The sequence below is a fragment of the Theobroma cacao genome, unplaced genomic scaffold (assembly GCF_053813885.1).
Source record: "Theobroma cacao isolate CCN51 unplaced genomic scaffold, ASM5381388v1 tig013, whole genome shotgun sequence".
In the NCBI taxonomy this organism is placed as follows: Eukaryota; Viridiplantae; Streptophyta; class Magnoliopsida; order Malvales; family Malvaceae; genus Theobroma; species Theobroma cacao.
In genome coordinates, this window is record NW_028291724.1 from 107,113 (window position 1) to 178,455 (window position 71,343).

General features: G+C 35.1%; 5 protein-coding genes and 1 long non-coding RNA gene across 19 annotated transcripts in view; 4 read left to right on the plus strand and 2 right to left on the minus strand.

The window, feature by feature from the left end:
* Window positions 1-200: 200 nt before the first annotated feature.
* Window positions 201-11,266, plus strand: LOC108661617 (uncharacterized). 4 transcript variants are annotated; one of them, XM_088802833.1, is made up of 11 exons: window positions 214-1,414; window positions 5,588-5,646; window positions 7,078-7,204; window positions 7,286-9,217; window positions 9,329-9,465; window positions 9,706-9,788; window positions 9,901-10,012; window positions 10,132-10,224; window positions 10,323-10,403; window positions 10,515-10,741; window positions 10,844-11,266. In XM_088802833.1, the coding sequence occupies exons 1-11, from the start codon at window positions 367-369 to the stop codon at window positions 11,013-11,015; spliced, it is 4,071 nt and encodes a 1,356-aa protein (XP_088658959.1). In that variant the 5' UTR covers window positions 214-366; the 3' UTR covers window positions 11,016-11,266. The 4 variants fall into 4 exon arrangements, 3 of the variants coding, with proteins under 3 accessions (XP_088658960.1, XP_088658959.1, XP_088658958.1); XM_088802832.1 differs by having other exon boundaries at window positions 7,078-9,217; XM_088802834.1 differs by lacking the exon at window positions 10,844-11,266 and having other exon boundaries at window positions 208-1,414; window positions 7,078-9,217; window positions 10,630-10,723.
* A 6,275-nt stretch (window positions 11,267-17,541) lies between these two features.
* LOC148760191 (uncharacterized) lies at window positions 17,542-22,816 on the plus strand. The gene is made up of 2 exons (XR_016023336.1): window positions 17,542-18,727; window positions 21,869-22,816. It is a non-coding gene; the product is annotated as an uncharacterized LOC148760191 (long non-coding RNA).
* Window positions 22,817-23,625: 809 nt separating this feature from the next.
* On the plus strand, window positions 23,626-38,567 carry LOC18602419 (uncharacterized). Its single transcript, XM_088802835.1, has 16 exons — window positions 23,626-24,833; window positions 27,662-27,720; window positions 28,412-28,519; window positions 32,453-33,094; window positions 33,175-33,309; window positions 33,820-35,725; window positions 36,167-36,201; window positions 36,293-36,403; window positions 36,493-36,550; window positions 36,660-36,808; window positions 36,923-37,005; window positions 37,084-37,195; window positions 37,456-37,548; window positions 37,656-37,736; window positions 37,842-38,068; window positions 38,160-38,567. Exons 1-16 carry the CDS (start codon window positions 23,786-23,788, stop codon window positions 38,302-38,304), a joined length of 4,992 nt encoding a protein of 1,663 aa, XP_088658961.1. The 5' UTR covers window positions 23,626-23,785; the 3' UTR covers window positions 38,305-38,567.
* A 14,895-nt stretch (window positions 38,568-53,462) lies between these two features.
* LOC148760192 (protein NLP9-like) lies at window positions 53,463-61,890 on the plus strand. Of its 2 annotated transcripts, none has more exons than XM_088802814.1 (7): window positions 53,463-53,726; window positions 54,190-54,256; window positions 54,441-55,617; window positions 57,051-57,095; window positions 57,270-58,025; window positions 58,728-58,851; window positions 60,294-61,890. In XM_088802814.1, the coding sequence occupies exons 3-7, from the start codon at window positions 54,670-54,672 to the stop codon at window positions 61,433-61,435; spliced, it is 3,015 nt and encodes a 1,004-aa protein (XP_088658940.1). In that variant the 5' UTR covers window positions 53,463-53,726; window positions 54,190-54,256; window positions 54,441-54,669; the 3' UTR covers window positions 61,436-61,890. The 2 variants fall into 2 exon arrangements, with proteins under 2 accessions (XP_088658940.1, XP_017975335.1); XM_018119846.2 differs by having other exon boundaries at window positions 53,463-53,662.
* A 1,218-nt stretch (window positions 61,891-63,108) lies between these two features.
* On the minus strand, window positions 63,109-67,231 carry LOC18602416 (uncharacterized). 3 transcript variants are annotated; one of them, XM_007033784.3, is made up of 6 exons: window positions 67,042-67,231; window positions 66,602-66,667; window positions 66,442-66,475; window positions 64,686-66,321; window positions 63,761-63,845; window positions 63,109-63,593 (listed from the first exon to the last, which is right to left on the minus strand). In XM_007033784.3, exons 1-6 carry the CDS (start codon window positions 67,122-67,124, stop codon window positions 63,569-63,571), a joined length of 1,929 nt encoding a protein of 642 aa, XP_007033846.2. In that variant the 5' UTR covers window positions 67,125-67,231; the 3' UTR covers window positions 63,109-63,568. The 3 variants fall into 3 exon arrangements, with proteins under 3 accessions (XP_007033846.2, XP_007033844.2, XP_088658941.1); XM_007033782.3 differs by having other exon boundaries at window positions 66,596-66,667; XM_088802815.1 differs by having other exon boundaries at window positions 66,588-66,667; window positions 67,042-67,102.
* Window positions 67,232-68,238: 1,007 nt separating this feature from the next.
* LOC18602415 (putative GPI-anchored protein At1g61900) overlaps window positions 68,239-71,343 on the minus strand; it is a 5,935-nt gene continuing 2,830 nt past the window's right edge. For 6 of the 8 annotated variants that reach the window (XM_088802831.1, XM_088802829.1, XM_088802826.1 and 3 more), the window contains 6 exons: window positions 70,438-71,292; window positions 69,664-69,909; window positions 69,525-69,551; window positions 69,122-69,262; window positions 68,932-68,979; window positions 68,239-68,456 (listed from right to left, as the gene is read on the minus strand). In XM_088802831.1, the coding sequence (XP_088658957.1) occupies window positions 68,383-68,456; window positions 68,932-68,979; window positions 69,122-69,262; window positions 69,525-69,551; window positions 69,664-69,909; window positions 70,438-71,292 (1,391 nt within the window). In that variant the 3' untranslated portion in view covers window positions 68,239-68,382. Of the gene's footprint in view, window positions 68,457-68,931; window positions 68,980-69,121; window positions 69,263-69,524; window positions 69,557-69,663; window positions 69,910-70,437; window positions 71,293-71,343 lie in introns of all 8 variants that reach the window. The other 2 variants (XR_016023333.1, XM_007033779.3) reach the window with 2 other exon arrangements.

Here is a 71,343-nt window from a genome sequence, read left to right on the forward strand (position 1 = left end):
AGAATGGATTGCAGAGCGACTAATATTTAATTTAATATTAATTCGACAAACGGAATGGTTGACTAGTCCAATTCTGATTGAAAACTGCTTGTAGTAATTTCCACGAAGTTGCGTGACTGATGCTTGGCTTGGAATATGGGGGGTCCCTCAATTCCGCGTGAGCTGTGGGGACAAGCTATTGCTGGAAAAGTTTTCATCTTCTTATATTTTAAAGAGCAAATGTTTGATGCCCCCGAATTTGCTTTACTTTCTTAATCTCAACTTCATTGGCGCTTCTAAGTTCGCTTTTCCTTGATTCCAAATTTTATCTGCACTGTCTTATTACCAGTTTTGCCTCGACCAAATTTCTAGTATTTCCGTACAGTGATGGCCTCTTCTGCTTTGGACGCCTTAGTCGCCTGCGCTAAAGCTATTCAAGACGAGAATCTGACTCTTGCCGACTCACTCCTGGAGCGGATCTGGAATCTTGCTGCCGACCAATCCTGCCCGGAAAGAAGCGATGTTGTGAAATACTTTGCGGAAGCTCTAGTTCGCCGAGCTTACGGAATTTCTTCTGCCAGTGCCTATTTCACTTTGCTGACTCCTTCACCCATTAATTTCCTTCATAATTTTTCCTGCGATGCCATCAACACTGCCTGTATGGGAAAGAAACGATTGCACCTCATTACCTTCTTATTCCGACCTTTATGTTATTGGAGATACTTGTTTAGATCACTAGCTAATGCTTCCGGTGATTTTCTATCAGTCCGTGTAAGTGTCATAGTATCACCATTTCTGGAAAAAATAGTAAAATTCCAACAAGAAAAAAGTAAGCACGATCTCACTACGGCGGCCATGGAACGTGGAATTAAGTTGGAGGACTTGAGAGTGGTTTATGCCAATAGTTTGGGTGATGTGGATGCGTCTAAGGCGGATTTCACAAGGACAACGGATGAGGCCGTAATCGTCTATTATCACTGTAAACTTCACCAGTTGCTGGCAGATGCAAGAGTAATGGAGAGAGAGTTGTTAAAGTTGAGGCAGATAAACCCAGAGATTGTGATTATAGAAGAGCAATATGCTGACCATAATGACTCCAATTTCATCAAACGGTTGGAGAAATCTTTTCAATATTACTTAAATTTTTTGGAATTTTACGAATTCATGTATTGTAGACCACAGATAGTAAACATCGTGGGATGTGAAGGGACAGACCGACTTGAGCGACACCAGACTTTGGCTCAATGGCGATCCCTCTTGCGAGCGAATGGCCTTCTTCCAGTTCCACTGGCGCCGGATATCGGGTCTGGGGACATTGAGGATAATGGGTGTGTGGTTTTTCAAAACGACGATGGCCTATTGCATTTCACATCGGCTTGGAAACTCACAGATGCGGTGGACCACTTCAATCCAATCAGCTATAACCCTATCCAAGGTATATTTCTTATGCAATGTTTTACAAAGTAGAATAAATAAATTCACATTCCATTATATTCATGTTTTATAGCGCCCATAATGATAATACAATTATCTATTAGCATGTTTGGTTGGGGGAATGGCTAAGCCATTCCCCCTTTATTCCCAAGGAATTTTTATTCCTTTGTTTGGTTGAAAAATGATCCAAGGAATAGCCATTCCTATGGAATGACTATTCTTCAAAATCCTTCAAAACCAAGGAATAGCTAATACCACCCTCCCCATGGTATTAGCTATTCCATGGTTGAAGAATAAATTTAAAAATTAATAAAGACAAAAATACCCCTTACAAGTTTGAAAATTTACAACTTTATTAGTATAAAATATTATTTTTCTCTCTCTCCTCTTTCTCTCACTTGATTCCAATTTTTAATAAAATATTAATATTAAATTATAAATAAAATATTAATATTTAAATTATCAATTATTAATAAAATAAATTATAAATTATTCCTATTTAAAAACAAAATAAATTAAAAATAAATAAACATAATATCATTTAAATTAGATAAACAATATTAATAATTAAATAATCAATTATTAATATTTAAATAAATTACCAATTATTAATATTGAAAAAATAAAATAAAAAATTAATCATAATAAAATTTAAATTAAATAAAATATTAATATTTAAATTATCTATTATTAATATTTTAAATAAATAATCAATTATTAATTTTCAAAAATAAAATAAAATAAAATAATTGATCATCATAATATTTAAATTAAATAAAATATTAATATTTTAAAAAATAAATAAATATTAATATTGAAATTATCAATTATTAATATTTTAAATAAATTATCAATTATTAATATTTTAAAAATAAAATAAAATAAAAATTAATCATAATAATATTTAAATTAAATAAATGTTAATATTTAAATGATTTATTATTAATATTTTAATTAAATTCTAGATTATTAATATTTTAAAAATCTAATAAAAATAAAATGTCACATAAATAATAAAGGGTGTTTTTGTCTTTTTATTTTCTATTCCTTTCTTATTCCAAAATTATTGTTACCAACCAAACACTACAATAAGTCATAATAATTATTCCTGTTCTATTCCCTTTGTCATACCAAACTAAGTAATAACTATTCTATTCTATTCCCACCTCATTCTATTCCCACATAATAACTATTCTATTCCATTCCTGTCTATTCCGCCAACCAAACGTACCATATAGGTTATATACTTTTTTAGGGCAATTACGCAAGTTCATTATTTGATCCATCTCCCTTTTGATGACATAAAGCTACCTAAATCTCATATTTTATGTCCTTGATTTTCACAAAATTTTAAAAAAAATTTCAAATCAGTCTATCTTATATTAAAATTTTATATACCATTTTATAAAAAAAATGATGTTTCAAGGTTTTTAATAACAAAAGAGTAAAAAAAATCATTGAAAGTAAATTTGAAATATATATAAAAAGGAGTAGTTTGTGTTCAAAAAAAAAAAAAGAACATAACTTTGACACATCGAAAAGAAATAAAAGGGACTAAGAAAATGGGATGGAGGGAGTATAGTTAAAATTATTCTTTGATTCGTTAAAATCTTTTGAATAAATCAACTAGAAAATATACTTTATTTCTAAAGTATTGATGCAATGAAATTTTAATTTAGGATTAAGGAATAAGAATCAAATTTATCAGTATCTAATTTGGTGATTAAATTTTACCATCAAACTTTGAATGACTAATATTGACACCATTTAAATCAGTCAAAAAGTAAAAAGAAAAAATGTTTCCTGAAATATTTCTTAATTTTCAATAACATAAAAGTAATAAATTTGGATATTTGAAAAAATAAAAATAAAAAAGAAAATATGGACATGAAGTTTTTTTTCCTTTCCTCTTCTTCCTTTCCCTTTTCTCTTTTGTTTTTTCTTTTTTAGCATGACTATTATAAGTACCAAATTTTGCACTTTAATAAATGAAAAATTAAAATATAATTTCCATTTTAATGAAGTGAAATTTTCATAAAAAATTAGGAAAGAATATCAATTGGCACAAAAAGTGTCAATCAATAGTTCAAAAATTTTAGGGTAACTATCAATTTGGATAGATTTTTAATTTTTTTTTCACTTTTTGACTATTTAAAGTGTCGATCAACTTAGGCTTGAATTCAGAAAATTAGTGAATTTGACCAAACTTACAGTATTGATCAACACATAATGTAAATCGACACTACATTTTTCAGATCGATTTATTTTTAATTTTTTTGAATTATCTAATGATTTATTTTTAAAATGATAAATCTCTTAAAAATTATAATTTTTATTAGAAGATAAAATTTAAAATTTTCATGAAATCTGAGTTGTTCATCACCTGATCCTGACCGTCCACTCCATTTCATCTCAGCAATTAATACTCCATCATATTTCTACCTACCTCATAATTTATTAGATATCCTCGCCTCTCCTCTTCTACTGCTAGAAATTCCCACAGCAATTTGGTAACTTACAAGTTAAAGGAGTTCAGAAGTCCAAGAATCTAAGAGTCTAAGCGAGCCCAAAATGTCCATTCGAGCTTAGATGAGCCCACAATGTCCCTACAAACCCAAACGACTCTACACCAATCTAAAAGATCCAGACGAGTCCAGACTCTCAAAAAGCCTAGCCTGTGACTCATTCAATTCAATCCAATGCCATGCTGAATCAACTCTTAGACCTAGATCCAAGCAAGTTCCTCTTGGTAATAATATCCAAACCTGCATGACAGACATAGATAGAACTTGTCCATATGAACGTTTATCATGTAGGCACATTAGTAGACATGATAAAATGTTGAGGTTTAGGATTATAATTATATGCCATATAGAAAAATGTTGTTATAAAATTGTCACAGATTGTATGCAATTAAGGTTTATGACATTTAGATATAGTTCGGGTTGCTATCCTATATGCTATAACATGAACTAGTCCATGTAATTTTATAGTCATGAACTATGCCATCTAGTTTTAGGATCATGAGAGTATGCCATATATAGTTTGAACCATATAATGCACATGCCATATAGATAAATGTTGATATTAAAATTATGGTAGATTGTATGCCATTAAGGTTATAATGATGTCAATAGTATGACAAATAGATGTAGTTCAAGTTGCTATGCAATAACATGAACTATGCTATGTAATTTTACTGTCATGAACTATAGCCCATAGTCTTAGGATCATGAGAGTATGTTATATATGCAGTTTGAACAATATAATATGCAACGTAGTTTTAAAGATGTTTTCATCATTCAATATGTCATATAACTCTAAGTACATATATTTTTGACATATATTATGCCATATAAATTTAGGGGCATTCTTGTCATTTGGCATGTCATGTAGTTAGGGCATTTTCATCACGTTGTACCTTATATAGTACATGTATACATAAAATCTCTAATATGTATTATGTTCTTATGTAATTTTCAAGTTTAAGATTTAGTAGTTAAATTTTGATTTCATCATTTTAATGGTGACCAACCTACACCAAATATTAGCGTCCACTCTTCTTTTTTATTCCATTTCTCTATCCTTGTTCCTTTTGTCTCTCCTCGAAGGTTTTCATAATTTTTGTGCCGAATTTGGTCGACCAACATTAGATAAGGCATTGGTGACCACTGGTCAGACCCAGACCCCTGCTTTTCGTCCTTTCCCCATGTCGCTTTGCTCCTCTCTTTCCCCTCGCTACTTGGCTATTCTCTCTCTCTGATTCTTTCTTCCCTCATTTTCTCAGTCTTCGTAATCCTTTCCCTCTTTTTTTTTTATTCGTTGCCCTCTCACCATCCCAAATCAAGCTGGCTGACTCTAGGTCGATGTGGACGACCAAACCAAGCTTTAAATTTTCCCATCCCTTTCCTCACTTCTACTTTTCTATCTCTCTTCTCCTTCTTGTATGGCAACAGAATATTCTACATTCATTACATTTTTTACTGTACTGTTAAAATTGCACTAATAGAAAATGATTGGTAAAATTTGACCATAAAACTAGTAATGTAGGAGAGTGATAAATTGGATCCTTGACCCTTAATGCATCTTCATTGGCCTTTCTTTACTTAATTGTTATTTAGCTTAGAAATTATATTTTGTATAATGATAACACTTTCATAAACTTTCATTGTAGGTTTCAATCCAAATCCTGCATTAGAAGATACAGTTCGAACTTTACAAGTTGACCGACAGGTACTAACTTTTTTTTCAAGTCTCCTAAACAACGCCTTATAAGATTTCCACTTTAGTTTTAACTTACAAAATTTCCTCATTATAGGATAAGATCCAAATTTACCACTCTATTTAGGGTGATTGATCAAGTATAGCATCTATCTCCAAACGATTGAAATTTTAGCACTATATTTATTAATTTGATTCAACATAGTCAAAATTAGAAAATTTCTTTATTTCTTCCTGGAGTATTTTTTTATAGTTAAATTTTTATCATTTTTGAATCAAATTAAAAAATATAGTGATAAAATTGTACTTGTTCAAAGATGAGTAGTAAATTTTATTTTATTGAATCATTAAAGAATTTAAACTAGTTTTGTAATCTCATAAATATTTAAATTCATTAATAATTCAATAAAAAAAATTCTAGTTTTGATTTAGCTAGATTTAAATTTTATTAAGAATGTTTTACTTTTTTTAAAGTAAAGAAAATTTTACTTTAGTAAATAGTTCAAGATTAATAAGGAAATTGATAGATAAAAATTAGTCAATAATTAATTTAATAAGAATATTATCAATTAAAGAAAATTTACTTGAATAAAGACTTCAATGTTACTAACCAAATAAATAAAAATCAGTTACCGTTTCAATTTAATAAAAAATCATTAATGAAGGACAAACTTATTAATTTAATAAATTGTTAATAATATATATGTTGTTCACTATATATAAAAGATAAAGATAAAGATAGTTTAATTAAAGCATATTAAAATTTGAGTTCAAATCTGTTTATTCGGTGAAAAATATTTTTTTAAAAAATGGTTTATGTAAAAGCTTTTCTACGAATTAAAAAAAGTTTGGTTGCCTGGAGATGGTTAAAAGCTTGCTTGTAGTTTTTGAAGTACAAAAAAAATATAAAATTTCATCCAAGGATATACATTAAGGGTAACACCTGGATATTAAATTATTACAAATCTTGAGATTGAAAGTTTGGAAAAATTATTAAATTGAAGTCATGTAATTACAGACATTACATTCCTTGCTATTAACAAGAAAAGCTAAGATTCCTTTAATACTTCGACAAAAAAAAGTTGCAATTGGAATGTGACATTTGAAAACAAAAAACAAAAAATAAGAAAAAGTAACATTTGAAAGTAGAAAACTACTTCATTCTTTTGCAAAAGGGTTCTTTAGCCGTATTAACTTGCCTAGAGGTTACATATTTTGAATGTTTTGTGTATCTTATTTGCTATTTGTGGAACGAAGGATCCAGAGTCTCTTACTGCTTCTAGACAAAAGATGCCAATAGCGAGGTATTTAGAATTAAGTTGCATACAAAATGGTCCAAAAACAAGTGTTAACCTGAGGAGTGGTTGTGCCTCTTCCCAAGTGTTATTTTGGATTTTCTTGTTTTGCTCTTAGTAATTCATTATTACCTTTTTTAATTAACAGGCGTCCTCATTGAATGGATTGGCTGCTTTTGCTGGGATATATGACATGTTAGAAGATGTATGTTTGAAATATGAGCTTCCATTGGCTTTAACATGGGTGAAGGGAACCCCGAATGGAATCATGTCAGGTCTAAACAAGAAACGTTCTCTATCCATCGAAACTACTTACTCTTATATTAATTATTGTTATTATTATTATGATTGTTTAGAGAAAATTATTCAGTATAAGTCTTTCATGCAAGAATGTGCAATATATGATATTCAAGAAGGGCAAGCTATTGCTGGACAAGCGCTTCAATCAAATGAGCCCTTCCTTTTTGAACCAAATATTACTGAGCTTAGGAGCAATCCATTTGCTGAGGCTGCACAGAAGTCAGGCTTACATGCGGCCCTTGCAATCTGTCTAGTCAACCATTATACTGATGATGTTTATATACTAGAATTCTTTTTGTCCTCATCTGAGGAACAACTTGAGGAACCAAAATCCTTGGCACTTCGTATCTTCGAAGACTTGAAAAAAATGAAGACAAAGTTTGTAAAGCTAAGAGTTCATGGCACTGAAGTCGGTTTGCAGGAAGAAGCCATTCCAAACATTCCTCATTGTGGTAAAAGGAGAAAGTCGAGATCTGATGTTTGGGATGAATTTACCAAGAAAAAAGATGGCGATGGGAAAGAATGGGCTATATGTTCACATTGTGGTAGAGGGTTTGATGGTTCAAGTAGGAAAGGAACTTCACACCTAAGAAATCACTTGGAACGTTGTAAAAGCAAACGAACCAAAGTTGGAGATAAACAAGGTAATTCTTCCAAAGTTGAAGATCAACAAGGTAATTCTTCATTTGATCAAGATACGAGTCGCATGGATGTTGCAAGAATGATTATTAAGCATCAGTACCCATTGAATATAGTTGAGGATGAATATTTCAGCACTCTTTTGAAAAATTTGCAACCAAGGTTCAAACTTCAATCGCAAGAAATTCTAGCATCTGACATATTTCGTGTCTATAAAGAGGAAAAAGGTAGACACATTGAATATTTTGATACGCTCTCTTGTCGTTTTAATTTGACAGTCAGTTTGTGGGCAAATGATCTTGAAAAGATTACTCATTGTTGTTTTACTGTCCAATTTATTGATGACAATTGGAAATTGAAGAAGAAAGTTCTTGCCTTGAAAAATTTCGGGCAAGAATTTGACACTAGGATTTTCCTTGAAAATTTCAAGAGTTTGCTTAAGGACTGGAATTTTGACAAGAAAGTTTGCTCCTTAACCATGCATAATTCCTCCTCAAGTTTGGAGATAGCTGAAGAAATAAGAAAAGCCTGGCTCTGTTTCAGAGCTCCACATCCTTTAAGCACATTTTACATCAGCTGTGATGGGTGCATTAATGGTCTCCTTGCTAAGGATCAATCAAGTGAGATGGATGACGTGCTTCAAAATGTCGGAAAATCTATTGATGGTGCCATCAAAACTTCAAGTGCATGTTTGCTGGACATTTATGATAAATACAAGAAACTGAGTGAGCAGGAAAGAAAAGGCTATCCATTGATGAATGTGATATCTGATAACAATTGGAGGACGTGCAGCTTGGTTTTGGCAATTGCAGCTATTCTTGATCCACGATTTAAATTTGATTTTGTGGAGTTCTCATACAATAACATCTATGGCTTTGATGCAGCCCGGATTCACTTGGCAATCATTCGTAATGCTCTCACTGGTTTTTTCAATGAATATGCAAGTAATATGTACAGTGGGACATCTCTCTTCGATGATAAAAATTCCTTGAAAATTTTCAAAGCTGAAGAAAATACAATGGAATCTTTCCATAGGTGGTACAATTATAAAAGGAATGTTAACACTGAGGTTTCATGGAAGTCGGAATTTGATAAGTATGTTCAGGGACCTGTAATGTGTTCCGAAATGGAGTTTGACGTACTTGGTTGGTGGCGCGGACATGCTTCAAGCTTTCCTATTCTTGGGAGGATGGCTCGTGATATCTTAGCAATGCCTATGTCATCGATCATATCAGGTTATACTTTGGCTGAAAAAGTTATGATGGACAATCCAATATTCAATGGCTTAAATCCTCAGATCATAGAGGCTATGATATGCGGCAGGGATTGGTTAGAATCTCCAAGGGCAAGTAAGTAATATCTTCATGATCCATTCTTATCATCATATTATCTCTGTTAGCTATTTAGTTATTTCGACCGAGCTTTTTCAAACGTGGAACCTAATAAGAGAGGAAACATAGGCTGCCTCACTGTCAAATTGAAGGATAGTCGACCTCTTGCACATCATTCGGAGTTAGACCACTTCTCTTCCGAATCTGATGATGAAGCACCATGGAATGAAGAAATAGGGAGGGAGGCCAGAGCATGGTCAGAGAAGGTACAAGCAATACCCTTCCTATTTTGTACTTATTAATTAAATCCTATATGAGGAAACTCAACCTAAAATCTAGGGCTAGTACTATTTAACATCTCGTATGCCTAAAAGGTTTTCAATCTTTTTTGAATGGCAAAGATTTCAAATTTTCAGAAATTGATTTACTAGTAAAAGGTTTTTTAACATAAACTAACCAAAAAAAAAAAATACTCTTACTTTTGTTGTTTTTCTGTATTTTTGTAGGATGTTCAGGCATATTTGATCTCTCCTTTAACGGAAAAAGAAGAAAAACATTTGAGCAAATGGCAAAGTCATGAAATAAGTGGGTACGTATGTGTGCCATTACATGATACATCCTATCAAATATGATAGTTTAATTAAGCGTTGATATCATTGTAATCATAATGAAATTTATTTATTTGTTGTTCTGTTTTGAAGAGAAATAATTGGACGAGATAAGATACAGGATAAAGCATTAGCACCTTTGCTTAGAATTCCTCAAGATGATATTGGTTCAGGAGATGTAAAAAATTATTATGTCGAGGATACGGTTAGTGTCCTTTCAAAATAATATTTCTCTTTCGGTTTTTTTTTTCTTGGAAATATACTAGTAGCTTGAAATGATAAGCTGAATGCATATATTAAGACGTGCCTTGCCCATATTTGAAGGTTGTGAATCGGTTCTTCATTTTGCTTAAAAGAAGGTATGAGAAGTTCCCACATAAATACCTGAAGCATCATTCCTTCGATTCTGCTACAGCTGTAAGGGCCTTTTATTTAAAATCATAATTAAGATTTTTTTTATATGTGTATGATCATTGGCAAGAGAATAACTTTTCAACTATATATGATGAACTCAGACTTTCTTGATTAATGGATCAAAGGCTGAATCTGAAGTGTTAAGATGGGTTAAACAAGAGGACTTGATAGGCGTGAGCAAGGTAACTATTTTTATTCCCTATAAGTTAGTCTGTTTAATGCAATGTCATAACTCATAATCTATAGGTAGGCACAATTATCACTTTCGTTTTTCTGTCGCTGACTCACTGCAGTTGTTTCTGCCAATGTGTTGGAGCGAACATTGGCTTCTTTTTTATGCTGACATTGACGATAAAAAATTGCTATGGATGGATCCAAACGAATATTCTCGAATGTCCAATGCTTCAGAGAAACAGGTGATCAGGCGGTGGTTTTCAGAGTTTCTATTGCCATCCATGGGTCATAATAATGCCAAGGATTGGCCGTTTCTTGTCCCAGAAAATATTCCTATGCAAAAGAAGTAAGCAAGCTGTCCTCATTTAAGAGAATTAGTGAAGCTTTTAGTTTTTCATTTTATAAATGGTATTTCGTTACACTCTCAATCTTTTCATTGACAATGCAGCTCCGTGGATTGTGGCCTCTTTGTCATGAAATATGCCGACTGCCTCACACATGGGAATTATTTTCCTTTCAGTCAAGATGACATGCCTCACTTCCGACGTCGTACATTTCTTGATCTATTGCGTGGAAGAATACGTTTGGGAAGGATCCATCAGCCAAGGTTATGGACTTGACATGATATTATTTTGCGAATAAATGTATATTATTAGTGAAGTCAACATAAAGTTTGTAGTGCTATAGCCGGCATGCATGGTCTATTTGTTACTTTCAAAGGGTATTCACAAATTTAGAGGAATTAAGCCTTAATTTTGGACTTTTACTTGTACGCATGTCTTTTGGTTTATTTAATTCTGAATTAATCACTAGTTTTGTGATTTTTATTCTTGAAATCAAATATAGTCATCGATGGCCATATTTTCCCAAATAGGTGCTTGAAAGTAACTATATCATATATATATATATATATATATATATATAAAGTATTACTTAAAAAAATTTAAATAAATATTTATTCTTTTATTACATTTAATCAAGTTTTTATATTTTTATTTTGGATCAAATAAGCCTTTATAATTAATGATTGATTAATTGTCATTAATTTAAATATTTTTTGTTATATTTTACTCACATAATATTGATGTGAAGAGTGAAAAATACAATAATCATGTCATCAAATTGCATCAACATGTCATATTATCATTTATTATAATATATTAATATGTCACGTTAATGTCATGTTAATATCATGTGATATAAAATAATAAATGATATTTTGTTTCAATTAATTATTAGTTATGAACAATTATTTGACTTAGAATAAAAGTATAAGAGTTTAATTAATTTAAAATAAAAGTATAAGAGTTTGATTCAACACAATACAAGTATAATGGTTTGTTTGAATTTTTTTAAATAGTTTAAGAACTTTTTAGATATTATGTTAAAAATATTTTATATTAATATTTTAATATTATTATTTTTAAAAATGAAAGTAAACAAAAAATAATTTTTTATTAAATGTAATCCTATGTCAAATCGAGCTGGACCTAAAATATCCTGTCCAAAGCCCAATCCAAGTTAGTTTAGACCCGCAGGTCTGGTGGTTTACCTGAGCCATGGACAGCTTGTGATGCAACTCCTATTTTGATTGACAATTTTGTTAGTAAAGGAACAAAGATACTGGCACTTGGTTTCAGAAAAAGAAAATTATTAGTATTTGTGTCATGGCCCAAGTCCAGGTCAGACCCCAAGTATACTATAAGTGGGTCAGAAGGGTGAAGGCCCAAGTAGAAAATGGGCCGTAGAGTTGCAGGGCATTGTTTTGACGGAGGCAAAACTGAGCGAAAGGTTGTAGAGCACGAAGCAAGATAGATAGCCGAAGGTTTTGGAGGTAGGCCTTTCAGCCCATGATGCACTAGAAGGTTCCGGATACCGTATAAGGCAAAGCAGGCAATTAGTCAAGTCGAAGCACTTGAAAGTAGTTTACGCCATAAGTTTGGGTGATGTATTAACAACTTAATTCACAGTTACATATTTATTATAATTGAGAAAAATAAAAATATATTTCTGTAAAATACCAAAAACTATTGTTAACTCTTATTTAGGGTAAGTAAGAGTTTTAAAACTCAAATCTAAAAGGTTCATTTGTTTGGTTAGCTAGTTTAGATTTTTTAATAAAAACGAAAAATTTCAAGAGAGGTACTCTGATGAAGAATAACATCCTAAAAATGTTTCTAGGCAGGGCTGAGCTGCGACGCCCAACCGGACAAGGACCGTAAAATGTCAAGCCCGTGGTACATTACTATAGGCCCTAACCTAATTCCTATCACCCCTTCATCTATGTGGATAACACTTGGCTTGCATGATCACATCGTTACTTTTTCGTTCTCCTTTTCGTCTGATATTAGGAAATGAATTTTGGTTTACTATCTTTTTCTTTTTTTTTTTTAGAAAACCTTAACGTGATATCTTTAAAAAGATATATGATTAATAATTAAAATATAACGTCTCTTTGAATTTAATATTTTTTTAAATAACAATTTAACTAATCTTATTAAGTATCTATAATCAGACTTTTAACTTGTAATTTGTACAAGCAACTTTTCTAAAAGTTTCTTCATTAAAATTAGTGAAGATTAAGGGAAAACAAAAGGAGTGATTTGAAAGTATGTGAAGCATTTTATTCAAGATTTTGGATACGCTTTTGCATAAGTTGAGGGAAGGTTAAATATTTAAAATATTATGTAAATAATCCTAAAATTTTGTAATTTTATTTTCCTTTACCTAAAATGTAAAAGTCTTATACTTTTAGTATTTGATTAACATGTACAAGAAATAACCATGATAAGCATTTTAGAGGATGAAATATATAGGTGCACTTAATTTGTACCTTTAAAAATTAAGCACAAATCACTAGTTCTCTTTGTTAGGGTTTAGGGTACTTTAAATGAAATATATAGGTGCAATTTTTAAATGTTTAATCAGGATATTACTAGTTAATCTAATATCATAAGTATAAAAAAAAAGTCTTTGTACGTTTGGTTCATCATTCTTTTTTCATCTTTCTTTCAGCTAAAATATCAAGTACAAAAATTGCTCCAAACCAAAAGAAGGATAAGAAAATTTATAGGAAACTTCCTAAGAACAAAAATTCATTTTATATTAATCCGAGCCGGTCCTCTTTTCAGCACGCGTTTTCTTCTTTGTCTTCACTTATTTGCCTTTCTTTGGGGGCCATGCTTAAAACTTTAACACATATTTGCTAGTGTTCAACATAAAGTCTATCTCAATTTCTAAGTACCTTTAGCTTAAGGTCTATCTCAGCATAAGGTCTCTCTGTGTTGTTTTGTTCTCTCTTTTGATTGGTTGTTTGCGAGGAAACACCAAACTATAATCCGATAAGTTGTTTCGGAGTAGTTTGTGCAGGTGAACCAAGGTCCAAGGCCCCAAGCGTATTGTGTATTTTCTTTCTCTTTGCCTAGAAAAAGTATTCAAGACAATGACCCCAGTGGCCCAGACCCATGTGCTATCCGTTTGACTTCAAAAAGGCTTATATATTTTCCTTACCCCGTCAAAGCAGGTGACTTTCGGATTTTTTTAATCATAGTTAAATTCGAGTGCAAGAGACTCGGATGTGATAATCGGATCTTTTCACTTTCTCCGTATGGTCAAAAGGATTTAAGCCTTCACATTTTTTTAGCTTTTTTTATTCACTTTTCCCCATATTGCCTTGTTCTGCCCACTATACATACACACACAACCAGATTGATGCAATTGGCGTTCAAGACACTACAAGGTCACAGTCATCCCCATCACAACAGCAGCAGCCATCATCACTGCCTTCTCCTGATAATGTAGCATTTGATTAACATGTAAAAGAAACTACCCTGATAAACATTTTAGAGGAGGAAATAAATAGGTGCAATGCACTTAATTTGCACCTCTAAAAATTAAACACAAATCATGAATTCTCATTATTAGGGTTAATTAGGGTTTAGGATGAAATATATAGGTGCAATTCTTAAATGTTTAATCAGGATATTCCTAGTTAATCTAATATCATAAGTAAAACTTAATAATAATGTCTTTGCATGTTTGGTTCATCGGTCTTTTTTTTCATAATTATTTCAGCTAAAATATGAGGTAGAAGAATTGCAGCAAACCAAAAGAAGGTAAGAAAAAAAAAAGTCATTTTGTGTTAAGCCGAGCGAGCCTCTTTTTGCACTCGTTTTTTCTTGTCTTCATCTATTGGACCTTCCCTTCCAACTTCCTGTCCGCGGTGAGAGCCATAAGATCCGAATTTCGGTCCTTAAAACTTAAACACACATTTTCTTGTGTTCAACATAAAGTCACCGCACCGCACGTCTTTTATCTCATTTTTTAAGTACCTTTAGCTTAACCTTCTCTCTCTCTCGTTTTGTTCTCTCATTTGATGGTCTATTTGCGAGGAAACACCAAACTTCGATCCGATAAGCTGTTTAAGAATAGTTTGTGCAGGTGAGCCAAAGTCCAATACCCCAAGTGTGTTGTGTATTTTCTTTCTCTTTGCCCCCCAACTTAGCAAAAAGCCAAAAAGTATCCAAGACAATGACCCTAGTGGTCCAGTCCCATGCCATACCCTCTTGACATAAAAGGCTTCTACATTTGGGATTTTTAGTCATCATCAAATTCACATTTTTTTATAAAGTAAAGAGAATTCGGAGGTAATAATCGGATCTTTCCATTTTTTTATATTGTCAAAGGGGGTTTAAGCTTACACATTCTTTTAGCTTTTTTTTTATTCACTTTTCTCCTTATCGCCTTATTTTGCCCACTATAAATATATATACACGCGCAACAAGGTTGATGCAATTGGTGTTTAAATACAAATAAACGTGATGGGCGTTATTCAAGAGAAAGTTAAAGCATTTCTTGCTCTAATTGCAGCACTTGTCCTCCGACTTTGTCCTAAATTAGACACGACAAGATCACAGTCACCCCAATCACAACAGCAGCAGCCATCATCACTGCCTTCTCCTGTTATCGACTTAGAAATATCGCCGCCGTCGACACTGCCTCTGCGCCCACCACCGTCAACGTCCCCTTCCTTCAATGCGGAGTCACAACTACTTAATTTACTCGCTGCTCAGCCGCATCTACAGTGGCAAAGTGCAATATTGACATTTTGCTTCACTTTTGCCTTTGGATTCTCTCTCCAATTTTCACAAACCGATCAATCCAAGGACAAGGAGCCCCCTTTTTCCTTCGTGTTGCTTTCTTTTGCTGTCTTGCTTATATTTGTCATACTCTTGGTTGCATTATTTATCAGCCAAAACCATGCCAGAACTTCACAAGTGTTGGAAAAAGTTGCACTGTTACTAGCTGCCGCAGCATTTTGCCACGCCACTGCAATTCCTTTTCCATTGAACCTAAAGTTCGCTACATGGACTCTGTTCTCCGTCTCCTTGTTTGTTGTCGTGTTTGTGCCACCGCAATTCTTGAGTCGAGGTAGTGCTTCTTAAGTAGAGCTAGAGCAGAGTCGTAATGTTTATACTTAATCAATTGCTTAGAAATTGATTCCTTCTTCCCCTTATTTCTTTGGATCAATATGGTACAAAAAAATCTATGTACAAGGAAACAGATAATTAGTAATCGTAGCATTTTACCTTGTATTGGTGTTGCAGACACTGCCTCCCAAATCTATAGGATTAATTCCATTTATTTGCCATTACTTCCACACTTAATTTGCTTCTTTATTCCGCTATTTCAAGTTGAAAAATGGTGTAACTGTTAATATAAAAAAAAGAAGAAGTGTGATTTGATTAATTCCATTTATTGGCTGAGACTGTGAGGCATGCTTGTATGGTTACGGGCAAAGTAGATTTTTATTTTGGAGGAAATTTAGCAAGTATCATGAATTGTTTTTCTTTCTCCGTCAGACGCGGCAAAACAAAAATTTTCATTAAATAAGGTTATGTTATGAGTCATGACATCCAAACATCATAACACGTGCTTAAAGTTGTTCTCGAAGTACATCAAAACTTAAGCTCCAAAAACAGAGCCCTCTGTCACTCAGAATAATAAAGAAGAAAAGAAAAGGGGAAAATCTTGACCTGTTAACCACAACCACTTGACGGCTTTGCAGCTCCCTTGCTACAATTCTTACCTATCACTAGGGATGGGAACAGAGGAACACAGACCAAGGTCATTCATTGGCCTGCTCAGTTTAATAAATTTTGATTAATTTTAGGGTGATTCTACAATTTGACAGGTGGCTCCTGATTCAATTTTTTTTAGAGCCAACGCTTGTAATGTAAAAGTTGTGCAATTTTGTTGAATAAAATAATAAAAAATATAAATAAATTTTATATTTATAATTGATATGATTTAAAATAGTAAATCAATCACCATTTGTTTACTCAATTACAAATATTTTTAATGAAAATAAGTATTTGATTTTAATAAGCATTTAATCTTCTCACCCCAGTCATTGTAAATGTCCAATGATTTTAATACTATTCTAAACTCATATAGTACAGTACCAAACTTAACTACATAGCAACAATAATGAGATTCATAATCCCCAGCAAAGCAAAGGCCTCCTTAATAAAAAAAAAAGAAGCAATTTCTCACTTACTTTCTTCTTTTTCTTAAAATGCTTCTCATTTATCTATTCTTTTTCAATTTCCACTATCTTCATCATTACTGCTCATTGTTTTTAAATTTATTTGGAATAATATTTAAAAAAATTTCTTAAATTATTCAAAAAAATTCAAATAAGTCATATACTTTTATTATGTTCAATTAATTTTTTATAATTTTACTTTGAATGAAATATATTTTTATATTTTTATTTTGAATTAAATGAATTCTTATAATTAATGATTTACTTAGTCAAAATATCATTTGTCATTTTAAATCACATAAGTTGATGTGGTATGTCAACATGTCATAATTAATTATAAAATGACATACTAATATATCATAATAGATAATGACATGACATGTTAATGTGATCATATAACATTTTTCACTTTTTACATCAACATTATATTAATATCATATAACGACATTTTTTTTTTACAAAATTTCAAGGAGCTTCAAATTTTATAGGTTTTTTTTTTTTTTTCGTTTTGATTTTCTTTTATTTGAAGTTTTGGGAATTTCATTTCTTGTTCATTTTATTTCACTCGAATTTCATTTGAATTTTATAAAAGGAAAAAGAATTGCCAATTTTGGCAATTTCTTAAATTACTGTGCTACATGTATATTTAGTAAAGTATTTTTCTTTTGATTGGGAATAGTGCACTGGGTCTTGAATTCGATGTTTGGTTCATTTCACCAGAAATTTCATTTCATCTTTTTGATACGTACTTCTTTTTTGGGTTTTTTATTTAGAATTTTGAATTTTTATGTATGAGTGGATGAATCTGAGGTGGGTTTTGTGAGTTAATGTTGATTGAGAGCAGTGGACTTCTCTTGCAGTGATTTGCGGCGGCTTTGGAGACTGTAAAATTTTGGTTGTCATCTTTGGTGGGGAACAGTTAGGTGGCAGTACCAAAAATTCAATTTCTGAGGATACTTTCAACTTCTCAGAGCTCATGAACTTCGATTCTTATGCTAGGTGGTGTAACAGCCCTGCAGCTACAGATCAGATGTTTGCCTCCTTCGGTTTGTCCTCCTATCCATCCTTTCCTTGTGCCTCTCTTGATTCATTAAATATTACAGAACAAAGTTCTGGTACCTTTGTTGAAGGTGGTGATGCGTTAAGTGGCATGGGTGGTTCTTATAATTGTGTGGATAGAATGGTGTTCCAGCAAACAGATGCGCACTTTGGTAATCCGTTGGATTCCACAGATACCGATGAACAGGGTGTTAGACGAAATAATGGTGGAATAGACAAAATAATACTTCAGATGTGGCAAACTCGTTGATTTCAAGGCCAGTTGGACAATCACTTGATGAGAAGATGCTTAGAGCACTGCCCTTGTTTAAGGAGTCATCTGGAGGAGGCATCTTGGCAAAAGTATGGGTTCCAGTTAAGCATGGAGATCAGTATATGTTGACCACTTCTGATCAGCCCTATTTGCTAGACCAGATACTTTCTGGTTATCGTGACGTGTGAAGGACGTATATCTTCTCTGCAGAACTGAAACCGCGTTCCTTCCCTGGGCTTCCCGGTCGTGTTTTCATCTCTAGAGTTCCTGAGTGGACTTCTAATGTAAACCATTACAGTGAGGATGAGTACTTGCGGTTTTCACATGCTGTCAACCGTAAAGTCGGTGGTTCTATTGCCTTACCAGCGTTGGAACCTCTTGAGATGTCTTGCTGTGCTGTGCTGGAACTTGTCACTGTGAAAGAGAAGCCCAACTTTGATGCAGAAATGGAAAATGTCTGCCTTGCACTCCAGGTTAGTATATATTATTTCTGTTTATGTATTTGTAAAGTTTTTGTTTTTGGGTCCTGAATGTCCGTTTCCTGCTCTCTGTAACTCTCCAAACAAATCAATATCACTGACATATCCACCTTTTTAGCTCATTTAGAATTAAACTGCTTTATAATGGTTGACGTGTAGAAGAGTATGAAGGAGGGCAAAACTTACTAACAAATGATTTTCTAGAGCCTTTTATTCTATTTGATCCGTTGCTAAGTGATATTTTCTGTGTTCACATATTATTTCGAAGACATCTTTAACCGCTGAAAAAGAATGCATTTTCTGCTGGAAACTCTTGGATTGTTTGTGGGAAGTTCATATCATTTTCTGATGTACTATCATGCTTGTAAATGGCAACTCTGGATCTTTTGGTCCATAAAAGTTGTAGTTAACGACAGAAAACTTCTTCTGTTATCTTGCATGAGATGGATTTAGTGTTACTTATACTAAAAGTTGGGTACCTGTTAATTGGAACTTAGCTATTTTAAGATTTAAGAACAACTTGTTGGAATGCAACATTTGGATTTTTTGCAACTCTAATAAAATCTTATAATAATAAGGCTGTGCCTTGGAGTTGTGGTAGAATTATAAGCTTCCACATATGGAATATAGCATATAAGATGAATTATCATAAAAACACGTGCTTTGCCAAATGAAAGATAATGTAAAACTGAACTTTGATTAGTATCTTTATTAAACATTCCCTAATTAAGGATTAGTTTGATTTGTCATTGTATCTAAGTTGTTACTTTTTTTTAAAAAGAGATACATGAGTGAAAGGTAAAAGAACGAAATCGGATTTGGTAAGCTTCGTTAAGATTTTATTCAATTTGGTTGAACACGTCATGAATGATCAATCCTAAGAATAATAGTTCTTAATACATGTCATGCTCATATATATTTGGATCTTGTTAAGCACCGTTGATGTGAATGCTGATTAATGCTGGTAAATACATGTCATATTCAATTAATTGACAATCAACTCTAAATATAATAATGGGGAAAAAGAGCATGAAGGTGGTCCCATTTTCCCATATGGTACTGAAAAAATTTTGACGTGAAAGAGTTATAATTAATGACACTTCTATAATTAATTAGTAAATGTGAATAGAATCTAATGTGTGAAAAGTATGATTTTAAAAAAACGATTAAATTTCTCAACTCTCTATAAAGCAAGGGTTTTTTTTGGTGGAGTGGTGGTAGAATCGAAGTACGACTATATTAATCGAAGTTGCGTGACTGATGCTTGGCTTGGAATATGGAGGGTCCCTCAATTCCGCGTGAGGTGTGGGGACACGCTATTGCTGGCAAAGTTGTCATCTTCTTATATTTGAAAGTGCACATGTTTGGGCTATAGGGGCGGCTTTAGATGGTTAGTTACAAACATAACTTAACTAGTGAGGTAACTTAACAATTCGTCAATTGCTCATCCCTTATAAAGAGCTGACAAACTTTTATACATATGTCACCAATAATTGTTACAATACATGAAATGGAGACATTTCTTTCCTTAAAGACTTAATAAATATTTTTAAATATACCATCAAGTGCTATTACAATATTTGAAATAGAGACATTTTCTCTTAAACTACAAAAGACTTAGTCTCCTATATAGTTCTACCCTGTCATTGCTTTATACAAAAGTTAGCTCATTACATCCTCTCCACTCAATTGTCTGACATCCTCATTGATTGGTTGGCTTAGAACTCTTGATCTTTTACTTGAAAGCATGGAAGTTGACTTCTTTCTCCTCAGACTTTATCATTTCACCAAAGACTCTTATGTTGGTGGTTAAGAAATTAACATAATTTGTGGGAAATGTAATTTAGTTTTTGTTGTTGCAACAGTTTTTAACTCATGGTTAAAATTTAAATTTGTGGAGTTTTTATATAGTGAGATTTATAATTAAGATGGTAAGATGCAATTTGACATATTTCATAAAATTCTAATTATTAGGTATCAATATCAATATCCATTAGATATTGCTGAACAAAAATTGGCAATAAAAGTTGTTTGATAGTACACTTTGGTAATAAAAGTTGGGAATTAAAGATGAAGATTCTTGCTTTCAAAAGTTTAGAGTATAACTATTGCAAATACTTTAACTGAAATTATTCGAAGCTCAAAGTGGAAATATGAATAAGAAATTAAGTTAGATTACTGTAGATAAATTTTTTTGGATGATGATATTGTTCAACAAATAAAAGAAAGTGATCGTAATTAAGGCTACTTCTCTGTTGTTATTACACCAGCTACCATAAGTTGCGTGTGATGGATGATATATTTTTGAAGATAAGGAACAGTGAGACAGAATTGAGAAAACTCAAGTTTTAGAAACAGTAAATTAAGTGAAGCTATAAGGTGAGAAATCATGGCATAAAGATCTTCTTTTAAAATTGGATTCAGACTGACATACTCAATAGCGCTTTGGAATTAAGAGAATATTTTGTCAACTGGAGTAAATTGATAGTAATTTTAGAATATATCCATCAATGGAGGAATGGGATAAGTCACTGCATTAATTTTGCACAATTTTGAAAGGTTTTTATGACATTTAAAATAGTTTTTGAGAATATACTTTCCCAAGATCTATAACATATATAAGAAATTTCTTAAATTGAAAAAGAATGATTATCCATTCACTACATTGATTAAGAGAAAATGTGACAATTATAGGAGGATGTAATTTAGTTTTTGTTGTTACAATTGTTCTTGACTCACGCTTAAAATTTAAATTTTGTGGAGTTTTATATAATAAGTTTTATAATTGTGATAGTAAGATGCAATTTAATAGATTTCATAAAATTTTATAAAATATCAATATCCATTAGATATGGATTTTTATTTGTAGTTTTATTAAATGCCCCAAGTGTCCTGCGTATTTTCTTTCTCTTTGCCTCCCTAACTAAGCAAAAAGGATTCAAGACAGTACATTTCATTTTTCTCCTTACAGTCTCATTTGACCCACTGTACATATATACACACAAGATTGATGCAATTAGTGTTCAACACAAATGAACGTAATGAGCATTATCCAAAGATAAAATGAGTCAAATACTTCAATTCTTTTGCTGTCTTGCTTATATTTGTCATTCTCTTCGTTGCATTATTTATCAGCCAAAACAATACCTAAACTGCACAAGCGTTGGAAAAAGTTCCACTGTTTCTAGCTGCCGCAGCATTTTGCCACGCCACTGCAACTGCTTTTCCATTGAAGCTGAAGTTCACTACATGGACTTCAGCCATGACCCATAATCAGTCGTACAGGCGTGCTCCATGATGTGAGCTGCCCATAGTTGTCTGATCGATCTAATTCTTCTACTCTAAGCACATCAACTTTTTCTTTGAAAAGTGAAATTTTATTAAGGCCCCTCCAGCTAGTGTACCATCACAAGTCTTGAACCATGATGGAAGACTTCTAGTGGCATATGAAATCTAGCTTTGTGATAAGAAAAACTCTCTACAGTTACAAAAGATTTCAGATGCTCAATAAGAAGTTGGCACCTACTCTCAACTAAGACCTGTACTGTACACAAAAGCTTGAGTTAATATTATATATCTTCAATTCTTTTGCTGTCTTGCTTATATTTGTCATTCTCTTCGTTGCATTATTTATCAGCCAAAACAATACCTAAACTGCACAAGCGTTGGAAAAAGTTCCACTGTTTCTAGCTGCCGCAGCATTTTGCCACGCCACTGCAACTGCTTTTCCATTGAAGCTGAAGTTCACTACATGGACTCTGTTTTTCGTCTCCTTATTTGTTGTCGTATTTGTGCCGCTGCTATTCTTGAATCGAAACCGTGCTACTTAATCCAAGTAGAGCTAGAGCAGAGTTGTGATGCTTATTCTTAACCAATTGTTCAGAAATTGATTCCTTCTTCTTTTCTTTTCTTTTCTTTTTATTTTTTTTACATTGAACCAATCACTAGGGGTGGGAACAGACCAAGGTCATTCATGGGTCTACTTAGATTAATTTTAGGGTAATTCTACAATTTGACAGGGGGCTCATGTTTCTATTTTTAAGAGCCAACGGTTTTAAAGTAAAAGTTGTGTAAATTTTGTAAGTATGATTGATGATTTAAAATAGTAAATCGATCACTTAAATTGATACCACTTGTTTACTCAATTGTAAATGTTTTTAAATGAAAATAACTATTTGATTTTAATAATCATTTAATCTTCTCACTACAGTGATTGTAAATGTCCAATGATTTTAATACTATTCTAAACTTGTATAGTTCGGTACCAAGCTTAGCTACATAGCAACAATAACGAGATTTATAATAATAAAAAAAAATTCTCATTTATCTGTTCTTTCCAATTTCCATTATCTTCATCAATATTGCTTTCTTTTTTCGAAAAGTAAGTATTACTCATTGTTTTTAAATTTATTTTTTATACCAATTATTCAAGTAAAATAAAAAGTTTATCCCAAAAAAAATATATGATAAGTTGTTACTTTTGAAAAAAAGATGGAGATACACGAGGGAAAGCCAAAGGAAGAAATTGGATTTTATTAAGCTCGGTTTAGATTTTGTTCTATTGGTTTGAACATGCCATGAATGATCAATTGTAGCTAGTGAGATGACAGATGAGGCAACTAATAAGTTGTTTTGTGCAATGAGTTTGTTTTGCTTTGGTTGACTAGTCTAATTCATTTTAAAAACAGAATGGATTGCAGAGCGACTAATATTTAATTTAATATTAATTCGACAAACGGAATGGTTGACTAGTCCAATTCTGATTGAAAACTGCTTGTAGTAATTTCCACGAAGTCGCGTGACTGATGCTTGGCTTGGAATATGGGGGGTCCCTCAATTCCGCGTGAGGTGTGGGGACAAGCTATTGCTGGAAAAGTTGTCATCTTCTTATATTTCAAGGTGCAAATGTTTGATGCCCCCGAATTTGTTTTACTTTCTTAATCTCAACTTCATTGGCGCCTCCAAGTTTGCTTTTCCTTGATTCCAAATTTTATCTGCACTGTCTTATTACCAGTTTTGCCTCGACCAAATTTCTAGTATTTCCGTACAGTGATGGCCTCTTCTGCTTTAGACGCCTTAGTCGCCTGCGCTAAAGCTATTCAAGACGAGAATCTGACTCTTGCCGACTCACTCCTGGAGCGGATCTGGAATCTTGCTGCCGACCAATCCTGCCGGCAAGAAAGCGATGTTGTGAAATACTTTGCGGAAGCTCTAGTTCGCCGAGCTTACGGAATTTCTTCTGCCAGTGCCTATTTCACTTTGCTGACTCCTCCACCCATTTATTTCCTTTATAATTTTTCCTGCGATGCCATCAACACTGCCTGTATGGGAAAGAAACGATTGCACCTCATTACCTTCTTATTCCGACCTTTATATTATTGGAGATACTTGTTTAGATCACTAGCTAATGCTTCCGGTGATTTTCTATCAGTCCGTGTAAGTGTCATAGTATCACCATTTCTGGAAAAAATAGTAAAATTCCAACAAGAAAAAAGTAAGCACTATCTCACTACGGCGGCCATGGGACATGGAATTAAGTTGGAGGACTTGAGAGTGGTTTATGCCAATAGTTTGGGTGATGTGGATGCGTCTAAGGCGGATTTCACAAGGACAACGGATGAGGCCGTAATCGTCTATTATCACTGTAAACTTCACCAGTTGCTGGCAGATGCAAGAGTAATGGAGAGAGAGTTGTTAAAGTTGAGGCAGATAAACCCAGAGATTGTGATTATAGAAGAGCAATATGCTGACCATAATGACTCCAATTTCATCAAACGGTTGGAGAAATCTTTTCAATATTACTTCAATTTTTTGGAATTTTACAAATTAATGTATTGTAGACAACAGATAGTAAACATCGTGGGATGTGAAGGGACAGACCGACTTGAGCGACACCAGACTTTGGCTCAATGGCGATCCCTCTTGCGAGCGAATGGCCTTCTTCCAGTTCCACTGGCGCCGGATATCGTGTCTGGGGAGCATGAGGATATTGGGTGTGTGGTTTTTCAAAACGACGATGGCCTATTGCATTTCACATCGGCTTGGAAACTCACAGATGCGGTGGACCACTTCAATCCAATCAGCTATAACCCTATCCAAGGTATATTTCTTATGCAATGTTTTACAAAGTAGAATAAATAAATTCACATTCCATTATATTCATGTTTTATAGCGCCCATAATGATAATACAATTATCTATAGGTTATATACTTTTTTAGGGCAATTACGCAAGTTCATTATTTGATCCATCTCCCTTTTGATGACATAAAGCTACCTAAATCTCATATTTTATGTCCTTGATTTTCACAAAATTTAAGAAAAAAATTTCAAATCAGTCTATCTTATATTAAAATTTTATATACCATTTTATAAAAAAAATGATGTTTCAAGGTTTTTAATAACAAAAGAGTAAAAAAAATCATTGAAAGTAAATTTGAAATATATATAAAAAGGAGTAGTTTGTGTTCAAGAAAAAAAAAAACATAACTTTGACACATCGAAAAGAAATAAAAGGGACTAAGAAAATGGGATGGAGGGAGTATAGTTAAAATTATTCTTTGATTTGTTAAAATCTTTTGAATAAATCAACTAGAAAATATACTTTATTTTCCAAAGTATTGATACAATGAAATTTTAATTTAGGATTAAGGAATAAGAATCAAATTTATCAGTATCTAATTTGGTGATTAAATTTTACCATCAAACTTTGAATGACTAATATTGACACCATTTAAATCAGTCAAAAAGTAAAAAGAAAAAATGTTTCCTGAAATATTTCTTAATTTTCAATAACATAAAAGTAATAAATTTGGATATTTGAAAAAATAAAAATAAAAAAGAAAATATGGACATGAAGTTTTTTTTCCTTTCCTCTTCTTCCTTTCCCTTTTCTCTTTTGTTTTTTCTTTTTTAGCATGACTATTATAAGTACCAAATTTTGCAGTTTAATAAATGAAAAATTAAAATATAATTTCCATTTTAATGAAGTGAAATTTTCATAAAAAATTAGGAAAGAATATCAGTTGGCACAAAAAGTGTCAATCAATAGTTCAAAAATTTTAGGGTAACTATCAATTTGGATAGATTTTTAATTTTTTTTCACTTTTTGACTATTTAAAGTGTCGATCAACTTAGGCTTGAATTCAGAAAATTAGTGAATTTGACCAAACTTACAGTATTGATCAACACATAATGTAAATCGACACTACATTTTTCAGATCGATTTATTTTTAATTTTTTTGAATTATCTAATGATTTATTTTTAAAATGATAAATCTCTTAAAAATTATAATTTTTATTAGAAGATAAAATTTAAAATTTTCATGAAATCTGAGTTGTTCATCACCTGATCCTGACCGTCCACTCCATTTCATCTCAGCAATTAATACTCCATCATATTTCTACCTACCTCATAATTTATTAGATATCCTCGCCTCTCCTCTTCTACTGCTAGAAATTCCCACAGCAATTTGGTAACTTACAAGTTAAAGGAGTTCAGAAGTCCAAGAATCTAAGAGTCTAAGCGAGCCCAAAATGTCCATTCGAGCTTAGATGAGCCCACAATGTCCCTACAAACCCAAACGACTCTACACCAATCTAAAAGATCCAGACGAGTCCAGACTCTCAAAAAGCCTAGCCTGTGACTCATTCAATTCAATCCAAGGCCATGCTGAATCAACTCTTAGACCTAGATCCAAGCAAGTTCCTCTTGGTAATAATATCCAAACCTGCATGACAGACATAGATAGAACTTGTCCATATGAACGTTTATCATGTAGGCACATTAGTAGACATGATAAAATGTTGAGGTTTAGGATTATAATTATATGCCATATAGAAAAATGTTGTTATAAAATTGTCACAGATTGTATGCAATTAAGGTTTATGACATTTAGATATAGTTCAGGTTGCTATCCTATATGCTATAACATGAACTAGTCCATGTAATTTTATAGTCATGAACTATGCCATCTAGTTTTAGGATCATGAGAGTATGTTATATATGCAGTTTGAACAATATAATATGCAACGTAGTTTTAAAGATGTTTTCATCATTCAATATGTCATATAACTCTAAGTACATATATTTTTGACATATATTATGCCATATAAATTTAGGGGCATTCTTGTCATTTGGCATGTCATGTAGTTAGGGCATTTTCATCACGTTGTACCTTATATAGTACATGTATACATAAAATCTCTAATATGTATTATGTTCTTATGTAATTTTCAAGTTTAAGATTTAGTAGTTAAATTTTGATTTCATCATTTTAATGGTGACCAACCTACACCAAATATTAGCGTCCACTCTTCTTTTTTATTCCATTTCTCTATCCTTGTTCCTTTTGTCTCTCCTCGAAGGTTTTCATAATTTTTGTGCCGAATTTGGTCGACCAACATTAGATAAGGCATTGGTGACCACTGGTCAGACCCAGACCCCTGCTTTTCGTCCTTTCCCCATGTCGCTTTGCTCCTCTCTTTCCCCTCGCTACTTGGCTATTCTCTCTCTCTGATTCTTTCTTCCCTCATTTTCTCAGTCTTCGTAATCCTTTCCCTCTTTTTTTTTTATTCGTTGCCCTCTCACCATCCCAAATCAAGCTGGCTGACTCTAGGTCGATGTGGACGACCAAACCAAGCTTTAAATTTTCCCATCCCTTTCCTCACTTCTATTTTTCTATCTCTCTTCTCCTTCTTGTATGGCAACAGAATATTCTACATTCATTACATTTTTTACTGTACTGTTAAAATTGCACTAATAGAAAATGATTGGTAAAATTTGACCATAAAACTAGTAATGTAGGAGAGTGATAAATTGGATCCTTGACCCTTAATGCATCTTCATTGGCCTTTCTTTACTTAATTGTTATTTAGCTTAGAAATTATATTTTGTATAATGATAACACTTTCATAAACTTTCATTGTAGGTTTCAATCCAAATCCTGCATTAGAAGATACAGTTCGAACTTTACAAGTTGACCGACAGGTACTAACTTTTTTTTCCTTTATTTTTGTTTCAAGTCTCTTAAACAACGCCTTATAAGATTTCCACTTTAGTTTTAACTTACAAAATTTCCTCATTATAGGATAAGGTCCAAATTTACCACTCTAATTAGGGTGATTGATCAAATATAGCATCTATCTCCAAACGATTGAAATTTTAGCACTATACTTTTTAATTTGATTCAACATAGTCAAAATTAGAAAATTTCTTTATTTCTTCCTGGAGTATTTTTTTTTAGTTAAATTTTTATCATTTTTGAATCAAATTAAAAAATATAGTGATAAAATTGTACTTGTTCAAAGATGAGTAGTAAATTTTATTTTATTGAATCATTAAAGAATTTAAACTAGTTTTGTAATCTCATAAATATTTAAATTCATTAATAATTCAAAAAAAAATTCCTAGTTTTGATTTAGCTAGATTTAAATTTTATTAAGAATGTTTTACTTTTTTTAAAGTAAAGAAAATTTTACTTTAGTAAATAGTTCAAGATTAATAAGGAAATTGATAGATAAAAATTAGTCAATAATTAATTTAATAAGAATATTATCAATTAAAGAAAATTTACTTGAATAAAGACTTCAATGTTACTAACCAAATAAATAAAAATCAGTTAACGTTTCAATTTAATAAAAAATCTTAGTAATTCATTATTACCTTTTTTAATTAACAGGCGTCCTCATTGAATGGATTGGCTGCTTTTGCTGAGATATATGACATGTTAGAAGATGTATGTTTGAAATATGAGCTTCCATTGGCTTTAACATGGGTGAAGGGAACTGTTAGGATAGTCTTGAATTGTGATTTAATTAGGATTGTTTAATTCTAATTAAATTAGTATACCTTATAAATAGTCTTTAAATCTAGTTAGATTAGAATAACAATTTCTAATTCTATTAGGATAAGATTCCTAATTATATTAGGATAAGGTTATTGTATTTGATACTATAAAAGGACCCTATGGGTTAAAGAATAATAATCACCTAGATTTAGAGAGAGTGATTTAGGTGTACGTGGGATAAGGGTTATGAGTTTGAGACTGTTCTTGTAATCTCCTGATTTTTCTCTTAGTGAATTTTTCTCTGTTGTTGTGCCCGTGGACGTAGGTCATCAAAAGACCGAACCACGTAAATTCTTGTGTTCTTGTGGGTGTGCTTGATTTCTTTCTTTCTTTATTCTATTGATTGGGTTAGATCTTGGGCAATTCTTTAGAGACAATTCCGCAATTTCCCAACAAACTGGTATCAGAGCTTCAAGGTCTTGGATCAATCTGAATCTCGCTATGGCAACTTCGTCGACCAAGTATGAGATTGAAAAGTTTAATGGAAGAAACGATTTCAGCCTGTGGCGTGTTAAGATGCGCGCATTGCTAGTGCAACAAGGACTGTTGAAGGCACTGAAGGGAAAAGAGCATCTTCCCTCGAATTTATCTGATGGTGAGAAAGATGACCTTATGGAAAAAGCACATAGTGCTATTCTCCTTGCTTTGTCTGATGAGGTGCTAAGAGAAGTCACGGATGAAGAATCTGCTGCTGCAGTGTGGTTTAAACTCGAAAGTATTTATATGACCAAGTCCCTGACGAATCGGCTTTATATGAAGCAACGATTGTATACTCTAAAGATGAGTGAAGGTACGTCCGTTAATACCCACATTGATGAATTTAATAGAGTTATTCTTGATTTAAAGAATATCGATGTTAAAATTGAGGATGAGGACCTAGCTCTAATTCTTTTATGTTCTTTGCCTCCATCGTATGAAAATTTCGTGGATACTATGCTTTACGGCCGAGACACTCTCACTTTCGAGGATGTAAGGGCATCTTTAAATTCCAAGGAATTAAAGAAGAAAGTTGGTGGTATTCGGAATGAAAATCAAGCAGAAGGTTTGGTTGTAAATAGAGGTAGAGGTAAAGAGAAAGGCTTAGACAGAAAAGGTAAATCTAGAGCAAAAGGGAAAACTTGCTGGAATTGTGGTCAGAAAGGGCATTTTCGTCAAGACTGTATCAAATTCAAGGATGATGAAAAGTTTAATAAGTCTGAGAATACTGCAAACGTGGTTGGAGATGACTTTGATACTTTTGAGGAAACTGATAATGTTCTTGCAATTACTAATTGTAACCTGATGGATACATGGATCTTGGATTCGGCTTGTTGCTTTCATATATGTCCTAGGCGTGATTGGTTTACAACTTATCAATCTGTTAATATGGGCACTGTACAATTAGGAGATGATTTCTCTCTCTCAGTTGTTGGAATTGGCACAATTAGAATCAAGATGTTTGATGGTATGGTAAGAACACTTGAGGTAAAACATGTCCCTGACATGAAAAAGAATTTAATATCCTTGAGTTTGTTAGATAAGAAGGGCTACAAATATAGTGGCCAAGATGGTGTCTTGAATGTATCTAAAGGAGCCTTAACTATCATGAAGGGCAAGTTATCCGGTGACCTTTATTGTCTAGTGGGAAACACGGTCATTGAAACTGTTTCTGTGGTCTCATCTAATGATACTGAAGATGATGTAACACGTTTATGGAATATGAGATTTGGTCATATGAGCGAGAGAGGGATTAGAAAACTAAGTAAGCATAGTTTGCTGTGTGGTCAAAAGAGTGGAAAGCTAGATTTCTGTGAGCAACATAGAGTGAAATTTAGCACTAAAACTCATCAAACCAGGGGTACAGTAAACTACATCTATTTAGATTTGTGGGATCCTTCTCCGGTGGTATCAAAAGGTGGATCATTATACATGTGGATCTTTATTGATGATTTTTCAAGAAAGGTGTGGACGTATCTTCTAAAGGCTATGAGTGAAGTGTTAACCACCTTTTTGCATTGGAAGGTATTGATCGAGAAGCAGACTAAGAAAAGGATCGAGAGCTTTCGAACAAACAAAGGTTTGAAATTTTGCAAAGGTGAGTTTGGTCTATTCTACAAGAATGAGAAAATCGTTAGACATCGCACTGTCGACAAAACACCATATCAAAACGATATTGTAGAATTGATGAAGAAAACACTTTTGGAGAGAGCAAAATACGTGTTCTCAAATGTTGGCCTAACCAAAGTATTTTGGACAGAAGCTATCAACAAGGCTTGTTACTTGGTAAATCGGTCTCCATCAACTGCAATTGAATTTAAGACTCCCAAGGAAGTTTGGTCTGGTAAGCCTGCTGATTATTTTATATTGAGAGTATTTGGTTGTCCTGTTCATGTTCATGTGAGTGATGGTAAACTTGAGTTGAGGGCGACAGAGTGCATATTCCTAGGCTATGCATATGGGGTGAAGGGTTATTGGTTGTGGTGTACTGATTGTAAGTTCCCCAAGTTTATGGTGAGTCGGGATGTTACCTTTGACAAGTCTGCATTACTTTGTGGGATAAAGTCTAGAATTGCAAACACATCAGACCAAGAAGTTGGCAAGCAGGTGGAGCTTGAAATCAATGCTCTTGTGACAGTGCGAGATGATAGTGAAATCCAGAAAGAATTGCAAGAGGTACAAGAATTGGTATCTCAACGAAGCATTACTTGTATTGATGGTGATTTTGATTCTTATGTTTTATTTGTGGAAGTAGAGATTGAAGAGCCTTACTTTTATCATGAGAAAATTATATATGTCGAGTCTTCTAAGAAGATTGAGTCTCTACACTGGGATCAAACATGGGAGCTTGTGAAAACACCTAAAGTTACTATTGAAGTTGGCTTAGTGTGTGAAGGAGGTGCAAACATTAGTCGTAATGTGGTTGGCTTCTCCAAATCAGATTTTGCTGGTGATCTAGATAGTAGAAGATCTCAAACGGGGTATGTGTTCACTCTCTCAGGATCTGCAATCAGTTGGAAAGCAGTTCTTCAATCAACCTTTGCTTTGTCTACAACTGAAGCTGAATATATGGCTGTGACCGAGGCAGTGAAGGAGGCTTTGTGGCTTAAAGGCTTGGTTAGTGATCTTGGTTTTGAACAAACACAAACAGTTGTGTTTTGTGATAGTCAAAGTGCTATACATTTGACTAAAAATCAGATGTTTCATGAGAGAACCAAACACATCCAAGTCAAGTGTAACTTCGTTCGAGAGATTATTTCTAAAGGTGAGATTGTAGTAAAGAAAATAGCTACAGATGAAAATCCGGCAGATATGCTAACTAAGTCAGTTTCTGGGATAAAGTTCAAGCATTGCTTGGACTTGATCGGTGTTCGTAGTGCTTGAGGCCCATTGGGGCAGTGGCGGTGTCGACAGAGATTGGTTCGTAAGGTGGAGCTTGGTGAATTCAAGCCTAAGGTGGAGATTTGTTAGGATAGTCTTGAATTGTGATTTAATTAGGATTGTTTAATTCTAATTAAATTAGTATACCTTATAAATAGTCTTTAAATCTAGTTAGATTAGAATAACAATTTCTAATTCTATTAGGATAAGATTCCTAATTATATTAGGATAAGGTTATTGTATTTGATACTATAAAAGGACCCTATGGGTTAAAGAATAATAATCACCTAGATTTAGAGAGAGTGATTTAGGTGTACGTGGGATAAGGGTTATGAGTTTGAGACTGTTCTTGTAATCTCCTGATTTTTCTCTTAGTGAATTTTTCTCTGTTGTTGTGCCCGTGGACGTAGGTCATCAAAAGACCGAACCACGTAAATTTTTGTGTTCTTGTGGGTGTGCTTGATTTCTTTCTTTCTTTATTCTATTGATTGGGTTAGATCTTGGGCAATTCTTTAGAGACAATTCCGTAATTTCCCAACAGGAACCCCGAATGGAATCATGTCAGGTCTAAACAAGAAACGTTCTCTATCCATCGAAACTACTTACTCTTATATTAATTATTATTACGATGAGAATCCTCGTCCGTATGAGCGTTTCCTGGAAAAATGTGCACAAGGTAATCTTCCACGATGTGAAGATACTGCTGGACAAGCGCTTCAATCAAATGAGCCCTTCCTTTTTGAACCAAATATTACTGAGCTTAGGAGCAATCCATTTGCTGAGGCTGCACAGAAGGCAGGCTTGCATGCGGCCCTTGCAATCTGTCTAGTCAACCATTATACTGATGATGTTTATATACTAGAATTCTTTTTGTCCTCATCTGAGGAAAAACTTGAGGAACCAAAATCCTTGGCACTTCGTATCTTCGAAGACTTGAAAAAAATGAAGACAAAGTTTGTAAAGCTAAGAGTTCATGGCACTGAAGTCGGTTTGCAGGAAGAAGCCATTCCAAACATTCCTTGGGAGGAGATGCCAATGAGAAGCTCTCCACCAGCTACCTCTAACGACCAATTTTTAAATTCCAACGCATCAAGGTCTCTGAATGTAGTTGAACTAAAGGATCGTCATGTAGTGGAAATACAAGGGCCTCATGGGCAGGTACCCTTCTTAATTGTATTTACATTATCTTATTCTAAGGTCATCAATTAGCATTCACGGACAATAACATTTGGTTTTAGGAGGCAGCGACTTCAAATTTCCACCCTGCGTATCTATCCATACATGCTTCATCAATGGCTGGCGCAGAACACTTTAATGCAACCAATTTAAGGAGCTATAACGGATTACTGGAAACACATGAGCCTCAACTGCAGGTAAGCGGTCATTCCTTAATCACTACTCATATTGAAGGTGACAATTGGATTAGGGACTCTTATTTCTCCATAAATCTAGAGAAAAAAATGTACAGTATATAGTTACAGTAAGAACGTATTAACTAACTTGAAGTTTTACAAGGAAACATCAGGAACGTAACTTGAGAAGTAGCACTTCAATTAGTTGTCCTTCGTCCTCTTCCTCTGTCTCTCAGTGAAAAATGGCTATTGGTTGGATAGCTGCCAACATCAATGTATGCATAATGCCTGCATAAATATAAAAAATTAAGTGGTTGATGCTTAAGTTAAGTCTCCAAATGATTATATAATGCTATATGAAACTTTAGTTGTTGTAATGTGCTTTGAAGGTCTAATTTGTATTCAAATGATTTTGGATTTAATTTGGTAAAGAGTTCTCTGACTAGTTTGTACTCTGGTTTTAGTATGCACTGGTAATTTGATTTTTATTTGTACGCACAACTTATTTTCAGTTTGTCTACTTTTTGAAAGGAAATCAGAGAAAAGAATGGGATTTTTCAGACTATTTCCAATATTGACCACGAGATGGTGAAAGCAAACAGGGAGAACTCTGCACTCCCACGAACCAAACAGAGAAAGTTGGTATCTAAAGTTTGGAAGGAATTCACTAAGTTTGAAGAAAATGGAAAACAATTGGCCAAATGTAATCATTGTAGGAAAGACTTAACGGGGTCAAGCGCGAGTGGAACCACACACTTGAAAAATCATTTGGAAAGATGTCCAAGGAAGAAAAATGAATATCAGGAAAGACAATTGAAACTTTCAGTTAAAACAGGTGATTTAACAAATCGAGATACGAGCGAAGGAAACTCAATGTTTGATCAGGAAAAGAGCCGCTTGGATTTAGTGAAAATGATTATTAAGCATCAATATCCATTGGATGTGGCTGAGCAAGAATTTTTTAAATCTTTTGTGCAAAATTTGCAGCCGATGTTTGAATTTCAATCGCAAGCAACTATTATATCTGACATACATCACATCTATGAGGAAGAGAAGAAGAAACTTCAACAATGTTTTGCTCAGTTTGCTTGTAAGTTCAGTTTGACAATTAGTTTGTGGAAGGACAATCTTAGAAAGAATGCATATTGTTGTTTGATAGCCCACTTTGTTGATGATGATTGGGAATTGAGGAGGAAGATTCTTGTCTTCAAAAATCTGGAGCATAACTATGGCACAGGGTCTATAATTAGAGTTATTCAAAACTCAATTTCAGAGTGGAATATGAGCGAGAAAGTATGTTCCATAAGTGTGGATAATTCTTCTTTGAATAATGGTATACTTCAACAGATAAAAGAAAGTTGTCTTAGCGATCAAGTTTCCCTTCCTTCCTGTCATTATTATAGTAGTTGCACCCTTATTCAGGATGGATTGCATGAGATAGATGATATTCTTTTGAAGCTAAGGAAATCAATTGAATATGTTACTGAATTAGAACATGGAAAACTTAAGTTTCAAGAAGCAATAAATCAAGTGACGCTACAAGGTGGGAAATCAACAGATTATGGTCCTTTAGGGTTGGATTCGGACTTTAGCATACTTGATAGCGCTTTGGAATCAAGACAAATATTTTGTCAACTGGAGCAAATTGATGGCCATTTCAAAGTAAATCCATCAATAGAGGAATGGGAGAGGGCACTAATTCTGCACAGTTATTTGAAAGGTTTTTATGACAATTTAAGTAGTTTTAGGCAAACTCATTCCTCTACTGCAAATACGTACTTTCCCCAGCTCTGTGACATGTACAAAAAATTTCTTCAAATGGAAAAGAAAAATTATCCTTTCATGATGAAGAGGAAATTCGATGACCATTGGAGCTTATGTAATTTGGTTTTCGCTATTGCAGCCGTTCTTGACCCACGGTTAAAATTTAAATTTGTGGAGTTTTCATATGGTGAGATCTATGGTCGTGATAGTAAGAGGCAATTGAAGAGATTTCATAGAGATCTTATGGATATTTACTTTGAATATGCCTATGAACCGAGAAATCGGACCACATCTGCTTCAGTTGGTTGTTTAACAAGACAAAGTACAGAGAGTGCTAATGATTCTATTTTGGACTCCTTCAGTAGATATGCATCTGCAAGCAACTTTAATGAGGTATCCTCACGGAAGTCAGATCTTGATTGTTACTTGGAAGAGCCTTTACTCCATTTGGATGGAGCATTCTTTGATGTACTAGATTGGTGGCGTGTTAATTCTGAAAGGTTTCCTACACTGGGAAGGATGGCTCATGATCTCCTTGCAATGCCTGTGTTAGTTGTTCCACCGTGTTCGGATTTCAGTGCCGTGATCACAAATCCAGCCCACAATGGCTTGAACCCCGAGACCATGGAAGCATTAGTATGCAGCCACAACTGGTTGGAAATGCCAAAAGGAAGTAAGTCCAGTTCTAGTTTTAGCCAAAACAGAAATGTGGTTGTCTCGTTTGCTTCCTAATTCTGCACAATGAAGGATAGCCTAATAATATTAATATATATATATGAAGAGTAAAAGACCTTATCCTATGCTAAACTGCTTTAAAAACCCGTTTGAAAGACCCCGTTGACAGAGACGTGGGTCAAAACTCTAGTTTTTGTTAACATGGAACCGAGCTATTGATACCCTTTAGATAACTCTGTCAAAACTGAAACCTCGCAAGACCAATACACTCTTGCTAGAGGTATTAACACCTTGAGATAAACTAGGCAAGATGACGCTTCTAACGCACTCAACCGCTTTTGTTGCGCTATCTTGTGTGACTTGTAGCTTACACCGTTGCAACATGACAATTTTGTTAACTTTTTATGATATTGGTTTTGATTTTCACTTACTATGGCAGATGACAGAGCAAATCACGCACCAATGCAAAATACGGTATGTACATATGATATAAGTGTTCAATTAAATGTTTATAACCACAAATTCTGGAAAAACTGAGTTAGCTTAATGCATTTTCATTTGATAGGCTAAAAGGAAGTGGGAGGAGAAAGAGACTCGTGAGGTGAAAAGCTGCAAAAATTGGAATTCTGAAGAAACTAACAATGCAGACAAAGCCAAAGCTTCCTACAAAATGCTGGTTGAATGATGATTTTTCTGTCTTTTTTAATAAATATATTTTTTGAGATAATTTGGAAATTTTGTTGTTATTTCGCTTGAAATTAACAGACGAGAGCCCTTCCGTTAGAGAATGATCGGCAAGAAGGGAGGCCATTAAAATCATCAGGTATTCCAACTAAACAGGCTACTTTATTTTGGTTTCCTTACCGTTGAAAATGGCTCAAGACTTTATTAAGCCAGATTTACTGATAGAAGTTAAACCCCATTGGATACAGAACCTAATCATGGAAAAGACACTAGCGGCTTAATCGAAATACCAAATGGTAGTCCATCGTTTGACAATCAGTCCGAGTTTCAGTGCTACTCTTCTGATGAGTCTGATGGTGAAATAGCAGGGAGGGAGCAAGGAGAATGGCGTGAAGATGTACTTCATACTTCATTTCATTTTCTATTTCTTTTGGTTTTATACACTCACTATATATATATATAGTATTTTGAAGTGTATATAGTTTATAGTTTATAATTTTGATTTTTATAGGATGTTCGAAGATATTTACTCTTACCCCTTACAGAAAAGGGGCGTAAACGACTAAATAAATGGCGAAATCATAAGATGAGTGGGTATGTTATGTTGCTAGCTTAATTTGATATGGCATGTGAAGTGAATATATATAAGTTGACAGTCAAAGTTTGTGACAGAAAATTGATTGGACGAGATAAGGAGTTTGGCGTGCTGGATTACAAATTAGCACCTTTACTCACTGTTCCCCATGGTGTTGAAACTCAAGTGAAGTACTACATTGATGATTCGGTAAGTAATCATTAGATATACAGAGATTGAAGCGTAAGCTAAAGAATGGTATTAGCCTTGCTGGTAAAGATGTTCGTGGCAAAATTGTGCCACCCCTGAATCTTTATGCATCATGGTGAGGGGGTTTTAGATGCAAATCCTTAATTTCCCCTCAATTTAGTATGTATTCCACATGCTGTTACTATAGTTAATTAAGTTTTTGCCCTATTTTATTGTTTGCAAATATGTGAATACATATTAATTTTTTTGTTGTGATGCAGGTTGTTAATACATTCTTCAAATTGCTTAAGAAGAGGTCGGATAAATTTCCAAAAGCGTACGTCAGTCACTATTCATTTGACTCTTGGATAGCTGTAAGAACTTTTATCTTGTGAAGAAAAACGTTGTATTTTGAATTACAATCGTTGTGTTTTATCACGGATGCTGTTGAGTAACATGTGACCTCTTATGCAATTATCAGACTTACTTGATTGAAGGATCCAGATCAGAAAGTCAAGTATTCAGTTGGTTTAAAGATGAGAAGCTAAAAGATGTACAAAAAGTAAGCTTTTATGTTTGACAGTACAATTTTTTCTCCGCCCTTCGAAATTTCCTTTGGTTTGTAATGGCTAACGGTCGCATGCCATAATATTTTGTGATTGTATAGCTGTTTCTACCAGCATGTTTATCTGCACATTGGGTTCTTTTCTGTGTTGATACCAAGAAGCGGACATTTTCGTGGTTGGATTCAAATATATCTTCGCGAACGTATAATGTTGCTGAAAAACAAGCAATCTTAGGGTGGTTCAAAAGATGGCTACTGCCAGCCTTTGGTTATCAAAATGCAAATGAATGGCCATTTGAAATTCGTTCTGATATTCCTGAGCAAAAGAAGTAAGCCCTTCCTTCAAAATTTAGATCTCTTCCACCTTTACTGTTTCGATTTCATCTTACTATTATTTTTTCTTTATTTGTGATGCAACAGCGGGGTTGATTGCGGCCTATTTGTGATGAAGTATGCTGATTGCCTCACGCATGGTGATTTTTTCCCTTTTACACAACAACACATGCCTTACTTTCGACTTCGTACCTTCCTTGATATATACCGCGGAGGACTGCATAGTCAATAGTAAGCAAAGATGCTTCGTTTGGGGCTTAAAAGGAGGTGAGAGGAATGTCTCTTAACACCTATTGCCAAAATATTCAAGTGACATTTTTATGTGAAGCTTTTAGAAAATCGTAAAGGAAAATCATGATTAAATTTAGATCTAAAGTGTTAAGCCAAATCCAAGTGGATTGTCATGTGAGAAGCATATTAGTTTTAATTAAGTGTGATTAAACGAATGTAATTCTACAACTTGCTTTATTAATTGAAAAGGACAAATGTATTCAACTTGCTTTTCTAAACTCCAAGGACGTGGCTACTTTTCAATGATGGAATAATTTTGTTACATACAAGGTGAGAGGCAATTTTGACAAGGACAGTGCAAAGAAAACAATAAGTTTTTGTCAATAAAATCTTAATCCCTAAGTAGAACTCGCATCTACGTATCTAAAAGAAATATTTCTTCATTACTATTTTTGTTTGAGTTCATTTTGTTTTTGCTTTTTAATTGTATTTTGTCAATGGCATATAAATTATGATTTTATAATTGGTTTTTGCCAACAAAAAAAAGGGATTAGGATACTTACTACCCAAAATCAACCGTTTAGATATTAGTTAATTTAAGTGCTGATATCTAAATAAAAAACATTTAAAACTCATTTAATTAAAAAAATATTTTAAAATCTTACCAATGTCATGATTTGAACCTTTGTAAATTTATCCAAATAAATGAGTTTAAATAATTAATTACGTTATGATAGTTACATAGGGTTTTAAATCATTTTAGTTAGCTTTAAAATATTTCAATAATAAATTGTTTCAATTTTGATTATTTTAAAATGAGTATTTTATCATTATCATCCTTACATCTATGTCTAATGCATGATTGATGATTGTTAACCGTGAGATTAAAAAAAGATTTTATTTTGTACACGAGTTAAAATTTAAAAAAAAATTAAAATTTTGAATTATAAAAATCAAACATTATGATACATAAAATGAATTCCAATGTGATTAATTAATCAAAATAACTTGAATTTAACTCAACAAATAGAGTACAAAATAAGTTGAATTCAACTAAGTTATGAACGGACTAAAATCTTTTAAACTTTCTTTTGTTTATTGTATACATAAGTCAGAATATTAAAACTCAAATGTAAGATTGTTCAGTTCAGGTTAGTTGGTTTTATTTTTTAATAATTACGGAAAATATATATTCAATAGAGATACACTTCCTAGGAAGAATTACGTCCGAACAAGGCCAAATTGCAAGGCCCAGCCAGGCAAAGGACTGCGAAGTGTCAAGCCCCTTGCTGACGCCAAAGTCCTCGAAACGTACGACTCTCCTCCCGAAAGGCCAAAAAAATCCATGTTAAAATAAATGCACTTGAAGAAAAAAAGGGTGACAGCTCTGAGTTGGCCCACGGCTGACTTTAGAATCTAATTCTGCCCCTCGTTGCCTTATAGATTCTGGATCTACTCTTTCATTTTCGTTACACGTGTCACTTCCTTGTCCACTAACTCTTTCCCACCAATAAACTCTCTTTGACACTTTGTTTTTCACTCCCTGTCTTAATCACTTACATTAGCCCTTCATCTATATATGGATTACACCTGCTTTGCATCATCACGTCATTACCACTTGTTTTTTTCCTCCCTTTCTTCTTTTATTAGGAAATTGTTTTTGGTTTTGTACTGTATTTTTGGAAAAGGTATAATTAACAAAAATCAGTAATAAGAATCTGTTAATCAAACTCTTGTTTTTTAATCTTTACTAACAACCTTTCAAATGTTTTCTTTATTAAATATATTTTTTATAAGTATTCTTTTTATTTCAATTTTTTGTTTATCATTTTAGAGTCGTAAAATTATATTCTTTTTCATTTCTAAAAACAAAATACTATTTTTTTATATATTCTAAAGTTATATTTCATGATTTTTAGTTTTAATATTTAAAACCCATTAAACAATGATCATTTAATGTTATAAAGAAATTTTTTTAAAATGTACACTAAGATCAAAATATTTATTCTTATTTGTGCAAAAGTAAAAATAAATAAAAAAAGAAAATTGATGAAGTAGATTTTTTTATTCTAATAAATCAACAAAAATTGCATGATATCAAACCAAGCAACAAAATTTTGGACAAAAGAAGAAAGAAGGAATAATGTTGCCAAAACAGTCATATGACTTTTCCATTGACAGAAAAAAAAAAGTGATAATTCTTTTATTGTACCATCGTTATTAGTTGGACCCCACAAATGGATGGATTTTTTTTTGGAGAAATTTTTTTTAATCCTTGAAAATAAAGTGTTTTTGAAAATAATTTTTCAGATAAATTTAACTGTTTTTAGTCACCAGAAGAGATTTTGAGACAAAAATGCCCTTAATGAGACATATTCGGTGAAGCGCACTCCCAAACAGGTGAAAAATTAAAAAATAAATATGCGAAGAATTTTCGAACATCTACTTTTGTGCAAAACATCTAATTTTTTCCTCAGAAGCTTGTGCAAAATAAAATAATGTTGCATGAGATGATTTTTCAGATATTTTGGACATAGCATTCAGATAATACGAACGGTGATATTAAATCGAACGAGGAACCGATCATGATTAATCGAAAGCTTCGAGAATGTTATGAAACCAGAAATCCTTGATACGGTAGTGAATCGAAAGGAGAAAGATGTGAATCAGAAGCAGGAAATGGTCGTGCTACAACAAACCATATGGTCTGTGTGACGACAGGGTTTAGAGTTTGTGAAACGACATGGTGGGAATGTGTGACACAACATGTGTGACACGTCATGGTGAGAATATGTGAGACAAGTGTGACACGACAGGGTATAGAGTTTGTGACACGACATGGTCAAACGTGTGACATGGTAGGGTTTAGAGTGCATGACATGTCAGGGTGATAATGTGTGAGACGGCATGGTGAAAATGTGACAGGGGTGTGACACGACAGGGTTTAGAGTGTGTGACACACCATGGTCAAACGTGTGACACGGTAAGGTTATAATGTGTGAAACGACACAGTAATAATATGTGACATGGGTGTGACATGACAAGTTTTAGAGTGTGTGACACGCCATGGAGGGAATCTGTGACACGACAGGGTGATAATGTGTGAGACGACATCGTGAGAATATGTGACACGGTAGCGTTTAGAGTGTGTGACATGCCATGGACAGAACGTGTGAGACGGCAGGGTCATAATGTGTGAAACGACATAGTGATAATGTGTGACGGGTGTGACACGGCAGGGTTTAGAGTGTGGACACACCATGGAGGGAATTTGTGACACGACAGGGTGTTAATGTGTGAGACGACACGGTGAGAATATGTGACACGGGTGTGACACGACAGCGTTTAGAGTGTATGACACACCATGGTCAGAACGTGTGACACGGCAGGGTCATAATGTGTGAAATGGTGCAGTGATAATGTGTGACACAGGTGTGACACTGTAGGGTTTAGAGTGTGTGACACGCCATGGAGGAAATTTCTGACACGCCAGGGTGATAATGTGTGAGACGGCACGGTGAGAATATATGAGACGAGTGTGACACGGCAGCATTTAGAGGTGGGATACACCATGGTCAAACGTATGAAACGGCATGGCTTGAACGTGTGACACGCCATGGGTTGAATATGTGACACGTCATGGTGTGAAAAAAGGCGAGCAAATGACGAGGAAAACATTTGGACTTCCACTGAATGAATAAAATGAATATAAAAGGCCATTTCATTTTAATTAAATATTTTTCTGAAATCGTAAACGTCTGTGTGAAGGAAGTAAGAGAGTTCCATTCATTCCTCATGCCGAAAGGTAGCAGAGAGTTCGACTTCGTTCTTTGCAAGCTTAACTACATCACAGCAACAATGTCGGTTATTCGTAAAGAGGTCAGTCGGTCTAATATTAAAACTTTCTTCTATTCGTTGATTTTTTGCTAGGTTGGTTTGATATGTTGGTGTTTTTTACAATTGTTATGTTTTGCTTAAACTGTTTTCTTCTTGGTTTTATGGTCATACCAAAGTGTTGAAGGGGGTCCGTGTTTGCATATGGCGTGTTGTGGGTTAACTGGTTTTTTGGGTTTTTAGCGTGTCACGGCTATTTCTGGTGTGTTGTAGGTAACTGATTTTTTAGATTTTTAGCGTGTCACGGTTATTCCTGGCGTGTTGTGGGTTAATTGAATTTTTGGATTTTTGGCGTGTCACCGCTGCTCCTGGGATGTTGTGGGTTAACTGATTTTTTGGGTTTTTAGCGTGTCACGACTGTTCTTGGCGTGCTATGGGTTAACTGGTTTTTTGGGTTTTTAACATGTCACGGCTGTTCCTGGAGTGTTGTGGGTTAACTGGTTTTTTGGATTTTTAACGTGTCACGGCTATTCCTGGCGTGTAGTGGGTTAACTGGATTTTTTAGTTTTTTAGCGTGTCACGGCTGTTCCTGACGTGTTGTGGGTTAACTGGTTTTTTGGGTTTTTAACGTGTCACGGCTTGTGGGTTAACTAGATTTTTAGGTTTTTGGCGTGTCACGACTGTTCCTGACGTGTTGTGGGTTAACTAGTTTTTTTTGTTTTTAATGTGTCACGGTTGTTGGTGTGACGAGTCAGTAATTACAGTGATTGACGTGTCACGACATTGATATGCACGGCGTGTCACGACATTTGACTTAATATGCATGGCATGTTACAACATTTTACTTGATATGCATGACGTGTAACAACATTTATTTCTTTCTTCAGTATACCTTGTTTCCACATTATAGGTTAACTTACTCGCGCATGTGTGCCATGTTTTGCAGGTGCAGTCCAGTCAGTATAAGGATCTTGATAGTTTGCTTCTTGTGCCGAGAGAGAAGTGGGCGTTCAATGTCGTTGTCAACACCCACTGTAAGTGATCACAATTGAATTACATCAACAAGACTCTCCAAGAGAAAGAGGAGTACGATAGAGTGAAGCGTACATGTTTCGGAATGTTGTTGGACATATATCCACAAGGCTACTTCAGCGTTGGTCTCCTGCATAACATCATGATTCGTCGAATCAATGAGATAGAGGCCATGGAGCACGAGCTATGGTTTGCCATTGGCAAAAGTAAGGGGCGGATATCAAAGCAGGAGTTCTGCCTTATCACCGGACTAAAGTTTGGTCCAATGCCCGATGTATTCAGACGACCATACGAGGTTGTTGCGGACCGAATTCATGCCAGATACTGGAACAGGCAGCAGAGCATTAAGCTGCAGAAGTTGCTTGATACTTTTCGTGGAGGTAACTTTCAGCGACCAGGTGATGCGATTAAGATGACACTTGTCTTGATCACGAATAACATTTTATTTGGTCAAGACTACTGTAGACGAGTGACGCCTTGGCTATTGTCATTGGTGGAAGACATCGACACTTGGAATGCCTTCTTATGGGGTCACTATGTTTGGAGGCTGACCAAGGATTACCTTTTGAAGAGGTTCGAAGTGTCTGCCTCAAACTAGTAGAAGGCTACTCGTTTACCGTACAACATTTACGAATTCATGTGGGTGATATAGGTATTGTCACTAAACATTTATCCGTTTCGTTTTGACATAAAAATTTATCGTTGCACTCGTTTATCATTTACGGTCTAATAATGTTACATTTGACTTACAGTTCTGGGCAATGGAGGCAATTTCGACCTTTCGAAAAATAGTTGCCCCCTCTTCTTTGAAGGACGTCTACCCACGTATGTGCAGATGACAATGCAATAATAAGTTAAAAGACTTCTACAAAATAGTTGAGAAGTTGGAGTCATCTGAGCAGGTGAGTGAACAACTACTAATTTCTACTGTGCATTTGTATAATAATTTTTCCTAAAATTTAATCACAATCCTTATTTTACAATTGTGGGCAATCGAGACCTTGGAGCCCACCCCGAATGAGGCCAATCGGGAGTATTTTGTGGACATTGATGTCCCGTTATCTGAGGGCTACTAGTACGTGCCAATAGGGCACTTGGAGGATAGGCCAGACTGGCACTTAAGTGCTTGGGAAAAAAGGAGAAAATTAAAAGAGAATAGAGCCACTGGTGGCATGAAACATAGGCGCACCATCGCTGCTTTAGTGGATGAGCTGTCAGGCCCTGAGTTGATGGAGGAAGAGAACTACCATGACAATGGCAGTGAACAGCCGGTAAGGACGGTTCTAACGGTTTGTGTTCAACAATTCCATATGTGATTATCAAATAATATATCTATGTTTGCAGTTGGACCATGCGACAACAGCTTCTCAACCACCAACAGGTCCTCCTCAGACGTACACTGCTAACAAGCCTTCGGTAAGATTGGTTGTAATGGTTTGTGTTCAACATTTTCTGTATATGTTTATCGAGTAACATAGTAATTTCTATCATTGCAGTTAAGGGAGGCGACGACAGCTCCTCAACCACCGATCGGTCCTGCTCAACCTCACAGTGGTAACAAGCCGTCGATATGGATTTTAAAGTTCTAACGGTTAATGTTCGACAATTCCTTATATGATTATTTAATAACACAGTAATGTATGTTATTGCAGATGACTCATTCAACAAGAGTCAATGACGGAGTAGTCACGAAGTGTCAGTTGCGACGGATCATGCACCGGTATAAAAAAGCTATGTCGGAGCTGAAAGCTTTGATTTAGTCATTGACTCTGGCCATGCAGATGTTTGAGGACCGTGTCATTGCTTGTATTCTAGAGGGCCTGAAATCATAAGTACAATATTCTATCTTCGCTAATATATTAGTCATTTATATTTAGTAAGTGTAGCTCTATTTTTTTGTTCTCGGTTTAAAGTTTATGGTATTTTATGAGCTAATGGATTTTCCCATTTGTCTCGTTCTGTAAGGTGGTCCTTCATCTCACGATGCTAGTGAAGATGACGATGATGTTGATGATGGGCAGCATGATGAAGCTGCTGTTCACATTCACGATGATGTTGTTGGTCGTGATGGAGATGATGTTGTGGCAAGAGATGTGACCTTTCAATCAGATGATGCTGAATGAGTCCATGTTCCTCAGGCTGATTCGATTATCGATGCATCTGCTAGAAGGGAGGGGGATCTTCACTCGCTCGTGGCCGAAGGAGTCCATGTTCCTAAGGCTGATTCGGTTATAGATGCATATATGGGAAGGGAAGGGGACCTTCACTCATTCGTGGCTGAAAGAGTCCATGTTCCTGAGGCTAATTCGATTATCGATGCATCTACGGGAGGGGAGAGGGACCTTCAAACGCTCGTGGTTGAAGAAGAGCATCTTCCTGAGGCTTATGCAGTAGTCGATATAGCAGTAGAAGGGGATGGGAACCTTGCATCACTTCAGGCTGAAGTGGACCATCTTCTTCAAAGCACTCCTAAAGCCAAGGTCTGATGTCCATCATCGTGCAGCATGAATTTTAGATCTAACTGAGCAGGCACGGGCCAAACTGACGAGTAAATACATGTCAAGCCTATACGTCGACCCCTCAGTGAGCCCTCTAGATATGAAAGACGCATTGGTGGAAGCATACGAAGCTTTCAAGAAAGACGAGTGTGCGAGGTAAGCTAATAAATAGCATTACAAATATTGCTTTTTAATGAAACATTAATCCATAAAGCTTTGAAATTCATTATGTTACATATGCAGGCGTAACATGGGATCTTAGGGGATCAAGGTGCTGAATTTTTCACAACATTAGAAGATCCCAAAGAAGAAATGACTAGTGAACATATAGACGCATGCCTCAGCGTATTTTGTAAGCGGATGACAAGGCCAAAGTCGAAGCTGTACACTACCCGTGCATGCGTGGTTGACACGATATTCTTCATAAGTTTATCTAAAAATTTTTTAATTTTGAAAATATTAAGTTTTTGATTGCATTAAGTGTAAACTAATGTATACATGCTTCACAATGCACCATCCATCTGCTACACATCGCATTTCTAACTGAAGATGCTCGGTCGATGATGAAAATTCTGGATGAGTTGCGGGGGTACGTGGAGGGTGAGAGGCTGACATATGCCAAAAAATGGGAAAATGTTGATTTCATCCTCGCACCTTGCAATGTGGGCGGGCATTGGGTGGTAGCGAAGATCGACTTGGTGAGGTGGACAATCAAGGTGGTGGACTCCGCAAGAACTTCGGATGCTAAGGATAACGGAGTGCATGCGGCTCAGATGACACTTTTATGACTATTATGCCAATCATCTACCACCAAGCCGGTTATTTCAACAAAACACGCCGGAAGACACGGGGATTTGACGCCGATGCCATTGGAAATCCATTTGCCAAAAGCTAAAGTGCATTGACAGAACGATAGTGTCAGCTGCGGTATGTTCATGATAGAGTACATTGACGATATTTTGTAATCGAAAAATATCAGAGTTAAGCAGAATATGATTGCAAATATGCGTCGTCAATACGCTTTAGAAATTTTTTCCAACAGTTGTGAGAGCGAACCCTGAACATATCAGCCCTTGTATGTACATCATTTTTTTTATATACAATTAATTTTATTAATTTTAATATTCGTACATTTTATACATTACTTTCCCATTACTTATTCTTTATCAATTCAAACACAATGCCTATAAATATCAGAAGCTGATGTAAATTTTTAAATTAATACTGTAACCACGTGGCGTGTCACCCCACAAGACTGCAATAAGTCAGCATTCACTAAACGTATCACCACAATTGGCCCGTGCCGTGTCATCCCACAAGGCTACAACAAGTCAGCGTGTCACGTCATAAGTCTGCATTCACTCAGCGTGTCACCACAATTGGCCCGTGCCGTGTTAGCCCACAAGATTGCAACAAGTCAGCGTATCATGACATAAGTCTACATGCACTCAGCGTGTCACCATAATTGGCCTGTGCCGTGTCACCCCACAAGACTGCAACAAGTCAGCGTGTCACGCCATAAGTCTGCATTCACTCAACGTGTCACCACAATTGGCCCGTGCCGTGTCACCCCACAAGACTGTAACAAGTCAGTGTGTCACGCCAGAAGTCTACATACACTCAGCGTGTCACAACAATTGGCTCGTGCCGTGTCACAACAATTGGCCCGTGCCGTGTCACCCCACAAGACTGTAACAAGTCAGCGTGTCACGTCAAAAGTCTACATGCACTCAGCGTGTCACCACAATTGGCTGGTGCCATGTCACCCCACAAGACTGAAACAAGTCAGCATGTCACGCTATAAGTCTGCATTCACTCAACGTGTCACCACAATTGGCACGTGCTGTGTCACTCCACAAAACTGTAACAAGTCAGCGTGTCAAGCCATAAGTCTGAATTCACTCAGCGTGTCACCACAATTGGCTAGTGTTGTGTCACCCCACAAGATTGTAACAAGTCAACATGTCACGCCATAAGTCTACATGCACTCAACGTGTCACCACAAGCATCTGCTTCCATTCAGCGTGTCACCACAAAATGTCATTCACATCTACCAAATACAGCCTAATCTCAACCCCCACACCAGATGATCAAAACTACCACGTGGCATTTCTTTTATTAGCTTAGCATAATTTAGATGAATTAATTTAATTTTATATATTTTAGGAGATTTGATTGTAAGAACATAAAAGGTTAAATCAAATGAAGTAGAAAGGAATTAAATCAAATCATTAATTGTTTAATACAAGTGGTAATAAAATGTGAGAAATAGGGTAACAGTATAGGGACTTCGCAAGTTTATTCATTGTTCAAAATTATGGACAAAATGAAATGAATACTCAAATAATATATCTACAAAATTAATAAAAAAATAAAGACTCATCTATAAGAGAAAACTAACAAACACTAAAAAATATGAATGAATGTAAGATACTGCAAGAGAAAATTGTGAGAAAGCTATTGTACATGGGTTACACATTTAGTTAGGCGGACAAGCTGTCTTCATCCACAACACACCCTACATTTTCAGACATTGTCCTTCGTATTGGACAGTTGTTGCGTGGGTGACTGGTTTGTCAGCAACTTTAACATGTTTTGGATCGGCACACTCGTGGAGGCACCGATTGACTTGGAGATGGTGTCGAATTTGTGGATGGAACTGCAAATGGGGATGGGCAATTTTGTCTGTTATGCCCATACCTCTTGCATTGCATACATCTCCGTGCTCGATTGCCTTCACCAGCCAATGGAATCTTTTTCCTCCTAGGGCTTCCCGCTTGGCCTCGCCAATATGGTGGCAAGACGATAATTATTTCACATGAGGGGGGATGTCCCACTCACTAGGATGCCCTATCGGGCAAATGGATCCTGAATAACCCTCCACCAAAACAGTTGTCTTGTAGTAGTCAACGCAAAATTCAATGGCTTCACGTTTGCATTTACTGAAAAATATAATAAACTCAATCTTCAAGCACAATGTAAATGCTATGTCAATTAGGGTTCAAATAAGAAATAAAGATATTCTGACCTTATTGCTGCAATGGCGTGGCTGCATGATAGTAAATTTGTTTGGAACTCACAACATGAACACGTCTTCCTAGACAAGTTTACAAGTTCGTCCATTTTCCCGTCTTTAACTTCGAACTTTACTCGACTAATAGGCTTAACTATAAAGCGATGTGCATCATTGAACCGTTTGCTCAACTGCCTAGCAACCTAAGGGCTGAGGGACGTGATCACCTTGACGGTCTCCTCATACCAGTCATATAACCAACACTGGAACATGTCTCTAATGAACTCAATCAAAATAGTGATTGGCATTTGTCTTGCATGCTTCAAGCATGAGTTAACACATTCCGCAATGTTGGATGTCATCATTTGGTATCACTTTGCCGGTGAACATGCAAGTGCCCATCTTTCAAACCTTATTCTCATACGATCAGCGTGGGCTCCCACGTGAATTTGCTTGAGCTGGTTCATATGTCTCTTGAATCGGAAACCTTATAGCAATCTCAAGTAAGGGTGAAAATCATAGAAACGTCGTCACGCTTGAACTTGTTTTTAAAGTTTTTTTTCAAGTGGTAACCGCATAAACCGTGGTGTGTTTCTAGGTATGCATTTTGGATTGCTTTCTTAATGCCGAGATGCTGATAAGAAATGAACATAGTGTTTTTAGGACAACCAACCGCATCATGCAACTTACTAAGAAACCACGTCCATGAGTCTTCGTCCTCAACATGGCCGATGCCAAACGTAACTGGATATACGCACTCGTTCGCATCTTTGCATACAGTGACAAATAGAACACCCCTGAACCTGCCTTTCAGATGTGTCACATCAACTGTAACTGTAGGACGCATTACATCCAAAAACCCTCGAATACAAGCCCCATATGACCAAAAACAATATTTGAATTTTTCTGCCTTATTAGTAGCCACTGCAGTCACTGTGCCAAGATTTTCTTGTTCCAACATATAAAAATATGAGGGTAGTAGTTGAAATGACTCCTTTGGGGACTAAAAACAAGCCTCTCCACATACTCCTTCGCTTGCCAAGCCTTACCATACAAGCATTATAATCCCCATTGAACCCTCATCTCACAAATTATGTCCTTAAGTCTCAATGCTACTCCATTAGTCTGAAGCTTGTATGACATAAGTTCACTAATTATCTTCACACTCTTAATTAAAAATCGCCCTTGCAAACCATCAACAGTACATGTGTGTACTTTGTGGAACGTTCGAACTTGCCAATATTCTCCTCTGTCAGGTAACTTCGTTGCACGCATACTGAACTTGCATGCTTTGTCCTTGCAACTAACCTCATAACGACCTTTACATGACCTTTTTACTTTTATCGCAAACTTCTCTTTTAGAAACCAACATGTTCAAAGCTCGTTTCAACTCAGCCATCGACAAAAACATTCTTTCTTTGTAGAAAGGATCATCAACACATGTCGACTCCTCAGTGGTAATTGTTTGGAAGGAGAACCTTTTTGCACCTGCAACTAGCCACGTACGAGATATCCCTGCGTTTCTCATTTCCTGATAATTGTCATTGAGTAATGTATCAAGGGAACGAATCCCGTTCTCACCAGTGATAGGGTTATTGTATATGGGGTCATCACATTGAACATCTCCTACATCAACACCTCCAATAGGTTCCGTTTTGCCTTCAACATTATTGCAAATTGGAATGTCACTGTCATAAAGCCAGTCATCGTCTGAACTACCATCATGCCATTGGTCAAGCCCATCATTTGAATTGTCATCAAATCTATCTTCACCGACAGTGAACAAATCCTCATTTCCCTCATCAGATGTAGTATTATCCTCCAGTGTTGCAATGTCACCCTCCAACCTCACAGTGTTATCCTTGACTATCGTATTCTCATTTGACAATGGCATTACACACTCTACAGTTTCACCCGATTGTTACATTTGTTGGATAAAAGCAAGTAATTGGTTTGATGCACATCCTGGTCAGAATTGTGCAACCAATTGTTCTGTGAATGTCGTCTGTCTACCGGGCTGCACAAACTCTTGTGCATACCTCAATTGTCATTGTTATGGGTTACAGACCAAATGCTGTGGTATATGTGAAGCATTGTAAATCTCATTTTGATTGAGCTGATTACCATGTTGTTCAACTTCTTCATGTGACATAACATTTATTTGGAGTCTCTTAATGCTGACATATATAGTCGAAAAATTCCTTTGTACTAGCAGAATTAATGCAACGTCTTCATCATCCTTGATAATTGGCCGTAATAGCTCTCCAGGTGTACTGATCAATGCATGTAACTCAATCTCATCAATTTCTGAGTTTACCCCAACAACATCTTCAACCAGCTTCATCAAGCCCGTAAACGACAAATTACTCCTAACCCCCCGCATTCATGACTCACCACCCTTGTAAATGCCATCCACCCACTGACCATCGTGTCTTATCACAAGTCGCACAATTGGAACCCCACTGAAATTTTGAAAAAAAAATTTTATCAATCATTTTACACAATACATGCAGTGTTCAAAAATTTATCGGTCATGTTGTTACACGCCATGCATATAACGTAAAATGTTGTAACACGCCATGCATATAACGTGCATATAACGTAAAAATGTTGTAACACGCCATGCATATAACGTAAAATGTTGTAACATGCCATGCATATAACATACAATGTGGTAACACGCCATACATATAACATAAAATGTTGTAACACGCCATGCATATAATGTAAAATGTGGTAACACGCCATGCATATAACGTAAACGTAAAATGTGGTAACACGCCATGCATATAACGTAAAATGTTGTAACACGCCATGCATATAACGTAAAGTATTGTAACATGTCAATGTTGGCACGCCTAAAATAACCAATGTCGTGACATGCTAAAATAACGCTAACACATGTTATAGATGCGTGGCGTGTAACAACTCTAGGCAATATTTCTAATCCATGTTCTAATTTACACCAAATGTTTCAGAAATTTAAGTGTATTGCAGCAATAAACCTAAATACAGATACCTTGATGTCATCTCTGTTATAGGATCTGTTAATCTATGACAATATGGCCAGATGCCGAGAGATAGACCACAACCCGCTGACCATGGTGTTCAACAGAGAGTTGACAGAGCTCATACAGTTCAGAAATCTGAGAGAGCTGACGACGATTGTGCTCAACAAAGAGTTGGCAAAGTTGAGACAGTTTAGAGAGTTGAGAGAGAAAGATGACCGAGCTCAAACAGCTGAGTATTTATTTATTTCTATTTTCTCTCTAGCGGGAGGGAGATATCGGGACCTTAACTTGAAACGATGTTTTTAAGGGTATTTTGGTCTACTCATGCTTATTTTTGGCTAGAAACAGATAACTTTATATGGATGGTTATTTCTGAAATCACTTTATCACGAGATCCTTTTCTCACAATTTCCTCATACATATATCCTCCATTAAGATGAAATCTTCTTGCAAGGTTATTTCTAAGTCTCTTTCCTTGATGTGTTAGATATTAGATAACATTTCAGTTTCTAAATTTAGACCAATAGTGGGGAGAAAAGCTAAGTTTAGGAACCAAAATTTCTCTGCCGTACGTACGTTAACATGGTAGTAACCCCTTATTTGTTGTAATGTACAAGGACTATATCATCACCAAGAACACAAATTAAGGTACAAGCATCTTTAATACATGTGCCTATTGCCTTGTAACTTGTAAGTTTTTCAACTATTGGTGAAGAAAAAACACCATAAAAGGCTTCATAAAGGGTGACGTTATATTTTGAAAACATACTTTGTCGATAAACACCATGCACTAATTTTTTTTTTGGGTTATTGTGAGATGTCTCTGTCAATAGACACCAAAATGTTCCATTCATTATTCTTTGTTTCAATCACTATTTTCCCAAAAATATTTTTCTATTTCGTTTATTAATTATTCCATTCATTATTATGAAATACCTTAAAATAGTAAGGTGAATATTTAATTCGAAATAAAAACATATTTTTAATTAGATTTTTTAATTCGTGCAGTTGCATTTTTTTAAAATAAATCTAAAATAGAAAAAATTATAGTAATTAACTTTTCATGGAGATTACATAATTTTAAACCAATTTTAAAAATAAATGGCAACATAAACTTGTTACATGTTTATGTATTTCAAAATTATGGACTTCATTGCATAACGTTATATTTCATAAATAATGAAAAATAATTAATACGCATATTTTATATTTTTAAAATAATTAATAATTTCTTGAAGTTTTTCATTTTTTAAATTTGTAGATAATTTTTAGATTGAATTATGATTCAGTCTCACCCGGTTAACATATTTTATTAATAAATATTATATTTTTATTAATTATATTTAAAATATTAAAATATCAATAAAAAGTAATAATTAAACGAGTGAGTTGGATTAAACTTAGACTTAATTTTCAGAAAAAGACTCAATAATTCTACTCGAATCGGTAATGAAAATCTTTTATTTTGTTGTAAATCAGAATATTTGAGATTTTTTTATTTGAGAATTCAAATAATAAATTCAAACCTTAATTTTTTTTTATTTTGAGATTTGTTTTCTCTTAACTTATTGGACGGTTTACTCTATATAATGGAGTGAGGTGAGAGTCTCAAGGGGCGGGCAGCGAAAAGCAGTCAAAGATATTATTATAGAGAAAAAGAAATTGACAAAATGCAAATAAAACAAGAGAAATATCATTGTCTTTATGTACCAAACAAAGGCTAATTTTGACATTTAAGAAATTATCCAACACTTAGCCATTTTTTTTAATTGCTCATGGTCCTGGATCTAAAAATACCCACACCAAAACAAGGAGAAACAAATCCTTTTTCTTTTTCTGTCTTTATATTCATTTGTTCTTCTCCAACAGCAACCTTTTACAGACATTAGATATATTCTAAAACAATAATAACAGGTTCTCATCGTTAACTGCTCCAAAAAAAAAAAAAACCCAAACAAACTTCCATTTTTAGTAAGTTCCCAAAAGGAGAACCAAATTTCTCCTTCATAACTAAAAAAATCCGTTATACCAGTTGGTAGGCTTTCCTTCTATAGTAACTTTCTGTCCCTAGATTTCTGGGTTTTTTTTTTTTTACAGAATTTCAAGGAGCTTCAGAATTTATAGGGTTTTTTTTTTTTTTTCGTTTTGATTTTCTTTTATTTGAAGTCTTGGGAATTTCATTTCTTGTTCATTTCATTTGACTCGAATTTCATTTGAATTTTATAAAAGGAAAAAGAATTGCCAATTTTGGCAATTTCTTAAATTACTTTGCTACATGTATATTTAGTAAAGTATTTTTCTTTTGATTGGGAATAGTGTACTGGGTCTTGAATTTGATATTTGGTTCATTTCACCTGAATTTTCATTTCATCTTTTTGATATGTACTTCTTTTTTGGGTTTTTTATTTAGAATTTTGATTTATTTGTGTATGAGTGGATGAATCTGAGGTGGGTTTTGTGAGTTAATGTTGATTGAGAGCAGTGGACTTCTCTTGCAGTGATTTGCGGCTGCTTTGGAGACTGTGAAATTGTGGTTGTCATCCTTTTTTTTTTTTTCTCTCTGAGGTCAGTTCTTCTTGAGCTTTCTATTACTATTTTTAGGAACTATAATTGTTAAATTAGCTTAGGCTGTGAGATATATGTGTGGTGATTGGTTAATGAAAATTTGTTTCTCTTTTGGTTATGTAATATTATATTATATATGTATAGCATAGAAGTGAAGTTTGATTTTGCTTTGTGGATTGTGCAGGGTTAAGGCGGTTTGGCATAGGGTAATCTGGTTTTTGGCAAAATTGAGTTTGGTGTTTGAAGAGGTCCAAAGATAGATGAATTTGTTGGGGAAATTCCTGGGTTTTGGGAAGCAGATGGGAGAAGATGTTAGGGATGGAAGTGTCAGGCTGAGTGGAAGTTTTTTCATAGAACTCTAGCATTTTCTGATTTTAGTTGGAAGTGACGTTGCTTAGTTTTTTGTGAAAAAAATGGAGTACTCCCTTTCATCTAAAGAAAAGGGGATTGGTTATTGGGTTCCTCCAAGAGGACCTATGGAGGGTGGGGAACAGTTGGGTGGCAGTACCAAAAATTCAATTTCTGAGGATCCTTTCAACTTCTCAGAGCTGATGAACTTCGATTCTTATGCTGGGTGGTGTAACAGCCCTGCAGCTACAGATCAGATGTTTGCCTCCTTCGGTTTGTCCTCCTATCCATCCTTTCCTTATGCCTCTCTTGATTCATTAAATATTACAGAACAAAGTTCTGGTACCTTTGTTGAAGGTGGTGATGCGTTAAGTGGCATGGGTGGTTCTTATAATTGTGTAGATAGAATGGTGTGCCAGCAAACAGATGCGCAGTTTGGTAATCCATTGGATTCCACAGATACCGATGAACAGGGTGTTAGACGAAATAATGGTGGTAATAGACAAAATAATACTTCAGATGTGGCAAACTCGTTGATTTCTAGGCCAATTGGACAATCACTTGATGAGAAGATGCTTAGAGCACTGTCCTTGTTTAAGGAGTCATCTGGAGGAGGCATCTTGGCACAAGTATGGGTTCCAGTTAAGCATGGAGATCAGTATATGTTGACCACTTCTGATCAGCCCTATTTGCTAGACCAGATACTTTCTGGTTATCGTGAAGTGTCAAGGACGTATATCTTCTCTGCAGAACTGAAACTGGGTTCCTTCCCTGGGCTTCCTGGTCGTGTTTTTATCTCTAGAGTTCCTGAGTGGACTTCTAATGTAACCCATTACAGTGAGGATGAGTACTTGCGGTTTTCACATGCTGTCAATCATAAAGTCCGTGGTTCTATTGCCTTACCAGTGTTTGAACCTCTTGAGATGTCTTGCTGTGCTGTGCTGGAACTTGTCACTGTGAAAGAGAAGCCCAATTTTGATGCAGAAATGGAAAATGTCTGCCTTGCACTCCAGGTTAGGATATATTATTTCTGTTTATGTATTTGTAAAGTTTGTGTTTTTGGGTCTGAATGTCCGTTTCCTGTTCTCTGTAAGTCTCCAAACAAATCAATATCACTGACATATCTACCTTTTTAGCTCATTGAGAATTAAACTCCTTTATAAGGGTTGACGTGTAGAAGAGTAACAAGGAGGTCAAAACTTACTGACAAATGATTTTCTAGAGTCTTTTATTCTATTTGATCCGTTGCTAAGTGATATTTTCTGTGTTCACATATTATTTCGAAGACATCTTTAACCGCTGAAAAAGAATGCATTTTCTGCTGGAAACTATTGGATTGTTTGTGGGAAGTTCATATCATTTTCTGATGTACTATCATGTTTGTAAATGGCAACTCTGGATCTTTTGGTCCATAAAAGTTGTAGTTAACGACAGAAAACTTCTTCTGTTATCTTGCATGAGATGGATTTAGTGTTACTTATACTAAAAGTTGGGTACCTGTTAATTGGAACTTAGCTATTTTAAGATTTGAGAACAACTTGTTGGAATTCAACAGTTGGATTTTTTGCAACTCTAATAAAAGCTTATAATAATAAGGCTGTGCCTTGGAGTTGTGGTAGAATTGGAATTCAAAACTTCATATATGGTAGTGTGCATGTACATGGATTGGGACTGAGATAAGCCCTCCTTATAGTTAATACTTCTAAATATTAATAATCCCTAATATTTTAACACTTTTTGAAAAATCAAGTTCCACGTGTAGCTTATAACAGATACTATCTAGTGTGCTTGAGGGCACTGGTTAAGCTACTATTAAGTAGTAAAATTTTTGCATCACTGTGCTGAAAGTTATCAAATTGAATGCAAATTCACTACATTCAATTTTAGAATGTTTCCTAAAGTGATAAATCTTAACTTGTGCCTAAAGAAAAACCATTAGTGATCTGTAACTTTTGAAAATTTTGTTTACAGCATGAATTACTAGAATGTCAAAAGGTAAATAGAAGTAACTTCTAAGAATGTAATAACAGTAGCCACAAGGTCAGTCGGCCACACAAATTACAATATAGTTTACATTTAGCTAACATGAAGAATTAGGTAATTGTGACAGGCAATACAATTTTTTACTTTTTAAAATTGCGATACCACGAAATTTCACACTGAAATTAAAGTGAAAAATTTGGACTAACAATTTTAAAAATATAAAATAAATTTATAGCTAACATCCGAGATTCGAAAGCAAATTTTAAGCCTTTAGCTAGGTGTTGGGGCAATAAATTTGATTTAACGAGTATTGTAAATTCATTTTTAGAAAAAACAAACATAAACTATAAAAGCAGCTAATATGCTTGTAAAGTAAATCATGTATGAATTATAAGGTTCTCAACTGTATATTCAAAATGTTATGGCTGGTATCATTAAATGTATTGATCCCTTTTTTCTGCAGGCTGTGAATTTAAGGACCACTGCTCCTCCTCGACTTCTTCCCCAGGTACATTAAAACTTTGTATGCATTTCATTGTAGCTGTTATAGAACAAGGGTTTTTATATTGAATTAAATATAATAAAAAGCAGAACTGGTGTTCTTTATCTTGGTCAATTGAATAAATATTGCTGTGGAACTGTGCCTTTTCTCTGAGGCCTCTCCTTTCATTTTTTTCCCCAGTGCCTCTCAAGGAATCAGAGAGCTGCTTTAGCTGAAATAACTGATGTTTTACGTGCTGTATGTCATGCGCATAGATTGCCTTTGGCTCTAACATGGATTCCTTGTAATTACGCTGAAGAAGCTGTGGATGAAATTATCAAAGTACGTGTTAGAGAGGGTAATAAGGGTTGGGATGGGAAGTGCATCTTATGCATTGAAGATACAGCCTGTTATGTTAATGACACAGAGATGCAAGATTTTGTGCATGCATGTGCAGCACATTATCTTGAAGAAGGACAAGGTATAGCTGGAAAAGCACTTCAGTCCAATCATCCATTCTTCTCTTCTGATGTGAAGACATATGACATAAGTGATTATCCACTTGTCCATCATGCACGTAAATTTAACCTGAATGCTGCAGTTGCAATCAGGCTGAGGAGCACCTACACTGGTGATGATGATTATATACTAGAGTTTTTTCTTCCTATCAACATGAAAGGGAGTTCAGAACAGCAACTCCTGCTGAACAACCTTTCAGGTACCATGCAGCGAATCTGTAGGAGTTTGAGAACAGTTTCAGATGCAGAAATTGTTGAAGGGTCAAAAGTTGAGTTTCAGAGGGGAACAGTCCCAAACTTCCCCCCAATGTCTATGTCTAGGAGGAGCTCGGAAACAGCATTATCTGCTGGTAGTGACATGAACTCTAATGATAGAATTCCCTTGAATGTTTCTAATTCAAGAAGCGATGGAAAGGAAGCAGATGGTCCTCCGGAACAGGTACTTTGTTGAACATTCTTTCTCTTTTAATGGATCACTTGACTCGTGAAACACATGGAAGGCATCCTTCAGTGATTTATATATGAACTACAAAAGTCTGGAAATGAGATTTGAGTGGTGCATTGAGACCAGGGAATTTCATGCTTTGAGATCCATATTTCTGATATCTGTTAGGTTAAATAAGAAATATTTTTTTCCTGATAACAAGATACTTCTGTTTACTAGGAGTAAGGAGGGGGTATCTCTCTGATATTGAAGCATCCTCCTAATGTAGATGCTGGATTCTTTTATTATCCACCCCTAATGTGTGGGCCCCCATGAGCTTGCCTTGTTCATTGTGTAATCAAAATTACACGCTTAGCTTGAGTTTAGCAACACCTTATACTCTTCTTTGAGGAATCAAAATTAGGTGGGGATTCCTGTGTTAATATTAATAACTATTATTAATAGTGTGAATCTGAGGAAGACATATTAGTTGGACAAAATGAGCTGCATACTTGAACTGTTTATTGTGAGATCTATTATCTGAGATTCTATATACCTATTGGAAGAAGAAATAGATAAATTAATAAATATGAATGTGTGTGTGTGTGTCTGTGTGTATGTACACATAGCTTATTTAATTTATTCCTATAGTGCTGATTTTTGAATGTCTTAGTGGCTGGTCTGGACAAGCTTATGTGGTTAAGTATGTATTTATAGGCAATGAGTGGACCCCGAAGGCAGATGGAGAAGAAGAGAAGTACAGCAGAAAAAAATGTGAGCTTGAGTGTTCTTCAGCAGTATTTCTCTGGAAGTTTGAAGGATGCTGCAAAAAGCATTGGTGGTAAGCCTTGATGTTACATGTGTATATGCATCACAAGTTATTATGTTGTTGTCTCTGTTCAGGTTTCTGTAATATGTTTTTGTGTTTGTTGTTAACTTTTACTGTATCAGATTGTGCTTATCTAAATTTTGCAGAAAGACTTTTCAAAAAGAATCATTCCAGTATTTTTATAGAATCATAAATTAAGTTAAAGGATAGATAAGGGAGAGAATGTGATGGATTCCCACATCAGATTGATAAGGGAGGGGTCATAGGCTTTTAAACATGGGTATTGCTCATCCTACCAGGTTAGCTTTTTGGAGAGAGGGTAATGGCCCCGTGACAAAGTGGTATGAAAACCAATTCAGACTCGACTGCAATGTCATGTCAAGCACTCCAAAATCAGATGGGTAAGGAAGGGGTTCTAAGCTTATATACATGGGTGTTGTGCATCCCATTAGGTTAGTGTTTTGAGGAGAGGGTGATTATCTTGTGACAAAGATCAAGGTGACCCGACCTGCGACGAGGGTGTCATGGATTCAGGTGGGAGAGAATGTGAAGGAATCCCAAATTGGATAGGTAAGGGAGGGGTTTTGAGCTTATACATATGGGTGCTGCACATCTCATCAGGTTAGTGTTTTGAGGAAAGGGTAATGGTCCCTTGACAAAGATGCAAGGTGACTCAACCTGTGACGAGGGCGTTGCGGATTCAGGTGGGAGAGATTGTGACTGAATCCCGCAGTGGATAGGTAAGGGAGGGGTCTTGGTTTTATAAGCATTGGAGCTGTAAATCCCATCAGGTTAGCTTTTTGGGGAGAGGGTAATGCTCTCGTGACACTCTGGTATTAGAGTCAACCCGTACTCGACTCTGATGTCATGCAAGCACTCCAATGGGTGGAGTAGGTAGGGTGACCCAACTCACGACAAGGGTGTCACGAATTTGAGTTCTGTATGAAGCTATTTCCTTAAATGATTCATGTCATATGGTTCAGTAATATTCTTTTAAAAAAAATTAAAAATTAATTTTCAAAGTTGGCTACTTCCTACTTCTTAAAATAGATAAAATGAATAATTATGGGGAACAATTCCGTCTTGATTGGGTGAAATAATTCTTATTAAGTTTTTAACAACCTTGAGCAACCCCAGATTCTTTAGATACTGTATAAAATTAGTATTTGACAATAAAAATTGTATGGAGTGGAGAATTCTTCAAATCAAATTATGACTGTAATGTATTTTGACTCAATCCAAGGAAATAATGCAGAATTCTTACTTAATTATTACAAACTTATGCTCTAGAATTTTTTTATGGTCAAGGCTGTATACTCTGGAAAATAGTTCTTAACTCTGGTAATGAAGAACATACAAAAGCGTAGGAATATTATTTTCAAGCACTAGAGTGAAACTGGTTCTTACCATAGACTTTGATCTGTGATTGATGTTTGAATTCCTGCTCCCTGTAGTTTGCCCCACTACGCTGAAAAGGATATGCAGACAGCATGGGATCTCAAGATGGCCCTCTCGGAAGATTAATAAGGTGAATAGATCATTAAGAAAAATACAAACTGTTCTTGACTCTGTGCAAGGGGTGGAAGGAGGATTGAAGTTTGATCCAGCCACAGGAGGATTTGTTGCAGCAGGCACCATCATCCAAGAATTTGATTCTCAGAAAACACTAATATTCTCTGAAAATAACCTTCCCGTCAGAACACCTGAACCTGTCAATCAAGAGAAACCATCAGCGCCTCTAGCATCTTGCCCTGATGGGGAGAATTCAGTGGTTAAGTTGGAGGAAGATGAGTGTTCCTTTGGTGGAAACAACAGAGGGGCTGCAATGAGTGTGGTCATTCCAAGTACCTGTCAAGAATTAAAGAAATCTAGTATCCCTTCGATTGATTGTAGTGAGGACTCTAAGTCAGTTGCTCTGGATGCAGGATCTTTCCAGGCAGCTAGCATTGGCCCTGCACCTTGGACTTGTCTAGAAAATGTAACTATGGGTTCTTATTTACCAGAAGGATGTGACAAATGGGGTCTGAACAAGGGGAATCTGAAATTAGAGGATTCTGACTGCCATTTTGTGTCTCGAAGCTCAAGCTCCTTGGCTGGTGCTGATGAGATGGATGCCGGAATGGAGGGTGATGATGGGATTGTTGAACATAACCACCAACCTACTTCTTCAAGCATGACAGACTCTTCAAATGGCTCTGGTTCAATGTTGCATGGAAGTTCGTCAAGCTCTCAGAGCTTTGAGGAGGCAAAGAATTCAAAAGTGAAGACAATTTGTGTTGATAGCAGCTCAAAAATTACTGTAAAAGCTACTTACAAAGAGGATACTGTTCGCTTTAAATTTGAGCCATCTGCTGGGTGCTTCCAACTGTATGAAGAAGTTGCAACAAGGTTCAAAATTCAAAATGGGACATTCCAGCTCAAGTATTTAGATGATGAAGAGGAATGGGTGATGTTGGTTAGTGACTCAGATTTACAGGAGTGTCTGGAAATTTTGGAGTGTGTTGGAACACGTAACGTGAAATTTCAAGTTCGAGATGTACCTTGTGCCACTGGCAGTTCTGGCAGTAGCAATTGCTTTTTGGGTGGAGGCTCATAGCAGATATGCTGATGCTCGGCAGGCAAATCTCTGGCCTTCATAGTGCTTTTTCTTGAACTCTATCTGGGTTCTGTTCTTATAAGGGAGATGTAATTCTTTGAAAGAAGAAAAATGAGAAATGAAAGGAAATGACCATCTACATTCATGCGTTAGTCCATTTGCTTTCCACTATGGTCCAACCAAAATAAATGGCCGCTCAGCTCTACAAGTGCTGTTTCTAGATGTTGCATGGTCGTTACTGCTTGAGTTCAAGGAATAAGGGGCAAAGGGAGTAGAAGATCTGAGCATAGATTATAGTTAATTAGTCATGATACATGTTTTTGTATAGGTTTGTATATGTTAGGGGTGGAGCAATAGAAATAGGGCGTAGTTGTAGTTGTAGCATAGAGCATTATCCAATTCCATGTACAGCAACTTATATATCATATCAATCCTACACAATGGAAGTTCCATGACTTGAAGCTGTTGATTTACTGGTTTTCTCTGTTTGAAAGGGATCCCATGGTAAAGGTTGTTTTGCACTAATGCCTCCATGATCAGTGTGGTTCTGCTCGTTGGTTAGATCAAGCCTAGTTGACCCGGTGAAATGCTTCAGCTTCATCAAGCTTAATTTTGTGTGCTTGAACTTGACTTGAAATCATAATTGAGCGACTTGATTATGTTCCATTAGGTTGTGTTGTTCAACTTGTGTGAAAGTTGACCCTAATGAATTGAGAAAATGTTTTTTGAAAGAACAGACTGAAGATAATTATACCGTGTACCATCACCATGATACTGTTTTAGTTCATTGCAAGTGCAAGTTTTATTTTCATCCGGCCATTTCACATGAACTGGTTTTTTCTTTCCCCCTCTTATGCAGGTGCAAGGTATGGTGAACGTTTTTGGGCGGACATCATTTCTCATTGACCAGAACACACGTGCCTTCCACATGTTCATCAAGTAAATTCTATTTTTACTGAAATATAGCATTGATAATTTTTCTCTTTAACATCATGCAGCAGATTTTTTCTTGCTGAAAAGAAACTAAAATAGAACTTTGCTTGTGTTATGAATGCTTTTCTAGCAATCAAGTGAAGCAGCGCCTCAGGTGTGACGGGGTCTCTTTACTAGCCCGTTTCACTGCTACACTCGAATGCTTGTCTAAGCAGCTATAACCCCTTTTTAAGGGGACAGATGTCAGCACCACCACACATAATTATGTTTGCATAATGATTAATGCACAACTTTTTGTCGTGTCGTAACTCTGTCATAGATGCTCCAGGGGATAAAAAACATCTGATAGAATGTTTTATGAGAAGCTTTGCATTTCAATTGTGCATTATTCATCACTTTCTCTGCATTGAAATTGCAGCTCAGATGCCATTTCATGGGAACCTGTTTTAGTCTAGTGGCACCTCCCTTGTTCTCTGCAAAATGTCACTGTTTCATACAGTTCACTTCTTCTTGCAGCTTTTTGATGGCTCTGGTTTATCGTATGGAGAGCTAGCAAGATTTGCATAGGTCTATAGTTCACTGAGCTGTTGTTTTGAGTGAAAAGCTTCAAGGATTTCGTTTCTTTCGATTAACTGTACTTGAAGGGTTGGAGTGTGTTTGTTTGCAATGTAACTATAAACGTTAAAATTGAAGTTCACATAAAAATCTGTGCAAATGTGAGTATGCCAACTTTTTCAAGCTGTAGACAAACTAAATGAATTGCTATTATTACTGATAGTATAAGTACAAAAGAATGAATATTTCACATGGAAACATTTAATTCATGCTCAAGGAAAAAGGCTTGAATACCCCTTCCCCATGTCAAAGAATAAAAAATGAAACTTTCCTGAAACGGATGAGATACAATATGGCTCTCCACTTTACCAGTTTTCAATCAAATTATGGGCGGGGTTTGGATGGTTACCTGGATCTGAAGCAACAAGATCAAGCCAGCAATCAATTTATTGTACAATGAGAACCAGTGAGGCCATGTAATCTTTTTTATTCTACTCTCCTGGGAGGTCAAGCCACATCTCAAATAATTGAAGATTGAAGAGAAATTTGAATAGGTCAGATTTAATCAATAAGCACAGATGCATTACAAAATCTGTGCCCTTAAAATCATCCAGCAAAATCAAAGGGTGCCTAATTTGTGCCCAATCACTCCTTCAATTTTTCCCTGTCACTGCAGCAACAAAGGAAAGTTTACTTCTCATAATCAATGATTTAGTTGATAAAATATGGGCTAACAGTTAACACATTTTAAATTCCAGGAGTCCAATAATATAAGAACTCAAATACCACAAGAAAGCAAGATATAATCCACCACTTTCGAGGTGGATAAGAAAATACCTCTTTGGAACAGAAGGCATTAGCTCCTTGAGTATTTGAATGAAAGAACCTCCCACATCTTCCTCAGGCAATTTCTGCTTCTTTCCTGCAATAATACATAAAAATGAACTAATTATTAACCATGAATTGCAAAAGCTAACAAGTCTGCACAGAGAAGAATTGGACATTAAAACCTTCAATTCTATTAGCATCTCAAGGGATGGGTGTGGGGGGATCGAAGAGAGAAAAGATTGTTCAACAATCATTTACACCAAAGTAAAGCAATGCAAGCACACATTCTGTAATGATGTTGAGTCTCAAAGGCCTCATATATGCCAAAATACTGATTATCAAGTCCAAATTTACATTTGTTTGAGCTTTATTCGAGTTTTCTCATCAGAATTTATGTATTGGGTAGTGCAAGAATTTTTAGTCTTTTCTTTGATAAGCCTATTTTGAATAGTCTAGGACTTAGTTGAGGTCAAATTTGATAAGACTTCTATCTTGAACTGCCAGTTTGTTTTTGTTCCCTAAAGCTATTTGGGCATATTCAAACCTGCAAATGGCCATTCACATTCCTCCCTGAACACAGAATTAATTGTCACTTCACTATCATCTGAGCAGCAGTTAAACAGTCCATAGAACTTTAATTTTCCTCATCCACTCATCATCTCATACCCTAACTGATTGGGGACCTGGTTGCACAAATAATTTCCCACCCTTTAGCACTAAAATTTTCCTACATATTAGCCTCAAAAGTATTCCTATTTCACTATCTTTCATATCAATGTCTATTAAGACATTGATGTCAATGTAGTTTCATTAACTGCTCAACATGATTGTGACACGATTTTCAGATAATTTTGGTCCAATAGGTTAGGTGCATGGTTTATAAAGCTCAATTGAGAGGAGAGAAGGGGAAGGAAGAATAAAAGTAGTTTAATACCTTGGGTATGTTCTTGAACTGAAGAGTCACGTCTAAGATACAAGCTATCGCTCCAATCTAACTCCATGTCCTGCTCCTTAGTGAACTTTTCCAATAACTGGCCAATTAGATTGTAGGCAACCAAACTTGTCACGTCACATGCTTCTTGGATGTTAAGGTACTGATTTCTACACATCCTTGATTTGTTGTGCACAAACATTGCATTCCCCAACTGAAGGTTGGAAGAGAAAATTGATGCATTTTCTGGACCCACTCCACTGTTCAGTTTAACTTCATCTCTCTCAATTGAATAGTCATTTAACTCTCCACTTGGTAAACTGAATGGTGAAAAACAATTTCCATCACTAAATGCATGCAATTTGCTTACGCTCTTTACTTCGTTTATATCTTCACTACCTGTCTCATAATTTGATATGATTTCTGGATCCACTTTCACATTCAGTTTACCCTCATCTCTCTCAATTGAATTGACAGAACATGACATAAAACTCTCAGAGTCTTCATTTTCCATTTGCCCATCATCCTCTATGCAACTACCATCATCACTATCTTCTAATTCTTCTCCATATGCATCAGCAAATTCCTCATCCAACTCATGATCAGGAAGCAAGTCCCAAACAATTTGTTTCAACTGAGCACTCACACTTAGTATACATTCTATTTCTTCCTCAAATTCCTCCTTTAGGAAGCATCCATGTGGCATAGATCGAGAATCCTTATTAATAACAGCAAGAGTTTCTAATAAAGACTTGGGAATTGTATCCATATCACTGCACTCGAAGAGAAACTCTGTTAACATATTTGTAATTGCTCCTCGTAAAGAACGGTTTGATATATCAACCTTTGGATCCAACAAAAGCTTTAAGGTTTTCAGCTTGGGGAATCTAACCTTTGTCTTGAGAATCCAAATAGCCTTGATAATATCATTCTGCAAGCTTATTATTTCTGGTGAGAATTGGTGAAAGCATGTTGTTGGGGTATTTAGACAGCCCGTAGATAGTTTCATTGATAAGTCTGCTACTGCCAATGCTTTAGCTAATGGCTCTCGCAGTTCACCTCCTTTTTCAAGATCCCTAAGCATCCTTTTACCCGTTTTACTCACTTTCTCAATTAAACGTTTGCGTTTTTTTCCCCCTTCACAAGCCTGTAACTGGGGCAATCTTTTGAGACATCTAAGCTTCCTGTCCATTGCAATCAAGGTTTGTAAAGGGAAATCCCCTAATCCATCCAGCACATGGATCGCAGCATCATGATGAATTTGAAATGTTGCAGTCACTGATTTCATAGAATTGTCCCGAAAATTTTGATGATCATCCAGAACTCTATATAGCTTCATAATCATATCCTTTCTCTTATGATCATGATTTTCACTGCTCAAACATCTCGGCAAAGATTCTCTAATAACTTGCTTCATTTTGCACCGAGTTTTCTCAAAATTTCCTGAGCCTCCTGTAAGTATCATGGCAATAAGGTAAAGCCCATTATTAGTCAAAGCATTGAGGAATGAGAGAAGGAATCCCATTATTTTGGGTGCATCAAATGATTGGACACTATGTTGAATAACATGACTTCCTCTTCCGAAATTACGTGCTCCAAAAGCTTCTTCAACATGAGTTTTAATAGTCTCACAGAAAATCTGGAAAACATAGTAGTAAGAACAATTTTATGAGAAAAACATAAATATCTACAGGACTAAATTATTGAAAGTACAAGAACATGATATCCACCAGCACTGCACAATGTTGCATTGACTTACATCATCGTCCCTCAGAAGAGATTCAGGCAAAGTCCTGGAAGACAGAATCAACCCCGAAAGCATTAAAATTAACCTTTACAGCAAAGAAAACAACAGGAACAACAACAATGCATACAAATATTTTGTTGTTGGAGTAGAAAGCTCACCCACTTACTTGTACCTAAAAAACTTGGGTTCCTTGCATTGCTTCCTCTTGGACCTTGAAGTCGAGAGTCCCATCAACCACCTGCACAGAACCTCGATAAGTAATCCTACCCCGAGTCCCGATACAAACATAAATCACCGTAACAATGCACCAAGCGTTTTAACAACAGCAACTAATACATTCCTCAGTTTCCACAATCTCACTTAAATCAACATTCAAGACCGCAAAACAACAAAAACAACAACAACAATATGCACTGAAAAAAAAAACGATCTTTAACTTGTTTCAGCAAAAATTAAAAACCAAAAACACCATGGAGTAGATTATATATAAAAAAAGTACTAGCTAAATTTCAGGATTGTGAACATTCATGGGAAAAGCATGCTTTTTTAGAAGAAATCAAACATAATAAACATAATTGGCGAGAAATTAAAAAGGAAAAAAAAAGGCGGAACCTTCTTTTGAGATTAACCAGCTTCTCTTGATGCTTAATTTGCGATAAAATCTCGATGCAATCTGTTCGATGAAATTTTGCCATTCTTACTGCTATTGAGAATAAGAAAATCCCACAGAGAGAGAGATTTAGGGTTTAGTTGAAATGGGGTTTAAAAAGGCATGTAGGAGAGCTCTGATATTTGGCTTCGGCTCGGCTTAAGAAGCTTGGAGTTGATTTTATGGGTCAGGTTCACATTTAAGGAATATTCAAAATAAAATATTCAACCAAGCCCCGTTGCGGCGAAAATTAAAAAAAAAAATTATAAGAAAATAAATTACTTATCTTTTATATTAAAATTTTAAATATTATTTGCACACAAAAAATATTATTCTTCAAAGATATTTTGAAATATTTGTTTTTATAATATTAGTGAAATTACAATACTCGAATTAGTAAAATTGAAGATAAGTAACTGAAATTTTTATTGAATTTTTAAGCGAAAATTATAATGATATGTTTTGAAACTATAAAGATTTAAATCTAATTAATAATTTTCACTAAATTTGGAATTAATTTAGAAAATATAATACCACAAAAGAAATCAAGATTTACTATTGGTTTTATTAGTAGCAAATTGTTTTGTATTATGAAAATTATAGTAATCGTGAAATAATAAAATGATGGATGGCTCATGCATATTTGATGAGCTTGTATTTGGTCACCAAATACAGTAGTCAGATAAAAAGCAACAGCAAGCAGCTACTAATATGTATTCTCAAATAATAGTTAGACATATCTTATGGGATACTGTAATTAAATATCCAAAAAATTGGTAATAAAATATTAATTAATGTCTTCAAAAATGATTAACATGGTCGTAATTAATTTAAATAAGAAAATGCAAAATTTTATTCTTTTTATATATTCTAAATAATATTATAATTGCTTATCTGTATTAAGACTTAACCTTCACCGGCCTTCTCAAAAGTCAAAAGTTTCCGCATTCCTCTCTTGATCTTAAGCTTGAGAAACTACATATTTTCCTGCAATGCTTTTAAGGCTTATGAAACCATTTTGTTTTCCTTGTGGTCCGTGCAACTTTTTTCCACCACATGGTTAGAAATCAGAAAAGCAACTTTCTTTCTCCCAAGAATTCCACGACATTTGAGAGAGACAGACAGAGGGAGAGCAGTGGGAGGGAGATGGAAAAGTCTGATTCTAAAAGGAAAAAGGAAAGAAAATAGATACTATACACCAACAAGGCTTACTCAAAATATACATTGTAAATTCCCCACACAACAGTCAATCACCAAAAGCCCCTACACTGCCAAACCGGCTCAACCCGCAACTACAACTCTCTTCAGTACAAAAATGTACTGAAAACAAAAAATGAAAAAATGGGTACCCAGATTTCCAACATGCATCCATGGCAGCCTGCATCATGAAATTAAAACAATAAAATGAGAACAAGCTACAGCTTGAATATTACAAATTACTTAAATTAACCCATCTTAGCCACATACCAGAGTGAAAGGGTGATATATGTCTAAATTGTGACATCATAATTCTTGATTCTACGTCCTAAAAGATCCTTCTACCATGTCCAACACCAAGAGCCCAGTGATGTCAAATAGAATACCCAACAGTTATTTCTTGTGGTAATGTATTGTTTTATTTTTCAAAATTTCGGCAAAGGATGCTAGCTTCATTTTCTACCATCTTATTTTATGGTTATTAACTCTTGGCAAGGTATGACTAGAATTTCTACAAACTATGGTGTCATTTACTACAGATCCTTTATCTTCTATCATGTACTACATATACTTTATTGAACAGCCTCTCGTTTGCTAAATGCTTCATTGTAGTTAACCAAAATAGGAAGGCAATACAAACAATAAATGTTACACACCAGGATTTTTCAGTGTCTCTGATGTTGGTAGGGCAGGCAATGACATCTCTGCAATAGCAGGCGGCAGCCATTAGGACATTAAGATGAAGCCACAAGGCAAATATGCTCCTTATTGAATCCCTACTTTAACTGTGTTGATCCCTTCTAAATAAAGCAAAATTACAAAAGTCATTCTTTCTCAAACAATTACCTGGAGCACAAAGAGACAAGGATGACATTGAAGATGATGAAGGCCATGGCGCTGCAATGTTGTCAGTCAAGTCACATGTAAAGCTATAGCCCGTTGAGTTGTCAAATACCACATCTGCTGGCAAGCTTCGTAGCAGGCATCCTAGATTTGTAGAAAATACCAAAATTTTCAATCTATATGGTGCATATCTTAAACTTTAGTGCATAATCATCTATCTAATTTGATGCATACATCAAACCAGGAAGAAAGCATGACGAGGATGCTAGATTAAAAATCTTCTAGCATATAGAAAGATGCCCACTGACGACTTGTATGTGTCACATACACACACACACCATTTCTATTGTTAACTAATGCACGTGCAAATGTGGGGGAAAGAACAAGATCAGGAAACAATACAAACCTTGTTGTCCATATGCTGTTGTGGCAACCGCACATGAGAATACAAGAGACAAAAAGACAAGAAGAAAACCTCAGTATCAGATTAAATAGCAGAGAATGGGCAAAGAATTAGAAGAACTACATCAAACAGAATAGTATACCTTGGATACTAAAATCTTTTAAGTCAACGTCACAAAGCTCATAAACATTTGTCATAACTCCACCTTTTCTTAACATTGACCCAAACATTGTTGCACAAATTATGGCTTGCTTGTTTGTAATTAACATTTGCTTCTGTATCCCCGCAATGTAAGTATTTAATGAGCTACAGCAGGAAGGACTGGGAGCAGCTACATTACGGCATGCCTTAATTACTTCCAAGGGCTGGTTAAATTCCAAAGGGCAAACTGCACATGCAAAAATTTTTACCCCATTGTAGACAAAATATCAAAATACTCACAAATGATTCAAAACAAATGCTACAATATCTTGTCATACAACTGGCAGATAACTACGAAAACTGAGAGAGGGAATTAAAAAGGAAAAGATATAACTAATAAAACTCAAAGTGAAGGACATTTAAAGACCAAGCATTACTTGACCTTATCTTGTTAGGTAAGTTAGAAAAGCTTGATTTACTTATTTAGAATTTAGTCATGCATTGTCCTAGATAGCCTGGTCTAATTTTGGAAACTGATAGATTATGTCAAAAGTAAAGGGAATTTAAACATTAATCTGCTATCCATACAGACTACGAATTGCCTCCACTTTCAATTTTTCATCAGATGACAGTTCCATGCAATATGAGATCATCTTCAACTACAAACTTCCTGAGGTAAAATAGATACTCAAGCAAGTTCATAAGTAAGAACAACCAGAACTGTGGATTAAGTAAATATTGAACAACAATCATGTAAGATATATAGAAACTGTACCCTTGTTGACTTTGCAGGCAGATAGTATACGGAATGCAGTATTTGCGGCATCTGGAGGGAGTTTCCTTGAAAGATATGAATATACCACCCCTTTACAATCATTGATGGCATCTATATGAGTAGTCTCCCCAATTACATTTTTATTCTCATTTAGCATCATTTGTGTTCCACTAATCTTTAGAGCAGCTTCCATAATTGCAGGTTGGCAAACTGGCCTGCAGCACTCTTTTAGAGGATCAACAGTGCTGCAAGCCTCCAATAACTTGCTTGTATTCACCATTTTCTCAAAGGTATTAACATCCTTCACTGGACAAGACCCACCTGTCAGATTTGATGATTTTACAGTACAAACTGTAGGTATGGTACTATTAGCCCCTCTGCTAGCTAGGATACTAATGATATCTGAAAAACAATCATTAGCAACAGCATTTCGCAAGACCAACATATCAGAGTTGATACTGTAGTAACCCTGGAAGATGTGGAGTAAACTACCAAGCTGTGGACAACATATCACATTTCCTACAAGTGCTGCCAAAGGTAGAGAACAATCAGATGCTGTTTTTCCCATGATATTCGACAACGCAGAAAAATTTACAGGGCACCTTCCAGTTAAATTTGGTTCATATGTTCTGGGAAAAGTTGGGTACATAGGTGGTAATGATTCACCAGGATAAGGATAACGTGGAATAACAGCAGGGGATATTTCTATAGGTTCAAATAATCCAGTAGACGGTGGATTAGCTAGCTCAGATGTGGAAGAAACATGACTAGGGTCAAGCAGTGTCTGCAATGTGACTACATCTTGGAAGCTGGATAACCAGAGAATGAATAGTATTAACTGTTGGCACAGGGAACCTGCAACCAGAGGCAAAGTCAGATTTCTGTCATAACATTCAAAAGATAAAT

Coding starts and splice junctions, on each gene's coding strand:
- LOC108661617 (XM_088802832.1), top strand. CDS start 367: ATGGCCTCTTCTGCTTTGGACGCCTTAGTCGCCTGCGCTAAAGCTATT. Junction 9,218..9,328: donor GTTAGAATCTCCAAGGGCAA/GTAAGTAATATC, acceptor GAGGAAACATAG/GCTGCCTCACTGTCAAATTG. Junction 10,742..10,843: donor AATATTCCTATGCAAAAGAA/GTAAGCAAGCTG, acceptor TTGACAATGCAG/CTCCGTGGATTGTGGCCTCT.
- LOC18602419 (XM_088802835.1), top strand. CDS start 23,786: ATGGCCTCTTCTGCTTTAGACGCCTTAGTCGCCTGCGCTAAAGCTATT. Junction 27,721..28,411: donor CTTTACAAGTTGACCGACAG/GTACTAACTTTT, acceptor TTTAATTAACAG/GCGTCCTCATTGAATGGATT. Junction 36,202..36,292: donor ACGCACCAATGCAAAATACG/GTATGTACATAT, acceptor TTCATTTGATAG/GCTAAAAGGAAGTGGGAGGA.
- LOC148760192 (XM_088802814.1), top strand. CDS start 54,670: ATGGAGTACTCCCTTTCATCTAAAGAAAAGGGGATTGGTTATTGGGTT. Junction 55,618..57,050: donor ATGTCTGCCTTGCACTCCAG/GTTAGGATATAT, acceptor TTTTTTCTGCAG/GCTGTGAATTTAAGGACCAC. Junction 58,852..60,293: donor TGCTGCAAAAAGCATTGGTG/GTAAGCCTTGAT, acceptor TGCTCCCTGTAG/TTTGCCCCACTACGCTGAAA.
- LOC18602416 (XM_007033782.3), bottom strand. CDS start 67,124: ATGGCAAAATTTCATCGAACAGATTGCATCGAGATTTTATCGCAAATT. Junction 66,476..66,595: donor CCCAAGTTTTTTAGGTACAA/GTAAGTGGGTGA, acceptor TCTGTCTTCCAG/GACTTTGCCTGAATCTCTTC. Junction 63,846..64,685: donor AGTTCAAGAACATACCCAAG/GTATTAAACTAC, acceptor GTATTATTGCAG/GAAAGAAGCAGAAATTGCCT.